A 71222-nucleotide genomic window follows, 5' to 3' on the forward strand; every position below is an offset into this window, starting at 1 on the left:
TGCCCCCCCTAAGCGCCCCCTCCCGCGGGGCCCGCCTTGGGCTTGTGCGGGTACAGTAGGTGAAATTTTTTCAGCAGTTGCGGAGCAGCTACGTTCTGAGATTCGACCCACTCGTCACAGCTCGGGGGGAAGTGTTTCCACCTGATCAAATAATACAGTTTCCCCCGTTTGACTTTGGAATCCAGGATCTCCTGGACTTCATGGTGACTCTGACCCCTCACTGTCGTCGGAGGGGGCGGTGGGGCCCTGGGATGGAAGGACGTAGCACCAGGGTCTTTCCGAAGCAAGCTGCAATGAAAAACAGGATGGATCTTACTTAGAGCTTTGGGCAGATCGAGCTCCACCGTTACTTTGTTTATGACCCTTTTGATTTTAAAAGGCCCCAGGAACTTCAGTGCAAGTTTACGGCAGGATTGGGGAAGGGGAAGGTTTTTTGTTGACAAGAAGACTGTATCCCCCACTCTTAGATCCCACTCTGGGGAGTGTTTTTTGTCAAACTGCTTTTTGTAGGCTTTTTTCGCTTCCTCCAGGTTTTCCTGAATACCCTTCCAGCCTTCACGAAGGCCCTCCCACCATTGCTGACATGATGTTGGTTCAGACGGGCTGGCAGGGAGAGTAAGTGTGGGAAACGGCTTGCCTTCGTAACCATTGATGATCTGAAAAGGAGAGGCTTTGGTAGAGCTATGGAGGCTATTGTTGTAGCCATATTCCGCAAAAGGGAGGAGGTCCACCCAGTTGGACTGTTGGAAATTAATGAAACAGCGGAGGTATTGTTCTAAAAGACTATTAACCCTCTCCGTCTGTCCGTCCGACTGGGGGTGGTAGGCAGAGCTCAGTCCTTGCTCAATGCCGGCTAGTTTGCAGAACTCCCGCCAGAAGTTGGCAACGAACTGCGTTCCGCGGTCACTAATGACCTTGTCTGGGAATGAGTGTAGGCGTACAATATGGGTGAAAAAGAGCTGGGCGAGTTTTTTTGCCGTGGGTAGTTGTTTGCATGGGATGAAGTGGGCTTGCTTTGAAAATGTGTCCACCACGACCAATATGACTGTTTTGCCCTGTGAAGGCGGGAGTTCGACAATGAAGTCCATGGAGACTACCGACCAGGGCCGGGCGGCTGTAGGGAGGGGGACCAGGTGGCCTGGGGGTTTGCCGCCCCTCCGCTTTGCCATGAGGCAGGTGGGACATGAGAGAACAAATTCTGACACATCTTTTTTAATTTTTGGCCACCAAAACTGGCGGGTGAGCAAGTTGAGAGTTTTGACATAGCCAAAGTGGCCGGCCAGGCGACTAGAATGGCAGCGTTCCAAGACTTCCTTTCTGAGGGGAGTGGGCACATAGATCTTTTCATTGTGCAGCCAGAGACCGTTTTCGGCTTTGACTAAATTGGGTGGGCGGTCAGTTTCCTGGCCATACACTGAGAGGAATTTAGGCAGCAGGTCTGAATCCGGAGAGCCGGTCTGCCTGCCGGAGCGGGTGGTGACTCCCCCGAAATGGCTGAGGGGGAAATTAGTGAGTCCACCACCTCCTCCCGGAGACTGTCGTGTTGCGGCATGCGAGAGAGGGCATCCGCCAAAAAGTTCTTAGAGCCAGGGATGTGTTTCAGTACAAAGTCGAATTTAGCAAAGAAGCCTGCCCACCGGATTTGCTTTGCAGTCATTTTGCGGCGCCCAGTGAGGGCTTCGAGGTTTTTGTGATCGGTCCAGATCTCGAAAGGGACTCTTGCTCCCTCTAGCCAGGAACGCCAGGTTTTAAGGGCAAACATGACTGCAAACGCCTTCTTGTCCCAGACTGACCAATTTCTTTGTTCATTGGAAAATTTCCTTGAGATATAGGCACACGGCCGGAGCACCCCATTCTCCCCTCTTTGCATTAATATGGCTCCCACTGCGGCGTCGGAAGCGTCGCATTGGACCACGAAGGGTTTTAGTTCGTCGGGATGAGCCAACACGGGTTCGGAGGTGAAGAGGCGCTTTAGTTCAGTGAAAGCTTTTTGGCAATCAGGCGTCCACGTTAGGCGCGCGCCTGGCTTTTTCGCCTCGTCACCCTTCCCCTTGGTTTTGAGGAGTTCTGTGAGGGGAAGCATGACTGTAGCGAACCCCTTAATGAAGTCGCGGTAAAAGTTGGCGAACCCGATAAAACTTTGTAATTGTTTGCGGGTTCGAGGGGGTTCCCAGTCCAGCACCGCTTGGACCTTCGCGGGGTCCATTGACAATCCCTCCCCCGACACTCGGAAACCCAAGTAGTCTAGTTCCGTTTTATGAAACTCGCATTTCGACAATTTGGCATACAATTTGTGTTTACAAAGGGTGCTTAACACTTTTCTAACCAGTGGCACATGAGATTTTAGATCTTGTGAATAGATAATGATGTCATCAAGGTACACCACCACCCCCTTAAAGAGGAAGTCCCGTAGCACTTCATTGATAAAGTTCATGAATACACCAGGGGCCCCTTGCAGCCCAAAGGGCATAACTAAGTATTCAAACTGTCCCAGAGGGGTGTTGAAGGCTGTCTTCCACTCGTCTCCCTCCTTGATGCGGACGCGGAAGTACGCGTCTCGGAGGTCAAGCTTGGTAAATACTTTTCCCTTTGCTACGGTGTTCAGCAAGTCCTTTATCAACGGGATCGGGTAGGCGTTGGACATGGAAATCCCGTTTATAGCACGAAAATCTGTGCAAAGTCTAAGAGACCCGTCCTTTTTCTTTCGGAATAGGACGGGGGCGGCATGGGGGGCTGTGGCCGGTCGTATAAAGCCACGTTTGAGATTTTTGTCCAAGAACTTTCGGAGTTCTGCTTTCTCCGCCCAACCCATGGAGTATAGTTTTGCTTTGGGAAGCTGTTGCCCTGGGATCAGCTCAATGGCACAGTCTGTAGGGCGGTGGGGCGGTAGCTCGTCCGCTTCCTTCTCGCTAAATGCTAATCTTAGGTCCCGATACTCCTTGGGGATTGTGGCGACTTCCTCGAGTGTGAGGCAAGCCCGCATGTTTTGGGGGGGAGCGTGCGGCCCCCATTCGGGGCGCCAGTGGTGGTGCTCGCACCTCCAATCGGGGAACCGGACGATTTGTTCCTCCCACCTTATGTCTGGTTGGTGGCGGGCGAGCCAAGCCGAGCCTACCACCACGTCGAAAGAGCAAGAGGGGGCAATTACGAAAGTCTCAATCCCCCAATGTTCCTCGGTTCCTACCGGGACCGCCTGAGTCTCAAGAGTACAGGGCTCCCCCCGCATGGGTCCCCCGTCCATCTGCTGGAATTGCATCGGCTGTGGCAGGGGCGAGGTGGCTAATCCCAACGCCTCGACTAGGCGGGGGGTGATCAGGTCTCTGTTACACCCTGAGTCGATTAGCGCTCGGGAGTGCATGAATCTCTTTAGGTTGGGGTTAAGGAGGGTAACGGCCATAAATAGCAAACCCCCCGAGGCTCTCACCGTTAGGAGTGCCGGCTGTTGTTGGACCTGCTTTGCGGCACCCATTAAAGCAGGTCGCTGTCGTTTCCCGCCGACTCGGTGTCGTCCGACTCCTCGGTCGATTCTTCCACGGTCGCCAGGTCGGTGGTAAAATCCTCGTCAGTCGCCAAGGAAGTGGCGACGGAGCCCCGACTGGGCTCCTTCGAGCGGCTACTCTTCTTCTTTTTCGGGCCCGGGGTGGTCGGCTTTGCCGTGGGTGGGGTGGTCCCCGCTTTCACTGGGCAGTTGGCGGCGAGATGATCCGGGTCTCCGCATTTGAAGCATTTGCGGGCAGGGGACGGAGTCGAGGTTGCCGGGGTCTTTCGCCCTTCGGTTTTAGTTGGGGTGTGTTTGGCCCCCTTCTTTGCCAGCTGCTGCCGCCGCATCCCTACGTGTTGGAGGTTGGTCTCCACTTCTCCAGCCAGTTGGATCCATCCGACCAGCGTGTCGGGTCTCCCTTGGCTGTAGCAGCGGTCGAGGATGTTCGGGTTCAAGCCATTGATGAACGCGGTGTATTTCATGACCTCGTTCCATCCCCTCGCTGCTGTGCAGTAACCCAGGAACTCGGTGGCGTACTCGCGAGTGGATCGGTTGCCCTGTTCTATGCGCTGAAGGGCAGCGACAGCCTTCTCCTCCCGCAGAGGGTCGCCATACTGGCGGAGCATCGCGTGCAGGAACCCCGCCACGGTAGCTAGTTCGGGCTTTCTTCCCATGAAGAGCCCCACGTACCACTTGCGGGCTGGACCTCTCAGTCGGGACGCGATGTGGTACACTCGGCTGGCCTCGGTCGGGTAATCGGCACCCCAGTGGGTGAAGAACGTGTCGCACTGTATTGTAAAGTACTCCACGTCCTCGGGATTCCCGTCGAAAGTAATCTTCAACTCTCTTCCTCGACCTTCGGCCCCCCCCGGGGCCCGAGGTGCCGCCGGCAGTGGCGCTGGGCCCGGTAGGGCCGGCAGGACCGGGGCGGGTGGCGCCGGCGGCGCCGGAGCGGCCGGAGCCGGGGCCGGCGGAGCTGGTGGGGCTGGGGCAGGCGGCGCCGGGGCGGCCGGAGCCGGCGGGGCTGGGGCCGGTGGAGCCGGCGGGGCCGCGAGCGGTTGCCCCAGCGGCAGCCCTCCGACCGGGACCCCCAGGACCGCAGTTTGCAAGGTGCGGAGCTGGTCGTAAATTGCGCCCAGGTTCTGCTGCATCTCTTCGGCCATCGACACGCGGGACCGATGCACGTCGTCGTGGATCTCCCGCACCCAGTCGAATAAGTCGTTGCAGAGGGTCCGGAGCTGGTCGTCTCCCCCTCGGGGCTCCGGGCCCTCTGCCTGGTCGTCGTCGCCGCCTTCGGCTCCCCCTTCGCCCAACATGCTTCTGTACCGTTGCTCCGCGGCGTCGATCGCTGCCGTAGACTTCCGCGGGCTCCAGGTTCGCGGGGCGGGGAACGCGTCGACCGAAAAAGGTGCTGGGACCTTAATTTTGCGCCGAACCCCCGTCACTTTTGGGTCGAGCGGCGGGTCCTCCGTTGGGGTGGTGGGCTCTCCGTCGTCTGGCACTTTTGCCGCCATCGGGCCAAGCCTCCAGTACAGATAAGCCCCGAAACAATGGGATCACTGTTATAATGTCAGAACTTAAGAACTTCAAACGGATCCCATACTTGGTTACAAAGCTAGGATTTTATTAGAAAGAACTAAGCACTGGAAGAGGCAAGATAACAGTGATGGCGAGAGCCAGCACCAACTCAATTTTATACACGTAAAGCAAACATCTCACAAAGCCACAATTCACACCGTTACAGGCACATCTGTCTTCTCACCATCACTATCAGTAGAGAGGATGCCTCCCTACTCCGAAGGCCATGCTGTTCGGCTTCAAAGGGTCCCAGTGTGAGAATGTGCAGAGACATAACATAACTCATTCTACAGCCCCAAATATTTTGGATACCAGTGGGGCAAGGTTAATTACTATTCAAGCACTTTGGGTTAAACAAGGGTTACAACATGGAGTCGGTTTGGTTCAGTAACAAAACCTTTCTGAATTACAGTGAGAGCACAATACAGCATTGGTTGCATTATAAGAAAGCAGCAGTAAAGATACAAGTTCTGACACTCATAGATATATAGCGAAACATATGAACATATGAAACTGCCTTATACTGAATCAGACCTTTGGTCCATCAAAGTCAGTATTGTCTTCTCAGACTGGCAGCAGCTCTCCAGGGTCTCAAGCTGAGGTTTTTCACACCTATTTGCCTGGACCCTTTTTTAGAGATGCAGGGGTTGAACTTGGGACCTTCTGCTTCCCAAGCAGATGCTCTATTACTGAGCCACCATCCTTCCCCGACGGTGTTATTAATAACATGTTATTAATAAAGATGAAACTCCAAGAATTCATCATAAAACAGAACACAATCATTCCCACACATACACATCCAAACATCGGTAATTAATATTTAGATCAAAGGTCTAAAATTTCATTAAAACACAAGAAGATTATGCAACATTGTAAGTCTACCAGACCGCACAATACATATCTCCCATTCAAAACTACAACCACTCAAATCCAAGCAATAGCAAACATCGTATTTATAAAGAACACACTCAAAACCATCACCTTTCAAACATTGCAGTCACATTCTTTCACAAAAAATTTAATCCAGCAGATTAAACAAAGAAAAAGGAATTTCAGAGTTACTATAACTGAGTTACTATAACAGAGTTACTAGAACTGTTCCCCATAACGCAATGCATATCATTTTGTAGACACAACATACTTCCACAGACATACCTCAAAACAAACACAGGACAGACAACACCAAGTTGATAATGTCCAAACCTTTGGCATTGCTTAGGGTGAATCTACAACAAGTGTCCACAGGAAAATTGTATAAAGAAATTATAGTAGTAATAGTAATAAAGGCCATAAAAATCTAGAAGTATAGGTATACATGTAAAAGAAGAACAAAACGAAAGTCCAAGCAAGCCTTTCATAAAAGTCAAACTTAAGCAAGTCTTGTAAAGCTACGTTTCTGCCTTCATTAGGAAAGTAAACAAACGATTTTCAGCATAGAAACGGTTCCAGCATCTTAACATCTAGGAGCTCCAGGGCGACTAGCGCGGTTCACAAGCACACGACGCCATCTAGTGTCTGAATGGATCATCTTCAGAAGCTGCTACCAAAAGACCGGTAGGAATGGGGAGATTCAAATCTCGTAGCAATGCTTATTCTGGAGTCAAGATCTCTAGCCAAAAATGATTGCTCTTGAGTTGAGACTTGCAATTTATATGAAGCAAACCAGCGATATCTAATGTTTTCCTTGTTTAGAATTTTGAAAATTGGTTTCAACGGCTTCAACCTTTGCAAAGTTTCCGGTAACAAATCTTGTAGGACTTGCACAGTGTGATCTCCTAACTTAAGTGGGTTTGCAGCACGGGCTTTATACAAAAGTTTAGCCTTAATGGAGCCCGACGAAAAGCGGACTAGAATGTCTCTGGGTACCATTGCTTTCTGCCTACGCATGGGACCGATTCCGTAAGCGGCTTCCAGGGCGCTGAGTTCAGACTCGGAAAAATCCATTGTTTTTGCTAACCACGTAGAAATAAGAGCCTTTAAATCAGTAGGAGAGGCTGAGTTCTCAGGGAGACTATGAATTTCAACATTCCCCATCTTTAATTAGTTTTCAAGCATGATAATTTTATCTGTAGCCCATTCGTCTCGTTTATAAAAGTACTGTGCGTCATCTTGAGACATATTCGCCATGTTAAAAGCAGAATCAGCTGTCTCTGTCACTTTTTTTAGGGACGTTTTAAGTTCCACAATTTGGGCAGAGTGGCTGGATCATAGCAGAAATTTTATCAGTCATATTCTGTTCTAAATTCTTAAAAGCTTCCATTACCTCGGATCTGAAAAACGCTAGGTCGTCAGGTATGTTTTTCCCACCTCCCAACGCCATTTTGCCTGCAGAAATAGATGACGCTCTCAAGGCCTTAGACCTGGGCCCTTTTGGGAAATAATCCTTGACGGAGCCTTTTGGATTTCTTTTTGATCTGGATTTTTGTCCATCAGCTGATCCCATACTAATTAAAGAAAGAAAAAATAAAGCCAAGCGGTTGGCAAGTAGGTTTATAGGGGGTAGACTCAGAGCTTCGATTTCAAGCATTCATCTCCTTGGCTCTCGACGCCACACCCCCCATAAAATATGCTGAAAACATTAGCACTTATTGGTCTTAAAGGTGCTTTCCCTGTATTTCTCCCATGGGATCCAGAGAACTGGGCAAAGGAAGCTCTGGCTCTTTCCTTCCTTCCCCAGGGGACCAGGAGGGGGAGGACCCCAGCCAAGAGAAGGAAGAAAGACTTGGCTCTGTAGCTCTGCTGTGTGATTGAGCCAGTCTGGCAAAGGCAGCCTTAACTCTCCCCTCTTCCTCCCCAAAGCAGGAGCCTCAGCCGATGGAGAAAAGAGGTTTTGCTCTGTAGTTCCTATGCAATTGAGCAATCCTTCCAAAGCAAGCTGTGATACAGAAGGAAGCAAGAAAGAGGGAGAAGAAAGCTGATGACAGCCAGTTGCTTGGGGTCTTGATAGGAGATCTCTGGGGGTCTGATTTGTTGAAGATATCTATGACAACAGAATCTCTTTCCACATTCTGAGCATTCAAAGAAGTTTTCCCCCTGTGTGGGTTCTCTGATGTAAATGAAGAGACGCACTTCGACTGAATCTCTTGCCACACTCTGAGCATGCAAAAGGTTTCTCCCCTGCATGGGTACTCCAGTGCTGGTGAAGAGTGCCACTCTGACTGAATCTCTTTCCACACTCTGAGCATTCAAAAGGTTTCTCCCCTGTGTGGGTTCTCTGATGATTTCGAAGAGCACCACTGTGACTGAATCTCTTTCCACACTCTGAGCATGCAAAAGATTTCTCCCCTGAGTGGGTTCTCTGATGCTTTCGAAGATCACCACTGTGACTGAATCTCTTTCCACACTCTGAGCATTCAAAAGGTTTCTCTCCTGTGTGTGTTCTCTGGTGCAGCTGAAGATGGCTACTCCGACTGAATCTCTTACCACACTCTAAGCATTCAAAAGGTTTCTCCCCTGTGTGGATTCTCTGATGCTTTCGAAGCTCACCACTGTGACTGAATCTCTTTCCACACTCGGAGCATTCAAAAGGTTTCTCTCCTGTGTGGGTTCTCTGGTGCAGTTTAAGATGGCTACTCTGACTGAATCTCTTTCCACACTCTGAGCATGCAAAAGCTTTCTCCCCTGTGTGGGTTCTCTGGTGCTGCTGCAGATGGCCACTTTGTCTGAATCTCTTTCCACACTCTGAGCATTCAAAAGGTTTCTCCCCTGTGTGGGTTCTCAGATGCAGCTTTAGAGTGCTGCTCCGACTGAATCTGTTTCCACACTCTGAGCATGCAAAAGCTTTCTCCCCTGTGTGGGTTCTCTGATGCAGCTTTAGAGTGCTGCTCTGACTGAATCTCTTTCCACACTCTGAGCATTCAAAAGGTTTCTCCCCTGTGTGGATTCTCTGATGCAGCTTTAGAGTGCTGCTCTGACTGAATCTCTTTCCACACTCTGAGCATGGAAAAGCTTTCTCCCCTGTGTGGGTTCTCTGATGCAGCTTTAGAGTGCTGCTTTGACTGAATCTTTTTCCACACTCTGAGCATTCAAAAGGTTTCTCCCTTGTGTGGGTTCTCTGATGCTTTCGAAAATGGCCACTGTAACTGAATCCCTTTCCACACTCTGAGCATGCAAAAGGTTTCTCCCCTGTGTGGGTTCTCTGGTGCTGCTGCAGATGGCTACTCTGACTGAATCTCTTTCCACACTCTAAGCATTCAAAAGGTTTCTCCCCTGTGTGGATTCTCTGATGCCGATAAAGAGACACACTTAGACTGAATTTCTTTCCACACTTTGAGCATGCAAAAGGTTTCTGCCCTGTGTGGGATCTCTGATGCAGTTGAAGAGATGCACTTTGACTGAATCTCTTTCCACACTGTGAGCATTCAAAAGGTTTCTCCCCTGTGTGGGTTCTCTGGTGCTGCTGCAGATGGCCACTCTGACTGAATCTCTTTCCACACTCTGAGCATTCAAAAGGTTTCTCCCCTGTGTGGGTTCTCTGATGCAGTTTTAGACTGCCACTCCGACTGAATCTCTTTCCACACTCTGAGCATTCAAAAGGTATCTCCCCTGTGTGGATTCTCTGATGCCGATGAAGAGACACACTTAGACTGAATTTCTTTTCACACTCTGAGCATGCAAAAGGTTTCTCCCCTGTGTGGGATCTCTGATGCAGTTGAAGAGATGCACTTAGACTGAATCTCTTTCCACACTCTGAGTAAGCAAAAGGTTTCTCCCCTGTGTGGGTTCTCTGATGCCGTTTTAGATTGGCACTGTTACTGAGTCTCTTCCCACACTCTGAACATGCAAAAAGTTTCTCCCCTGTGTGGGTTCTTTGATTACATTGAAGAGTGCTATTGTGATTGAATCTCTTCCCACACTCTGAAGATTCAAAAGGTTCCTTGCGTCTGTGTCCTTTTTGATGCACAAAGAGCTGTGATCTCTTTTTGAAGTACTTGCTACACTGTCTGGATGTACATGCTTTAATTATTCTTTGCTTTGGAAAATGTACATTAAACCTTTTTCCTTTTCTCTTCTCATCCATACGTCTGCCTTCCTTTCTCTTAGGTCTGCCTTGGTTTCTATTGTTTTCTTTCAAATCTTGAACTCGATCTGGCAACTGCTGGACAAGTTCCTCACCCTCTTCGTTTCTCTGATCATCCTCTGCTGGAATAAAGAGAGAGATCTCTTTAACACCTGGGAAGGCAGGTAAGGTCCAAAGACATCTCTGTGATTGCAGGTGGAAAGGACTGATGGCTCTTCAGCCCCCTCCAGCTTCCCTGATCTTAACCACCTCCTCCCTTTCCCCAGAGTGTCTAGTATTTAAGGATACTTCATCCCCTCAAGAGCCACAGTCAAGCTTGCAATGCCAATTACCTCCCCCCCCCCCCACACACACACACTCCTGGGTCATCCAGCCAAAAGCAATGCAAGGTTCCAACAACACAGAAAGATTTATTGAAGATGGTGCTTGGCAACTGAAAAGAATAAGTCACTTAAAAATAACAAAGCAGACAGTACAAACTAGCTTTCTTCTAGTGCCCTTAGGCAGACTTACAGGTCAAACCAGATGCTAGGGTCTTGCTGGCTGGCTGGCTGGATATCCCAGGAGATGTGGAGACTCTGACATAATCCTATAGCTTTAAGGCTTATTGGAACTGCTAAAAGGATTGTGTAACTCTTTCGTTAATTCGTGCCTAAGGCTGAATTAACTGTGCCTAACGTGATCCACCGTTTGATAGCTGAGACAGCTGGAGAAATTGCTGAGAATTTCTGAGTTTTGAAGGACTTCATTCTAAGGTTTGTGGGGCTGCCTAAAATTCTAAGGTGTGATAGCTGGGGAACTGCTCTTTGTTTGGTTGACTGCTCTTTGTTTGGTTGACTGGCCTAAGGGTGAAGGAGATTGAGAGTGATTGCTGCTGATTGCTGAGGAGTGCCTCTGCTCCACCTCTTCGCATTTTAAGCTGCGCCTTGCCAAAGGCGCGAGCCTTTGGCGCGAGCCGAAGGGCGAGAGCTAAAGGGCTCTTGGCCTGTGGCTCTCTAAGGACCAGGAACCCAGATCCCTGATTTCCTAGTTTTCCAAATAAGGTAAGTTCCCAATAAGGTAAGTTGAGGTGAGGTAAGTTGACCCTCCAGAAGGGGAGTCACTTAAACAAACAGCATTTAAAGAGGACTGTATATTTTAATATATATATATATATATATCATGAAGATAGAATGCCAGCAGGGGGTTGGGGGCTTTCCAGTGTTTTGCACTGAGTGTCACATGTATGACTATCTGCCCAAAGGACAGAAGTCTTGGGTGTGTGCTCGATGCAAGGAGCTCCTGGTCCTCAGGGAACAAGTTCGTACCCTTGAGGCCGAGGTGACTGCCCTGGAGAAGCAGAGACAGTCAGTTGGGCACTTGGGGAAGACTCTCGGGGGCGTATTAGATGAGCCCCGCTCTGAACGTAGCAGCCCCGTTGCCGCCAGAGAGCGTGAGGGTCAAGAGGGAACAGGGCACCAGGCTGAGGACAAGGGGAATGCGCCCTTAGAAGGGACCTCTTCTTCGGTTCGTGAGCGGGTATCCTTTCATGCCAAGGAACCATCCCTGAGCAGGGGGAGAGGGGGGGTTTTGATAGTTGGTGATTCAATCCTTAGGCAAGTAGACAGCTGGGTGGCGAAACCACATACTGACCGTACGGTGACTTGCCTGCCTGGTGCGAAGGTAGCGGACATTACGCGTGTTGTAGATAGACTGATAGACAGTGCTGGGGAGGAGCCTGTGGTTGTGGTGCATGTTGGCACCAACCATGTGGGGAAATGCAGTCGTGAGGTCCTGGAGGAAAAATTTAGGCTGCTAGGCGGGAGACTTAAGGCCAGGACCTCCAAGGTAGCCTTCTCAGAAGTGCTACCTGTTCCACGTGCAGGGCAGGAGAGACAGGCACAAATTAGAAGTTTCAATGTGTGGATGAGACGATGGTGTAAGGAGGAAGGGTTTAAGTTTGTTAGGCACTGGGATGCTTTCTGGAACAAGCGGGAGCTGTACAAAAGAGACGGTCTCCACTTGTCCCCGGATGGAACCAGGCTGCTGGCGCTTAAAATCAAAAAGGTGGCAGAGCAGTTTTTAAACTAAATATTGGGGGAAAGCCGACAGGAGATGAAATGTCTCTGGTTCGGGAGGACTCGTGTCAAAGAGATGAAGAGTTAGCTGCTATTTTTCTACCGGGTAACGGACCAGAGTTGTCCACTGTGAAGGTGACAAACAATATGGACTGTCTGCCAGAGTCCCGAGGCGGCAGGAGGAAGGTGGCGGGCCTAGCTCGCCTGGGAAATTATAGATGTTTGTATGCAAATGCTAGAAGTGTTCGAAGTAATATTGGTGAATTGGAATGTTTAGTGTTGGGAGAAAACATAGACATTGTGGGAATTTCAGAAACTTGGTGGAATGAGGAGAATCAGTGGGACACAGTGATTCCTGGATATAAGCTATATCGGAAGGATAGGGAGGGAAGGGTTGGAGGTGGGGTGGCTCTGTATGTCAGAGAGGATATACGGTCCAGTAAGACTGAGATCAGAGAATTAGATTCACTTTTAGAAATGCTTTGGGTTGAAATAGAGGGCCCAAAAGGAAATTTAACTATAGGAGTTTGTTATCGCCCACCAAATCAAGAGAGGACGATTATAATATGATGGAAGGCTTAAAGACAGCAGCTAAACGTAAAAACTGTGTCGTAATAGGTGATTTTAACTACCCGCAGATTGATTGGGTCAATATGTGTTCTGGTCGAGAGAAAGAGATTGAGTTTCTTGATGCTCTCAATGACTGTGCTATGGAGCAGATGGTCTCAGAACCTACCAGGGGTGGGGCGATCCTGGATTTGGTCCTAAGTAATGCCCAAGACTTGGTGAGAGATGTAAAAGTGATTGCGCCGCTTGGGAGCAGTGACCATAATGTTATTGATTTCACCGTTTGTATAAATAGGGAGTTGTCCAAAAAGACCGCCACAACCACGTTTAACTTTAAAAGGGGTAAATACACTGAGATGAGGAGGCATGTGAGGAGGAAACTGAAAGGAAAGGTACATACGGTCAAAACCCTTGGGGAAGCTTGGATGCTATTTAAAACTATAATCCTAGAAGCTCAGATAAAATACATACCACAAGTTAGGAAAGGCACAAACAGGCATAAGAAAAGGCCTGCGTGGTTAACAAACAAAGTAATGGAAGCTGTAAAAGGTAAGAAGGACTCCTTTAAGCAGTGGAAAACCAGTCCAAGTGAGATTAGTAAAAGGGAACACAGGCTGTGGCAAATCAAATGCAAGACTGTGATCAGGCAGGCAAAAAGGGACTATGAGGAGCATATTGCAAAAAACATAAAGACCAACAATAAAACTTTCTTCAAATATATTAGAAGTAGGAAACCAGCCAGGGAGGCAGTGGGGCCCTTGGATGACCATGGGGTAAAAGGATTACTGAAGGAGGATAGGGAAATGGCTGAGAAGCTAAATGAATTTTTTGCCTCAGTCTTCACTGTGGAAGATGAGAACTTTTTGCCTGCCCCAGAACCACTAATTTTGGAAGGGGTGTTGAAAGACCTGAGTCAGATTGAGGTGACAAAAGAGGAGGTCCTACAACTGATAGACAAATTAAAAACTAATAAGTCACCGGGTCCGGATGGCATACATCCGAGAGTTCTGAAAGAACTCAAAGTTGAACTTGTGGATCTTCTAACAAAAATCTGTAATCTTTCATTGAAATCTGCCTCCGTTCCTGAGGACTGGAAGGTAGCAAATGTCACCCCCATCTTTAAAAAAGGTTCCAGAGGAGACCCGGGAAATTACAGGCCAGTCAGTCTGACTTCAATACCAGAAAAGTTGGTAGAAACCATTATCAAGGACAGAATGAGTAGGCACGTTGATGAACACGGGTTATTGAGGAAGACTCAGCATGGGTTCTGCAAGGGAAGATCTTGCCTCACTAACCTGTTACATTTCTTTGAGGGGGTGAACAAACATGTGGACAAAGGAGATCCAATAGATGTTGTTTACCTTGACTTCCAGAAAGCTTTTGATAAAGTTCCTCATCAAAGGCTCCTTAGAAAGCTTGAGAGTCATGGAGTAAAAGGACAGGTCCTCTTGTGGATCAAAAACTGGCTGAGTAATAGGAAGCAGAGAGTGAGTATAAATGGGCAGTCTTCGCAGTGGAGGACGGTAAGCAGTGGGGTGCCGCAGGGCTCGGTACTGGGTCCCATGCTCTTTAACTTGTTCATAAATGATTTAGAGTTGGGAGTGAGCAGTGAAGTGGCCAAGTTTGCGGATGACACTAAATTGTTCAGGGTGGTGAGAACCAGAGAGGATTGTGAGGAACTCCAAAGGGATCTGTTGAGGCTGGGTGAGTGGGCGTCAACGTGGCAGATGCGGTTCAATGTGGCCAAGTGCAAAGTAATGCACATTGGGACCAAGAATCCCAGCTACAAATACAAGTTGATGGGGTGTGAACTGGCAGAGACTGACCAAGAGAGAGATCTTGGGGTCGTGGTAGATAACTCACTGAAAATGTCAAGACAGTGTGCGTTTGCAATAAAAAAGGCCAACGCCATGCCGGGAATTATTAGGAAGGGAATTGAAAACAAATCAGCCAGTATCATAATGCCCCTGTATAAATCGATGGTGCGGTCTCATTTGGAGTACTGTGTGCAGTTCTGGTCGCCGCACCTCAAAAAGGATATTATAGCATTGGAGAAAGTTCAGAAAAGGGCAACTAGAATGATTAAAGGGCTGGAACACCTTCCCTATGAAGAAAGGTTGAAACGCTTAGGGCTCTTTAGCTTGGAGAAACGTCGACTGAGGGGTGACATGATAGAGGTTTACAAGATAATGCATGGGATGGAGAAAGTAGAGAAAGAAGTACTTTTCTCCCTTTCTCACAATACGAGAACTCGTGGGCATTCGATGAAATTGCTGAGCAGACAGGTTAAAACGGATAAAAGGAAGTACTTCTTCACCCAAAGGGTGATTAACATGTGGAATTCACTGCCACAGGAGGTGGTGGCGGCCACAAGTATAGCCACCTTCAAGAAGGGTTTAGATAAATATATGGAGCACAGGTCCATCAGTGGCTATTAGCCACAGTGTATGTGTGTATATAAAATTTTTTGCCACTGTGTGACAGAGTGTTGGACTTGATGGGCGGTTGGCCTGATCCAACATGGCTTCTCTTATGTTCTTATGTTTGCTGAATGAGGCCATGAGGAGGAGGGAAAACGCCCAAATCCGGGAGACTCCCGCCCATTCTGCAGGTAACAATGCCCTGGAGAGCCTTAATGGGGCCAAGCATGAGCATGACACTGCAAGGGCGTATGCAGTGAGAAAGCGCTGCACATGTGGTAGCACTAAGCACTTAAAGAAACACTGCAATATGAAAAAAGGCATGAAGTCTACCACTAACCCAGGAGGTGGGTATGCGAATGTAATCATTAATGAACATTCTTCCCGTAGTGCTCACCAGTTCATGGTAGATAGTGGAGCGACTATTCATATTGCCAAGGACAGGCAAATGTTTGAGACATTTACTCCTGAGAAGGACCAGTGTGTGTCACTGGCTGATGGTGTCTGTGCAGAAGTAGCCGGGAAAGGAATTATAAATATGGCAAGCCTTGAAAAGGCACTGAATAAATAAATAAATAAATAAATAAATAAATCAAATACACCACCCCATGACGAATGCATCCACATGTGGCATAGATGGCTTGGACATGGAAATTTTCAGGCTGTAAAAAAAGCTTTGCTGTCAGCAGGTATAAAACTGAAGCCATGCAAATGCTACATTGACTGTGAGGTCTGTAAGGCTGTGAAGTCTAAGTCTACCACGGTGAAAACTTCTGGCAATTTCCAAACTAAGAAAATACTGGATGTAGTGTTTCTTGACCTGATCGGGCCATTTCCCAAAAGCCTCGGAGGGGCTAAATACTGTTTATGTATAGAGGACCATCATAGCAGGTAGGGTTTCTGTTTTCTTCTCAGATCAAAGGCAGATACCTACCAGGCTGTATCCAATTGGCTCTGGTATGTGAAAAGGAAAACAGGAAAATTGCCAAAGTGCATGATATCTGATAGAGGAGGAGAGTTTGTAAACGCAAGAATGGAGACTCTATTCCGAAGGCATGGAATAGAGCAGAGGCTGACAGCTCCTTATCGTTTTCAGCACAACGCGTTTTGTGAACGCCGTGATCAAACATTGGAAAACATGGCATTCTGCATGTTAAAAGATAGTAATCTACCCATGCACTACTGGGGTGAGAGTTTTATGTGTGCGTCGTACAATGTAAACTTAATTTGGTCCTCAGCTACAGGACAGATTCCAGCATGGTATGGTATGGCAGAAAACCATCACTTAACCATGTCAAAATTTTTGGAATCCCTGCCTATGTACATATACTGAGTCAGATGAGGAGCAAAGGGCGAGACAAGGCTAAAAGAATTATATTTCTAGGTTACCAAAGTAACCACAAAGCCTATCGTTTTGGTTTGGCTGGAGAGAAACAAATCACTTCCAGTTGTTCTGCAAGCTTCCTGGAAAAGTCCGTGGGATGGGAACAGATTTCTAGCCCCACGTCTTTGTTTCTGCCAACTTCTCAAAGTCCAGAGCAGCAAACCCCCAAGGTCAGAAGGGGGAGTGCGTTGCCTAGCAACGGGGGAGTAAAGGAGGAAAAACAGGAGACAATGTTAACCCCAGAGTCCCCGGCTGCACGTCTGCAGCAAGATGATGCATCACAGCAGCCTGCAATAGGGGAGACTGCTGAGCCAACTGTCCGCAGATCAACTCGTGAGCGGAGACAACCCGACTGGTTCGTTCCAGGGACTGCATGTGCTGTATTGGTTGAGCCCTCGAGCTATGAGGGAATACAGGAGCTGTCTGAGGAGGAACAAACCGAGTGGCAAGTAGCGATGCAATCAGAGTTAGACTCTTTAACACAGCTACAAGTCTTTGAAGAGACAACTTTACTACCTGGGCAAAGACTGACTGGATCCCGCTGGGTCTATAATAAAGAACAGTACTGATGGCAAGGTACAGTACAGTAGCTCAGGGCTTTGCTCAACGTAGCTGTGACTACGACGAGATATTTGCACCTACTTTAAAAGCAAGTTCACTCTTGTGTGCTTTGGCTATAGCAGCTAAGCAAGGCTGTCATGTAAGACACTTGGACATAAAAACTGCTTATTTGCACGCACCCCTAAGGCATAATATTTACCTTAAGAAGCCACCAGGTGTTTCTGGTGATAATGGGAAATGCTGGCTATTGAAAAAGTCTTTGTACGGTTTAAAACAATCAGGTTTCGAGTGGTGCAAGCATTTAACCACAACCCTGAAACAGCTTGGATATAATCAAGGGATTGCTGATCCATGCATATTCAAGGGGAAGGGGGAGCAACAATGTATTATTCTTATTTTTGTTGACGATTTGCCTTTAATTTGCAAATCAGAAAATGTAATGAATAATGTTGTAGAGATGCTGAACAGTAAATTTACTGTGAAGGATCTTGGGGATATAAGACAGTATGTTGGTCTGGAAATCCAAAAGGTACCCGAAAGTTACAAAGTGTCTCAGAGGGCAAAAATTACCCAGCTTCTCAAGCAGTACAATATGGAACAGTACAAGGGAGTGGGTAGCCCTATGGCTCCAGAATTTGAGAAAGACAGTTCAGAAAGTCCTGTGTTTGACAAAGAGATATACCAGTCTCTCATAGGAAGCCTCATATATTTGGCTAATTGGTCCAGGCCTGACATTGCCATGGCCAGTAACTTGTTAGCCAGGGCTACAGTGCAACCGCAGCAGAAGCATTGGCTAGCTGCAAAGCATATTTTGAGATACCTGAAGCAAACCATTAATATGAGTTTCTTTATAACTCCAAAGGGAAGTCTCAGCCTGACAGCCTATGCTGATGCTAGCTTTGCGAATGATCCAGCCACTAGGCAATCCACTTCAGGCATTGCAATATTTCTAGGTGAGACCCTAGTGGGTTGGAGGTCAATCAAGCAGAAGCATGTAGCACTGTCAACATGTGAGGCAGATTTCGCAGCACTCAGCAATGTATGCACGGAGTTAACCTGGTATGAACAACTTTTAGTAGGTGTGCAAATTATCCATCCTATAACAGTGAAGGAGGATAACCAGGCAGCACTCAGCTGGCTTCTTCAATGGGTGTGAAGGGGCGATCCAAGCACACAGACGTGCGCTTCTACAATGTGAAGCAGTGTACAGCTGAAGGGCTGATACAACTTGAGTACTGTGAAACTAACACTAACCTGGCAGATATTCTTACTAAAGTGCAAACTGCAAGCAAGCACAAGGAAAACTGTCTAATACTAGGAATGAAGTAACTGTATGAACTGTATGTTGCAAGGATTTTCCCAATGGGGGAGGATGACAGTATCCTATAGCTGTAAGGCTTACTGGAACTGCTAAAAGGATTGTGTAACTCTTGCATACAGGTGTTTAAGTGTAAGCATATGAATATCATGTGAATGCCATTAACCAATGAACAATGTGATTGGTTAAGGGGGATATAAATACAGTAGCCGAACGTCTATCTTGTGTGGAGTTGATCAGACGGATAGAGCGTGGCATGCTGTTGGATTGATGATAAAGGACTGTGACTTGACTATTCTATTTGGACTGTGTATCTGTACCTTTGCCTGGCTGGACTGATTGTAAGTGATTGATTCTTGGACTGTGACTTGATTATGATATATGCCTAACCCCAATACAATTCTGTTGGACCGGCTGTCTTTGTGAGTGTCTTCATTAGAGCAACAACTGAGACTGGTCTGACCAGAGTGGCCCTGAAGGACGCTTCCACTACTACTCTGTCATCGGTTATGGGCCCAGAGTGTCCTACCTGGGTGTAATACCTGGCTATTCCAGTACTTCAGCGCTGGGCAGGGCATATTTCCAGGATGGAAAACCACCGCCTTCCCAAGATTGCCCTGTATGGCAAACTTTCCACCGGCCATCGAAATAGAGGGGCACCAAAGAAGAGGTACAAGGACTCCTTGAAGAAATCCCTTGGCACCTGTCACATCAACCATCACCAGTGGTCTGACCTAGCCTCAGATCGCAAAGCATGGAAGCACACCATCCACCAGGCTGTCTCTTCCTTTGAGAACGCACGCATAGCTGGTCTCGAGGACAAAAGGAGATTGAGGAAGAATCGCACTGCTACAGCACCAACCCCAAATCAGATTTTTCCCTGCAGCCACTGTGGCCGGACCTGCCTGTCCCGCATTGGTCTTGTCAGCCACCAGCGAGCCTGCAGCAGATGTGGACTACTGCACCCTTCTTAAATCTTCGTTTGCGAAGTTAAGCCGAGAGAGCGAGAGAGTGTGTATATATAAAAAATTTTTTACCACTGTGTGACACAGAGTGTTGGACTGGATGGGCCATTGGCCTGATCTACCATGGTTTCTCTTATGTTCTTATGCTGGTGTGCTTTGATATTTTCTTGCTTCCTTGTGATTTTTTTGTAGAATAATTTAGGCCAGGTGTGTCAAATTCATTTGTTATGAGGGCCGGATCTCACATATATGAGACCTTGTTGGGCCGAGCCATGTGTACCTATTTAAGATTAGGTAGCAGAGATATAAATGTTATAAAGGACACCGACAAACACAATTAAAGATTAAAAAAAAAAAACCTTAAAATAAAACACACTTAAAACGTTAGCACGTCTTAAAGGTGCTTTCTTTGTATCTCTCCCATGTGATCCAGGGAACTGGGCAAAGGAAGCTCTGGCTCTTTCCTTCCTTCCCCAGGGGCCAGGAGGCAGAGGAGCCTCAGCCAATAAAAGGAAGAGAGGCTTGGCTCAGCAGCTCTGCTCTGTAATTGAGAGAGTGAAAAGAGAAAAACCTAAGGCTCTGTGACAACCAGCCTCAAAAAAGGAAACAACGAAATATAAATAAACAAATTCTATAATCAGAAACACTCTCATACAAAATATCTTATATTAACACACCCTGATGTACAGAACACCCAAGTTGAATGCAGAGGAAGGACAGAAATAAAGATAAGTCTTAAATTTCAACCAATAGTCCTTCAACTTTACAGGAATCCACGGTCCAGCAGCTCCTGAGGAAACCACGTAGTGTTCCAAATCCCAAGTAGTCTAGTACAGCAGATAAATCTAGTACACAGCAGTCTTGAATATAGTGATGAGGTAGTGTTTATATCCCCCTGTTTCACTAGAAGCTTTGACCAGCTTTCATACAGAGCATGGCAAGATTCCGATATTTTTGTACACAATTAAACTACAATCTCCAAGGTCTTGCCAATTGTGCAGTTGGGAGAGCCTGGCAAACCAAGCTCTCCCTCCCCTCTTCCTCCCCAAGGGAGGAGCCTCAGCCAGTGGAGAAACAGAGACTTTGATCTGTAGCTCCTGTGCGATTGAGCAAGCCTGGAAAGGCAAGCTGTGATGCAGAAGGAAGCAAGAGATGGGGAGAAGGAAGCAGATGACAGCCAGTTGCTTGGGGGCCTTATAGGAGCCCTCTGAGGGCCTGAATCAGCCCCCAGGCCGCATGTTTCACACCCCTGATTTAGGCTATAGATGGAATACTTATGTAGTAACAAAGAAAGGAAAGGAAATGTCCCCTGTGCAAGCACCTGTCGTTTCCGACTCTGGGGTGACGTTGCTTTCACAACAAGAGGTGCCATCTAATACCAGGTATTTCATGTGTAAGATAAAACAGTGAGCTTTTCATGATTTTCTGTTGCTGAGCTGTAGAAACTGCACTGTTTAGTGGTGTCTCCATTTTACATCCTTCATAAATCTTTCTATGTTTTAGAAGGGCCGGATTAGGAAAAGAGAAATCGGAATCTAGCACCTTCCAGTGTCTTTTTGAATATCTCTGTTCTGGCCTAGCCTGACCACAGCATGAAATCTTCAGGGGAGGAGGACTCCTCAGGAGATGGGGAGCCACGCATGGCTGGCTCTGAGTCAGCAGAAGCCAGGAAAGAGGCTGATGAGCTGCAGGCTGATCAAGACTCACCACCACCAACTGATCCAGAGCCACCACCCAGCCCTGATGCAGCAGGGGAGGGTCACGTCATTAAGAAAGGCTGAGGGACTTGGGAATCTTCAGTCTGGAGAAGAGGAGGTTGAGGGGGGACGTGACTGCTCTCTTTAAGTATTTCAAGGACTGTCGCTTAGAGAAAAGTGGGGAGCCGTTCCTTTTGGCAGCAGAGGAGAGGACTAGTAATAATAGGTTTCAATTAAGGGAGGGAATGTACATGCTGGATATTAGGGGAAACTTTTTAACAGCAAGAGTTGTTCAACGGTGGAATTGGTGGGAACCTAGATGTTGTGGAAGCAACAACTCATCCTCTTAGACTTTATGACCACAACACCTGACTCTTTTTTTGTATGACCTTGGATTTTGACTTCAGCTTTGTGACTCTCTGGCTTGTGCAGGACCCTTGGACCTCCAGGCTACACTCTCCGGTTTACCCCTTCTGATAATGACCCTTTGGCTTGTACACTTTTGGTCTGTGGACTTCTGAGACTGAACTACTCTGTTTTTAATGTTTTTAACTGTTTAAATATTTAACTGTTTTATATTTGAAATTGTTTAAATTTTAAGTTTGATTAATTGTTGGAAGCCGCCCTGAGCCATTTGTGGGAAGGGCGGGATATAAATCCCAAATAAATAAATAAATAAATAAAACTCTGGAATCTGTGTGAGCACCTGAACATGTCTGGCTTGCTGGCTCTCATCCCCACCCTTGACTCTGGCCAGGACACCACCTCTGGTTAGGGGTGATGGCCACATCACTGGCCTCAGTTGCCCCTGGGCAAGTATCTGAAGAGGCCTCAAAATGTTGCATTGCTGTGCAATAGTTTGATTCATGCATCATCGCATGCGGAACAATTCACACCTTTGGCACTTGTGGAAGATCCTCCTTACCCAGAGAGATTACACTCCAATAGTTCTCCTGCATGACTTCCCTGTAGAGGGTTTTCTGGCCCGGATCCAGCACGTCCCACTCTGCTGTAGTGAAACGGACAGACACCTCCTCAAAGGAAAAGGGGCACTGGAAGAAAAAGCAGATTCCCTCATCAGAGATGATGCCGGGCAGAGACTGCACACTGGAAGGCAGTTGTCTGGGGTGGAATAGGATGTATGGGTTGATATGGGTAAAGGGAGTGGTGGTCAGAACCTCACTCACCTGGAGCATTGTAGAAACTGCAGGAGCAAAAGCCCCCGCGAGAAAGTAAGAGGAAACCCAGGCTGTCCCCTGCTCATTTCCCCTACCTGGACTAGAGGTAAAGCGGCTGTTTCCACAACTCTGGAAAGAAGATGGATCAGCATCTCTCCATTGCCTGTTAGGAAGAGAAAGGAGGAAGGCTGTTTGTTGAGACTCTTACTCCACTTGCTTGTTTGTTGCTCACTTCACATACTCCCTTCCTAGGAGTTGGAAACCTTGTACTGTGCACACTCAACATAACCTTTTGCTAAACTGTGGGAGAGGCAGAAGAGAAGTATCCATGAGCCTCAGGGGGTGATAAATGTTGCCAACATGTTTGAGACTTCTGTGAGACGTGAAAATGTTCCCTGTGAACTCTGCAGTTCCAAAGGTCACAGCATCCTTGCTGGATCAGACCAAACGCCCAGGAATCCCCTTTTCCTGCCAGCTGGGCTCGAGTCTGGACTCGGGGCGGAAATGACGTCACATGACATGTCACCCTCACATTCAGCCCAAAATCCAGACCCACTTGAGCGCTTCTAGAGAATCCAGGATAGTATCAGAGCCAAGCTTCACCCCAGGGCCCTCCCCCAAATCTCTGGGGTTTGAGGAAACAGCCGGTCATCCCTCTTGCAGCACCCTATTCCCTTCAGCGGCCTGCCAGGTGCCCCTGTAAGAACAGGCACAGAAGCTGAATTTTCCCATGGTTATTCGCTCCCTACAAACTGGTTTCCAGTGTTCAGTGCAGGCCCAGAAGGCAGAGGCTCCCTGTATTCACCTGGATGAATAGCTCTGCCCACGTCTGTCTAACTTTAGTTTCCTTTTTTGAGCCACCCTGAGTTCCTCCTATGGAAGGAAGGTGAGACATGAATATTCCAATTAATGGAAGGAACTGCCCTCTATAATTCTGTCTAATCCCCTTTCAGAAGAATTACAGATAGTGGAACTTCAGTGAATATGTCTAATCCCCCCTTTGAGAAGAACAGGGAGTGGAGATTCAGTGCTGTCTGTTATGTGAAGAAGTACTGAATGTATTAGCTGACCTGAACTTTCTACCCATCACATTCATGGGGTGCCCCAAGTATAAGCAGGCAAAAGGAGCCCTTACCACAAGAGAGGGCATCTTGGGCACCCTGCTGGGCCTGCGCCCTCTGCCCTTCCTCCAAGGAACCTCGTTCTGCCTCAGGGAATGGAGCTTCTCTCTCCATGGATGGTCCCCACATCTGAAAGAGCAGCGAGTGAGAAGGGGAAGAGATGGAACGGAGAAGAGACCAAGCAATGGATCCTGCCCCACTCCCAGACTCTGCACTCTTCCATCAGCAGACCAAATGAGACATCTGGAGTGATAAGAAATTCTCTAGTAGAAGAGGCTGCTGAAGGAGGCTGTTAAATCTCCCATTTCGATGATTAACACTTGGGCAAATATCTCTCAGGGAAACTTTAGGATGAGGTCTGATATCCTTGCTTGAATTGGACACAGCTGGAGGAAACCCCTCACCTGCTCTGCCTGCCTCTTCTCCTCAGCCTGACTCAGGAGGAAGCCTTCGGCCAAGGCCACCGCCTGGGAACTGGTCTCCGGCCCACATTCCCTGACCCAGTGCTGCATTTCCTGGGGCAGGAGGGCTAGGAACCTCTCCAGGATCACCAGGTCCACCATCTGCTTCTTGGAGTGCCTCTCTGGCTTCAGCCAGTGGCTGCAGAGTCGATGGAGCCGGCTGCAAACCTCTCGGGGCCCTTCAGCCTCATGGTACTGGAACTGCCGGAAGTGTTGGCCATGCACCTCTGAGATCTCCGTGACCTGAGAAGATGTCTCTGGCACGGGGCTTTCCCAGCCTTCACCATCACCCCCAGCTTGGGTGGGAGGGGGGCCTTTGTTTGCTGTCTTGCCAGGTGCAGCTCCTTCTGGGTCCTGCTCTTCCATCTCCCTCCCCTTCTCTTGGGTCACCTCCGACTGGATAGAGATGCCTTGAGTCACTTGACTGTAAAGAGATAGAGACAGTAACATTATCAGAAGGAAAGTGAATGAGAATTCCCCTGGTAGATCAGAAATAAAATGATCTTGTGGTTTGTAGACCTGGTTGAATATAATTTTGTTATATGACATAGCAAGCTATTTTAGACATGCCTGCTTCATTCTTTGGAAAAATTAATTGTGTCTGTTGGGCTCTTTAAGGATGTTACAAGCTTAGCCTCTCGTTACATGGGTTCAGTCTGTCCAAGGGGCTGATTCTTAAGGGAAACTTGAGCCGCAAAAGGACCAGGGGGACTGGTGACCGCTTAACCGTTGTCTGTATCTCTTCAGTAGACCTGAAGGGTTAGGCAAGAGCACTTCTTTCAAAAGCCACGGGGTCACCCTTTGAACTGCGGGATTCACCTGGTTAGATCTCCAGCAAACATGTCTTTTGGGAAGGTTGAAAACTGACTCCTCATGGCTCTTGTCACAACTAGAAGGAAACTCTCAGTGCAGTTGCAGGACTGGATATCATGGTAATGTAACCACAGGGGCTCAATGAATTACTCTCAACATTCCACAGCTAAGAAGATACATTTACATATCCATCTCCAATTCTGATATTTGCATCTCTATGATTATCCCCCAAATTAAATTCAAACAAATGGTGACCAGGTAAACTGAGCTTGCTATCCGTTTGGTCCTTGCATTTCTTAAGCATCTTCATTATGTCCTATGCTAGTTTGCTGGTCAGCAGGAAGGGGCCATAACTAGCTTCCAGCAAACACTCTGGTTTGGGGTTCAATCAATCAATCAATCAATCAATCAATCAATCATTTTATTTATATCCCGCCTTCTGGTCGCCGCACCTCAAAAAGGATATTATAGCTTTAGAGAAGGTGCAGAGAAGGGCAACTAGAATGATTAAAGGGCTGGAGCACTTTCCCTATGAAGAAAGGTTGAAATGCTTGGGACTCTTTAGCTTGGAGAAACGTCGACTGCGGGGTGACATGATAGAGGTTTACAAGATAATGCATGGAATGGAGAAAGTAGAGAAAGAAGTACTTTTCTCCCTTTCTCACAATACAAGAACTCGTGGGCATTCGATGAAATTGCTGAGCAGACAGGTTAAGACGGATAAAAGGAAGTACTTCTTCACCCAAAGGGTGATTAACATGTGGAATTCACTGCCACAGGAGGTGGTGGCGGCCACAAGTATAGCCACCTTCAAGAGGGGTTTAGATAAAAATATGGAGCACAGGTCCATCAGTGGCTATTAGCCACAGTGTATGGAGCACAGGTCCACCAGTGGCTATTAGCCACAGTGTATGTGTGTATATAACATTTTTTGCCACTGTGTGACACAGAGTGTTGGACTTGATGGGCCGTTGGCCTGATCCAACATGGCTTCTCTTATGTTCTTATGTTCTCCCCGCCGAGGCAGGCTCAGGGCGGCTAACAACATCAATCAATACAGTGAGTTATACAATGATTTAAACAATAGCTAGGAATTTAATTAAAATTCTAAAAACAATAAAACAATAAAATTAACATCTTGGTGCTATTTCAGCAGATAGTAAGAATCGTTTAAGCAGTCTCTCAGTCTTTTAGTTGGTGAAGGCCATCCCGAAGAGGATAGTCTTGCAGGGCCTGCGGAACTGTTCAAAGTCCCGCAGGGCCCGCACTTCTTCCGGGAGCTGGTTCCATAGGTGTGGAGCTATGACGGAGAAAGCCCAGGTACAGGTACTCTGCAGTTTTACTTCCTTCGGCCCGGGGATAGTCAGCAGGTTCTTCCCTGCTGACCTCAGTGCTCTCTGGGGTTCGTATGGGGAAAGACGGTCCCTCAGGTAGGCAGGTCCTCGGCCATATAGGGCTTTAAAGGTGATAATCAGCACTTTGTAACGAATCCGGTATGTAACTGGCAGCCAGTGCAGTCCGCGCAGCCCTGGCTGTATGTGCTCCCATTTTGGGAGCCCCAATAACAGCCTAGCTGCCGCGTTCTGCACCAGCTGCAGCTTCCGGGTTCGGCACAGAGGCAGCCCCATGTAGAGGGCATTACAGTAATCCAGTTTCGAGGTGACCGTTGCATGAATCACTGTTGCTAGGTCCTGGCGCTGTAGGAAAGGGGCCAACTGCCTTGCCCGCCTTAAATGAAAGAAGGCTGACTTAGCAGTGGCTGCTATCTGGGCCTCCATTGATAGTGAAGGCTCCAGTAGGACTCCCAAGCTCCTGAACTGGCATCAAAAACTGGGAGAGGTATTTCCCTCCCCAGAGCGCCCCAGCCCACGCAAAGGACTTCTGTCTTCGCTGGATTCAGCTTCAGCCCATTCAGCCTTAGCCAGGTTGCCACGGCCTGCAGTGCCAGGTCCAAATTCCCTGGGATGCAGCCAGGCCGGCCATCCATTAACAGATAGAGCTGGGTGTCATCTGCATATTGGTGACACCCAAGCCCATACCTCCGGGCAATCTGGGCAAGGGGGTGCATATAGATATTAAATAGCATCGGTGAGAGAACTGCTCCCTGAGGCACCCCACAATCTAGTGTGCGCCTCTGGGACAGCCCGCCCCCGATTGCCACCCTTTGTCCCCGATCTTCGAGGAAGGAGGAGAGCCATTGTAAAGCCGACCCCCTAACCCCTACATCAGCGAGGCAGTGGGTCAGTAGCCGATGGTCGACCGTGTCGAATGCGGCCGACAGGTCTAACAGCATCAGCACCACCACGCCACCTCGATCCAGATGCCATTGGAGGTCATCTGCCAAGGCGACCAGCACTGTCTCCATCCCGCGACCTGGACAAAAGCTGGACTGGCAAGGGTCTAGGACGGAAGCGTCATCCAGAAAATCCTGCAACTGCAACGCCACTGCCCTCGCAATAATTTTACCTAAAAACAGTAAATTAGAGACCGGTCGGTAATTTGCCAATTCGGCCGGGTCTGCTGTACTTTTTTTCAGGGGGCGGACCAAGGCCTCTTTCAAGGGTGTTGGAAAATGCCCCTCCAGGAGGGATCTATTTATGATGTCCCGTAAAGGACATCTAAGCTCCCTCTGGCAAGATTTAATTAGCCAGGAGGGGCATGGGTTCAGATCGCAAGTTGTTGGGCATGCAGAGGAGAGAATTCCGTCAACTTCTTCCAGGCTGAGTGGGTCGAAGTGGTCCAGAACTAAACCGGAAGACAGGCACGGAGCCTCCAGTTCATGTACTGTATCCAATGTGATGGGCAGGTCCTGGCGGAGCGACGTGATTTTGTCTGCAAAAAATTTCGCAAAAGCCTCACAGCCTATTTCTGATTCTCTAACATTTGGTCTGCCTTGAGGCAGTGTGGTTAGGTGTCCAATTATTCTAAACAATTGTGCAGGGCACGAATTTGCAGACGCAATCCTGGCCGCGAAGAAGTCTTTCTTCGTGGCCTTGACTGCCATCTCATAAGACCTCATAAACGTTCTATAGGATGTTCTCGTCGCTTCGTCACAAGTGTGCTGCCACTGCCTCTCTAGTCGTCTGAGCCCTTGTTTCAGCTGACGTTACTCCAAGGTATACCATGGAGCCAGCCTCACACAAGGGCGCAGAGGGCGTCAAGGTGCGATCTCGTTGATCGTCCTGGATAGCTGATCTTGCCAGGCATAAACCAGGGCATCAAGGGAACCACCAGGGGGCCAGGGACCCCTTAGGGCCATTTGGAACCGTTCCGGGTCCATCAGGCTCTGCGGGTGAGCCAAAAGAGGCTCTCCGCCCTTACAGGGTTAAGGCAGCGTCTCCATACGGGCCTTGAGGGCTAGGTGATCCGACCATGGCACCGCCTCCATCGCGATATCGTTCACCCAAATCCCGGATGCAAAGATCAAGTCTAGCATGTGCCCTGCCTGGTGCGTAGGAGTCGTAACAAATTGAGAGAGTCCTAGTGTCGCCATGGAAGACACCAGATCCAATGCCCGATTGGAGGCTGCGTCATCAGCGTGGACATTGAAGTCACCCAGGACTATAAGCTCTGGGTACTCCAACGCCCAGCTTGCCACCACCTCCATCAGGGATGCTAAGCCGCTGGCTGGTGTGTTAGGCGGACGGTACACCAGCCAGATCGTCAACCCCTCTCCGACATCTCACGTCAGACCGGCACACTCAATACCATTGATCGTTGGGGCCGGGAGACCCCGGAAGGAGTAACCCTCCCGTATGAATAACGCCACCCCTCCCCCCCAGGCAGGGCCTAGAATAGCTTTCACCTTCCCAAGCCCACCCTCCCCCGCCACACACCATGGGGGGGGGAACCTGACAGGTGACTCCTCAAGTGTCAGAAGGACCCCGGACCATAAAGGCTTCCGTGGAGGCGGGGGGAATCGAACCCGGCTCCCCCAGATAAGAGTCCCTGCACTGAACCACACGACACCCCATTGGCTCTCAGCTTGTCCCCGGGAAGTTCAGGTGTGCAGGGAAAGGGGGCGGGGGGGGGTGCAGCAAGGTAGCCCCGCAGCAGAAGACATGCAAGAGGAAGAGGATGGAGTCTGGGGAATGGCCGGGGAGCCTTCGACGCTCTTGGCCGCAGCAACATCCAGGGGGCTCCAGGCGCGCCTCCTTTCTCTCCCCCCCCCGACCTCCCTTGGGTGCTGCAAGACCCCCCTTCCCTACCTGGCCGCCTCGCCTTCCCCTGCTCCGGCCCTCGTGGCGCTCGGAGCTGAATGCAGTCTTTGCAACCCGGGGGAGGGTTGCAGGAGGCCCGGCTGCTGCTCTTTCCTTCGCCCCCTCCTGCCCCAGCGGCGCAACACCCCACCCCCAGCAGCAGAGCTTGCACGTCTTCCGTTCCGGGGCTCCCTTTGCAAAGCCAGGCATGCACGCCTTCCTCCCCTTCCCTTCCCTTCCAGAGCAGAAGTGCTTTGGAAGGGGCTCCAGCGCCCCCTGGGTCCGGCCTCTGCTCCGCCGGGATTGCAGCTCTCCCGGACGCCTGCACTCCTCTGGGTTGCAGAACAAGAGAAAAATATCCCGCCCCTTTTGCAGGGACAGCTCAGCCTTGCAGCCTTCGTGCCTTTGGGGGCTGGTCCCAGACGCCTGGGAGGGGCCTCCTTGCACCGGGGGCAGAAGGAAGGAGAGTTTTTTCTCTTACAAACAAGGGAAGGATTAATCCTTGAAACCCACATGAGGGGGGGGGGGGTCATCAGCACTTTGGGCTACCCAGCAAGCATAACATTTGTGCCCAGAATCCTAGAGAGGCAGCCTGGCATTAGGGATGTGCAAAAAAAAAAAATTCGGAAATACATGGATTCGGAAGTACACGGGGAAAACAAATTCGGATTCCCCCTGTACTTCTGAATGCCGTGTTCGGAATAGCCACATATACGGTAATGCGCGGCTATTTCCGAATATACGGCCCTATTATACCCTATGGGCCATTGAAATCAATGGCAAATAGGGTATATTTGAAGCTGCCTGGAGGGGGGGGGGTTTGAGGGAGAGCCCCCAAATTTGCAGGGGACCTGCAGGGGACTCTCCCCTCCAAACCCCCCAAGTCCCAAAAAGATTGGGCCAGGGGGTCCCATTCCAGGGGCACCCAAAGAGGGTGCCCCTATTCCATCATTATACCCTATGGGCCATTGAAATCAATGGCAAATAGGGTATAATTGAAGCCGCCTGGAGGGGAGGGGGTTTGAGGGAGAGCCCCCAAATTTGCAGGGGACCTGCAGGGGACTCTCCCCTACAACCCCCCCAAGTCCCAAAAAGATTGGGCCAGTGGGTCCCATTCCAGGGGCACCCAAAGAGGGTGCCCCTATTCCATCATTATACCCTATGGGCCATTGAAATCAATGGCAAATAGGGTATAATTGAAGCCGCCTGGAGGGGAGGGGGTTTGAGGGAGAGCCCCCAAATTTGCAGGGGACCTGCAGGGGACTCTCCCCTACAACCCCCCCCAAGTCCCAAAAAGATTGGGCCAGGGGGTCCAATTCCTGGGGCACCCAAAGCCAAACCTAACTTCACACCAGAGAATCTCTATAGGCCCCAAATGCACTACATCCCTCTATCTAATCTATGAACCCTGCAGGCCTGGCACCAATAAAAACCCAGTTGCCAACGTCGTGGCAGTACAAAACACAATCTGCTCAAGGAGCAGACCTGGCTGCAGCAAACCCAGATGCCAGCTCTCCAGCCCTGCCCCAAACAACACGGGGAGAGCTGGCAAACCACAAAAAGCCTGCTGCCTCTGGGTCTCTCACCCAGGTGCCAGCTTCCCTGCCCCAAACAACACAATCTACTGGTGCCAGCTCTCCAGCCCTGCCCCAAACAACACGGGGAGAGCTGGCAAACCACAAAAAGCCTGCTGCCTCTGGGTCTCTCACCCAGGTGCCAGCTTCCCTGCCCCAAACAACACAACCTACAGGTGCCAGCTCTCCAGCCCTGCCCCAAACAACACGGGGAGAGCTGGCAAACCGCAAAAAGCCTGCTGCCTCTGGGTCTCTCACCCAGGTGCCAGCTTCCCTGCCCCAAACAACACAATCTACAGGTGCCAGCTCTCCAGCCCTGCCCCAAACAACACGGGGAGAGCTGGCAAACCGCAAAAAGCCTGCTGCCTCTGGGTCTCTCACCCAGGTGCCAGCTTCCCTGCCCCAAACAACACAATCTAAACAAAACCAGAGAATCACAAGAGGCCAAGCAAACCAACTCAAGATTTTAAAAAGTGGCCTTTCACCAATAAGAAAACTCAGGCCAAATCAGTCAACAACAACACCCCCACCCCTAAAACCAGAACCAGAAAAGGGGGACAAAACAATGAAAATTAGGCCAAACAGCACCCCCCCCAATAACCTGAAGATAAAAGTAACACAGCAGCAACACAACACAGCAGCAACAAATCAAACAATGAAACAGTAAAAAACTCAACTTTTAATAATACAGGAACTCCCCCCCCCCCCAAAAAAAACCCTTCACCCTAACTCCAAGAAATCCAAGCCACCCAAATCAGGAGAAGTAAAAGGACACTGCACTTTAAAAAGTCCTCTCACTAAATTAAGATATGGGCAAATTAGCAAAACCACCCCACCCCAGGGCCCCCCACCCCCAGCAGAACCTAACCTCAACCCCAAATAGGCTACCCTACCCACCCAGCATTCACCCACCCAAATCTGAACAAGTAAAGGGACTCTAGTCCTTTTACCAACAAAAACTAAAACAAGAACCCCAAAACTGTCTTACCTTGTCTTCTCTGAGTCCAGGGAGGTCTCTGGTAAGGCAGTGAGAGAGCAGCAGGCAGGAGCTGAAGCCAAGGGCCAGCCACCAGCAGCAGCACAATCTCTCTCACACCAACCCACACCACATACACACCAACACAGCAATGGAGGAGTCCGGCAGGAAGACTCCTTAAAAAGGTTCTCTGGCCCTACAGAGAGCAATTTCAAAAAATAGCACTGCTCTCTCTGATTGGCCAGAGAACATTGCTTACTTGGATACCCAAGTAAGCAAAAGATCAAAATAACAATGTAGCTGATGGCTGGGCCATCAGCTACACAGTACACATCAACAGCCCTGCAAAGCATGCATTTGCGATGCATTTTGCAAATGCATGCTTTGGATTGGCTGCTGGGGCTCCTCTTCCCCCTCCCCCCCCTCCCTGATCCCAGGGAGGCAGGCTATAGGAGACTAAGGAGAGGCGGGAAGCTAAGCAAGCAGCTCCATTGAGGCTGCAAAAGCCACTTCCCGCCTTTTCTATGGGATTTTTACATTGACAGCCGCCTTTTGACAGCCGTACCGTATTCTCTCGAATAGCAGTTCAGGAGAATACGGCGGCCGCGTTCGGGAGCCGCATAATGGGCGGCAATGGCATTCGGCTGCGGCCAGTTACGAATACAGCCGAATCAGCGTTGATTCGGCTGTATTTTCAGCTCGGCCGAGCCGAATGCACATCCCTACCTGGCATCTATTTCCCTGGGCATTCTGGGAATTCAGGAAGACACCTTCACTTCCTGTGGTACCCACCTGTGATGCTGCCTTTCCCTAAATCAGACCCCTCCCTTTGGTCCATCCAAGGCAGTATTGTCCACTCAGACTGGCAGGGCCTCTGCAGCACCTCAGGAGTCCTTCACATCACTCACTCCCCAGGAGGGTCTTTGAACTGGAGGTTGAATAGGAGACCTTGGTTCTGCATGCCAAGCAGATGCTCTGCCTTGAGCCACAGCCCCCGCTCCCCTAATCCCACCTTTCCTTTCAGCCTACAGATGGTGCTAGTCCTCAGTGCTCTCAGGCAGCCGCCCAGCCCTGGGGCCCATCACAGCCAGTGTTGTCTGCTCAGACTGGCAGCAGCTCTCCATGGTCTCAGGCCGAGGTCTTTCACATTATTATTATTATTATTATTATTATTATTATTATTATTATTATTATTATTATTATTAATAATAATAATAATAATAAATTATTTATACCCTGCCCTCCCTGCCGAAGCAGGCTCAGGGCGGCTTACAAGACATGGTGGGTCACCCACTGCCTGGTCCATTTAACTGGAGATCCCAGGACCTCAGGAGTCCTTCACATCACTCCCTCCACCTCGGTCTTTGGACAGGAGACCTTCGGCAGGCAGAGCGGATGCTCTGCCCCTGAGCCACAGCCCCCCCTCTCCTAATCCCACCTTTCCTTTCAGCCTACAGACGGTGCTAGTCCTCAGTGCTCTCAGGCAGCCGCCCAGCCCTAGGGCCCATCACAGCCAGTGTTGTCTGCTCAGAATGGCAGCGGCTCTCCATGGTCTCAGGCTGAGGTCTTTCACATAATAATAAATTTTTATTTATACTCCGCCCTCCCCGCCGAAGCAGGCTCAGGGCGGGTTACAAGACATGGTGGGTCATCCACTGCCTAGTCCATTTAACTGGAGATGCCAGAGGTTGAACCAGGCATGCTCTACGCCCACTGAGCCATGCTTGCTGTCTTGCCAGCTGCAGCTCCTTCTGGGTCCTGCTCTTCCATCTCCCTCCCCTTCTCTTGGGTCACCTCCGACTGGATAGAGATGCCTTGAGTCACTTGACTGTAAAGAGATACAGAGACAGTCACATGTCACAAGGAAAGCGAATGAGAATCGACCTGGTGGATGAGAACTGAAGTGCTTCTTGTGGTTTATAAACATGGTTTAAAATAATTGTTATATGACATACCAAGCTATTTTAGACATGCCTGCTTCATTCTTTGGAAGTTAACTGTCTCTATTTGTCTTTTTATGGATGTTACAAGCTTAGCCTCTCACTATATGGGTTCAGTGTGTCCAAGGGGCTGATTCTTAAGGGGAACTGGAGCCCCAAAAGGACCAGGGGGGCTGGTGACCCCTGAACCATCCTCTGTATCTCTTCAAGAGACTTGAAGGGCTAGGCAAGAGCACCCCTTTCAAAAGCTGTGGGGGTCCATAACATTTAAAGGGACAGCACGCCTTATAAATGCCTTCCCTCCATAGGAAATAACAATGAATAGGGGCACTTTCTTTTGGGGCTCACAGAATTGAACCCCCAGATTGAATCTTTTTGAAACTTGGAGGGTATTTTGAGGAGAGGCATCCAATGCTGTGCTGCAAATTTGGTGCCTCTACCTTAAAAACCACCAAACAGCCCCCCCCCCCCTTTTACCCGTGGATTAATTCTCCATTGTAGAAGATGATGATGATACTGGATTTATATCCCGCCCTCCACTCCGAAGAGTCTCAGAGCGGCTCACAATCTCCTTGACTTTCCTCCCCCACAACAGATACCCTGTGAGGTGGGTGGGGCTGGAGAGGGCTCTCCCAGAAGCTGCCCTTTCAAGGACAACCTCTGCCAGAGCTATTGCTGACCCAAGGCCATTCCAGCAGCTGCAAGTGGAGGAGTGGGGAATCAAACCCGGTTCTCCCAGATAAGAGTCCGCATACTTCACCACTACACCAAACTGGCTCTCCCTATGGAATTGGTTTTCACGCTCTCCCAGTACCCTGGCTCTCCCTGTACCCTGTGGGAATTGGTTTTCATGCAGGGGAGGGGGAAAGAGGGCACCAGCGACCTCCCTGGAAGGAGCTGCTGCAGTCCCCTCCCCACCCCACCCCCCTCTTTCTCCTTCCCTCCAGGCAAGGGGGCGGCTGGGGGGGGGGGTTGCAGGCGGGAGGAGCCCCCCCAAGCCTGGCCAGCCCGCTTCCTCCTGCCCCCCACCCGCTCCTCCTAGAGGGCACCGGGGGAGGGGAGGGGGGGCTTTCCCTGCAGCAGCAGCAGGCTGGGGAGCCTGGGTGGGGGAGGGAAGGGGGTCTCTGCAGTCTCCCCCCCTCTCCCGTGTCCCAAAGGCGGGGCCCCTCCCTGGCCGCCTCCTCGCTTCCCTCTGCTCCGTCCCCGCCGGCCTGTGCGGGCGCAGCTCTCCCCGTCGGGGCGCTGCTGGGGAAGGCGGAGCGGGGCCGGGGCTGCCTTCGACGGGCGCTCCTGCTCCCCCGACGCCCCAGTTAGGCTGCAGCGCCTCTTTCTGGCCGCCCCCTCCAGCCTCCCCCTCCCGGAGCAGCAGCAGCAGCGGGGCTTGCCCGTCTAAGCGGCGTCCTTCCCCTCGGGGGCCCGCGCGTAGCAAGGGAGAGGCGCCCCCTCCCCACCCCCCGGGTTCCGGCAGAGACCTCGGCCCGGGCTGCGGCTCCTTCCCCGTGGGGCTCCCTCCCCGCTGCTTCGGGCGGCTTGCAGAGCCCTGAAGCCGGTGCGGTACCTTCGGGGGGCGGGGAGAGCTCAGCCTTGCAGCCCGCGGGCCTCGGAGCCTCCTGGCAGGCGACGGTCTGGGAGGGGCCGCCTCGCACCGCCGTCAGGAGGAAGGGAGGAGGGTGAATCCGCCGCTCAGCACTCCGGGACGCCCCCTCGAGCAACACACGTGCGCCTAGAATCGCAGGCAGGAAGCCTGCAAAGTGTTTCCCCGGGGATTCTGGGAAGAACTCGGGAAGCCCCCTGCACTTCCGGTGGATCCCCACCTGCCTTGCACGAAAATAGACTCCCCCCCCCCTTCATCCAGGCCAGTATTGCCCACTCAGACTGGCAGGGCCTCCACAGGGCCTCAGGGGTCCTTCACATCACTCCCTCCCCGCAGTCTTTGGACAGGAGACCTTCTGCATGCCAAGCAGATGCTCTGCCCCTGAGCCACAGCCCCCCCTCTCCTAATCCCAGCTTTCCTTTCAGCCTACAGACGGTGCTAGTCCTCAATGCTCTCAGGCAGCCGCCCAGCCCTGGGGTCCATCACAGTCAATGTTGACTGCTCAGACGGCAGCAGCTCTGCAGGGTCTCAGGCTGAGGTCTTTCGCATCACCCACTGCGGGTTCTGTTTAACAGGAGATGCTGGGGATTGAACCAGGGATACTCTACCACTGAGCCATGGATCTCTGGGCCTGGAAAGAGGGAGGGGCGCTCTGCTTCATGCTGAAGGACCATTCATCTCTCAAGAGTGCCCATCATTCTGACTGGCAGCTGCTCTCTTTCATACACCAGACCTTTTAGACTGGTGACTGGACTGGGGCTCTTCTGCAGGCAAATCAGATTCTCTGTTCCTGAGCCCCCCCCCCCAAGCTGGGTTTTTCTCCCCCACCCCCAAAGCGGTTCCTATTTATAAGATTTACCAGGCTGCCTCATTACTTGACCAAATGGGCCAGAGGGCAACAGGAGCTGACCTCCTGTGTCCTTCGCAGGGACGTCTTTGTGTATGCCAAGCAGAGGCTCCACCACTGAGCCACTGCACTTCCCCCGTGCAAAATAGGTCTTTGGCATTAATGTCTGTATAGTAGAAAGGGCCATCAAGGCACAGGTGACTCACGGTACCCCGGGAGGGTTTTCAAGGCAGGAGACCTACAGAGGTGGTTTGCCACTTCCTGCCTCCGCAGAGTGACCCCGGACTTCCTTGCTGGTCTCCCAGCCAAGCATTAACCAGAGCTGACCCTGCTGAGCTTGCGAGATCTGATGGGATCAGCCGGATCTATCCAGATCATGGCAAGAAGTGCCTCCGGGTTGCAGCTGCCTTCCGGCAACCCCAGCTGGGTTTCAAGGCCAGAGACTTCCAGGGGGCCTTTGCCATCGCCTGGCTCTGCGTGGCCACCCTGGACTTCCCAGGTGGAGCCGGCTCAGCTTCAGCAATCGGATGAGGTGGGCCGTCCAGGTCAGGGCAAAGGTATGGATGGGTGTGGAGGCAGCAAGAACCTGCAACCAAATTGCAGTCACAAGTTCTTTCAGAGCTGTTCTCTCAAGAGCAGTTCTCTCAGACCTCTCTCAGCCATACCTGCCTCTTGGGGAGTCTGTTGTGGGGACGGGAAGGGAAAGGAGGTTGTAAGCCACTCTGAGACTCCTAGTCCTTGGATTTATATCCTAGTGAAGGACAGGATATAAATCAAACACCATCTTCTTCTGTGAGATATGAAGTGGTCTTCTGGCTGATTCTTTTGAGCTTTGGAACTACACAGAATTCATCAGGATTTCTGAATGCCCCAGCACTTTGTTGATTATGAGCATATGAAATGAATAATGCATAAGTACAAATGTGACAAGATTTCATTTCATTTACCCCATCCTTTCCCCTTCCCTTGTACCCCCCATTCCTATTTTTCCTGAAAACCTAATAATGGTAAAGGTAGTCCCCTGTTCAAGCACCAGTCGTTTCCAACTTTTTATGGGGTGGTTCCCCAGTCAACCTAATAAAACCATTTAAAACTAAAGTTGGAAGGGGCTTCCAGGGTCATCTAGTCCAACCCCCGGCACAACACAGGAACTTCACAAATCCCTCCCTCCCCCACCAACACATCCCCAGTGACCCCTGCTCCATGCCCAGAAGGTGGCAAAAACCTCCAGGATCCCTGGCCAAAGCGGCCTGGAGAAGAATTATTCAGGATTTCACAAAGCATCGAGGCTGCATCCCGGGCGCTATAAACACACAAAGAGTTTCCCCACAGTTGTCACTTCGCCGTCTGGACCAACCTCAGCCACTAATACACCTTGTGACCATGGAGCCCTCCCTTCCCTTTCGGGAAATCAAACAGGAGCCTTGTCACCACAGCAAAATCGCAAACCAGAAGCAGTGTCCAAAGCCAGGGTCAGGGTGCCAAGGAGTTCTAACCAGTCAGGAACTGGAATCAAGAAAGAGCATGGATGCAAGCCTGGGAATTGACTTGTTGCTTCCACGAGGTTGCCAAGTCCCAGGTGTGAGTTATATGGGAGCCTCAATCAGCCAGCTCCCTGGGTGGCCGTAATACTCCTAGTATTCGGGGCTAAGAGACTGGAAGCATTGGCGCGCCTTGTGTCTGCGTTCTGAGTAGGCTTCCCAACACTCCCGCCCTGGCGGGGAACCCAGGGTTTCCACCCTCTTCCCCCGCTCCCCAAAAAAATGGAAGCGGGGGGAGAGGAGGGAAACGGCGCCGGGGAGCATGGCGAGTCGCCCGGAGGCCGCCGCACCGCTGCCGCCCCCTCCCCGCCCACCGCAGTTGCTCCTCCGAGATGGGCCCAGGCTGAGCCCATCTCGGAGGAGCAGCCAAGAGACGGCAGCTGCGCAGGGGAGGGCGAGGCAGGCCAGGAGCATGGCGAACCGCGAATCCGGGCCCTTCTAGGACCCGGACTTGCGGCTCGCCACGCTCCCGGCCTGCCTCCATGCCCCCCCTCCGCTTCCACTCCAGAGGCTGAGCGGGCGAGGCGGCTGCGGTGCGGCGGCCTCTTCTCCGCTCGCCATGCTGCTGCTCCGAGATGGGCTCAGCCTGAGCCCATCTCGGAGGAGGAGCCACGGCGAGCGGAGAAGAGGCTGCCGCGCCGCAGCCGGCTCTTCTCCGCTCGCCGTGGCTCCTCCTCCGAGATGGGCTCAGGCTGAGCCCATCTCGGAGCAGCAGCACGGCGAGCGGAAAAGAGGCGGCAGCTGCGGGGCGGCTCGCCACGCTCCCCGGCGCTGTTTCCCCCCCTCCCCCTAGCTCCACCCCAGTGTCTCCTGGCTCCACCCCCAAAGTCTCCTGGCTCCACCCCCAAAGCCCCCAGATATTTCTGGGGTTCGACTTGGCAACCCTAGTTCTGAGAATCTTTTCCAAAGGCGGTCCTGCATTCTTGAGATGGGAAGGGGAGAGCTTGGAGGAGACTGATTGTCAACAGCCTGGAATGTGGGGAGAGTGATTGATGGGCCAGCTGTTGCTTCTTTGGCTTCCTGGTCTGTTAACCCTTCCAGCTCCCTCTCCTCAGGGCTCATGACAAATATAAGCCCCGAAGGCTGTTGCGATCTGCCAATCAACATCTTCTGGTCATCCCTGGCCCAAAGGCCGTCTGTCTTGCCTTGACCAGGGCCCTGGCCTCATCCTGGTGGAATCAGCTCCCTGTGGAGATATGGACCCTACCGGATTTGTTACCTTTCCGTAGGGCCTGTAAGACGGAGCTGTTCCACCAGGCATTTGGTTGAGGCAGGCGGACGCCCTTTGCTTTACTGCCTATACCATCGGCTGTCCTCCCCCACAGTGATCTGTTATTTGAACTATTGCCACTGATTACACTCCAACTTGCACTATGAGCTCGCCCGCCTTTGTAATACTGTACTATGTTGTATTGCTCTTTTTTACTGGTTTTATTGTACTGTATTTGCTTGGTTTTATCTGAATGTAATCCGCCCTGAGTCCATTTGGGAAAGGGCGGAATATAAATTAACCAAAATAAAAAAGTAAAATAAAATAAAAGTCGTTCCCTAACAGGTGTATGGGTGGATGTTGATTTTGCCCATTTCCAGGGCTGGCACCTGCGGAAGTCCTCACCCAGAGGAGCAGAGCTGTTGTGGGGGCACAGAGGGGGAGAGGCAGTCTGGCAAATACAAGTGTCCAGGGCCATGAAGGGCTTTCTGGGTAAGTCAACACTTTAAATTGAGCCCAATAACTTATGGGCAGCCAGTGGAGAGGCTGTAGAAAGGGAATCCAATTCATGCCCCATCCAGCTCCCATAATAGCTGAGCTGTGGCATTTTGCCCCAACTGGAGTTTCTGAATTAAGCAACTCTGATAACATCTTTAATGAGCTCTGTGACGGAACCGGCCCGATTCTGCCTTCAGACCCGGTCCCGTCAACTCCCTGTTGAGTCGCCAACTCCTGGAGGGAGCTATTTCTCCTCCGGCCACTTGGGCTTGCTGCCACCACCTGCTCAGTCTAGGGGTTCAGATTGAGAGGAACAGGACTCCCAATTCCCCTCTCCAGCTCAGAGGCCAGGCCTCAAGGTCCTCTGCCACCCTGTACTTGGGTGTCACAGAGACCACAGCACTTCTTCGGGGAACCCCTGGAGGATTGGCACCTTATCCAACTGCATGCCTTCCCCCTTCCCCGGGGCCCCCTTTATAAAGCAGCGTGGTCTAAGCGGTCGGGATCTATGTGGTACAGAGTTTGACTGCCAGCATTCAAAATAGTAAAAATATTTAATTAAAAGAGAAAAAGGAAAGAAAAGAAAAACAAAACAAAAACAGTTGCATGTAAACGTTCCGCACAGCACAGCACAACAAATAAAAGGTTGATTTAAACGCATCCTACCGTTCCTGGGCTAAACTTGCCTTTCCTTGGGGATGTCTTACTCGGTCTGCCTGCCTGGGGTCCTTTTTCTCTTGAGTAGGCCCCTCCCAGAAGCAGCAGCCCCACACTGGCCACCTCTTTCTTTTGAGCGCCAGCTGCAGACTGCCTGTTCCCCTCTAATTCAAATAAGGAGCAAACAAAAGAACTTCCTGCCTCTCTAGGAGGCTTTCCTCCACGAGTCGATGGTTTAACTCCGGAAGGGAGGGGGGGGGAGTAAAGGGAAGACTAGGCCGCAGCCTGCCTGGCAGTTTCATGTTCCCTTTCAACCAAGCATCCTCATGAACTAAGATGGCATTTCTCCACAAGCTCTGACTTTTCCTTAGCAGTTTTCTGATTCATAAACACTTAATCTAGGGTTGCCAAATGGCTGGAGGGGAAGTGTGCTGTCCCTTTAACAGCATGTGGGATATTGGGATGTGTTTGAGGACTGCAAACATGGCTAATGTTCCTGCCATAGTCTGAGCATTTTTAACATTTCGTCCTATTTAGCATAAAATTTCTGTGTACATTCAAGCTTTCTAAAAGAGCTCTTCTGATGGGCTAAGCCATTACACAGTTTCTCATGTAGATTCTTAGATACTGTCAAAGATATCCATGCCAACTGAATCTCTTTCCACTTTCTGAGCATTCAAAGAAGTTTTCCCACTGCGTGGATTGTCTGGTGCAGCTGAAGAGTGCCACTCCAACAGAATCTCTTACTCTGAGCAAGTAAAAGATTTCTCCCCGTATGGATTCTATTGATGCAGTTCGTGATGGCCACTCCGACTAAATCACTTTCCACACTCTGAATGTTCAAAAGGGCTCTCCCTTGTGTGCGTTTGCTGATGCAGTTTTAGAGTGCCACTGAGACTGAAACTCTTCCCACACTCTGAGCATGCAAAAGGTTTCTCCCCTGTGTGGGTTCTCTGATGCAGTTTTAGATTGCCACTCTGACGGAATCTCTTTCCACACTCTGAACATTCAAAAGGTTTCTCCCCTGTGTGGGTTCTCTGATGCCGTTTTAGTTTGCCACTCTCACTGTATCTCTTCCCACACTCTGAGCATTCAAAAGGTTTCTCCCCTGTGTGGGCTCTCTGATGCAGCTGAAGATGGCCTCTGTGACTGAATCTCTTTCCACACTCTGAGCATTCAAAAGGTTTCTCCCCTGTGTGGGTTCTCTGATGCAGTTCTAGATTGCCACTCTGACTGAATTTCTTTCCACACTCTGAGCATTCAAAAGGTTTCTACCCTGTGTGGGTTCTCTGATGTAGCTGAAGATGGGCGCTGTGACTGAATCTCTTTCCACACTCTGAGCATTCAAAAGGTTTCTCCCCTATGTGGGTTTTTAGATGGTGTCGAAGACTGCTATGGTCACTGAATTTCTTTCCACATTCCGAGCATTCAAAAGGTTCATCCCCTGTGTGGGTTCTCTGATGCAGTTGAAGATGGCCACTCCGACTGAATCTCTTCCCACACTCTGAACATGCAAAAGGTTTCTCCCCTGTGTGGGTTCTTAGATGGTGTCGAAGATTGCCATGGCCACTGAATTTCTTTCCACATTCTGCGCATTCAAAAGGTTTCTCCCGTGTGGGTTCTCTCATGCAGTTGAAGATGGCCAATCTGACTGAATCTCTTCCCACACTCTGAACATTCAAAAAGTTTCTCCCCTATGTGGGTTCTTAGATGGCGTCGAAGACTAACACGGACACTGAATTTTTTTCCACATTCTGAGCATTCAAAAGGTTTCTCCCCTGTGTGGATCCTCCGGTGCTGGTGAAGATTGCCACTCTGACTGAATCTCTTCCCACACTCTGAACATTCAAAAGGTTTCTCCCCTGTGTGGGTTCTTAGATGGTGTCGAAGACTACCAAGGTCACTGAATTTCTTTCCACATTCTGAGCATTCAAATGGTTTCTCTCCTGTGTGAGTTCTTTGATGCTGCTGAAGAGGGCTACTCTGACTGAATCTCTTTCCGCACTCAAAACATTCAAAAGGTTTTTCCCCTGTGTGAGTTCTTTGATGCAGTTGAAGAGTGCCACTCAGACTGAATCTCATCCCACACTCTGAACATTCAAAAGGTTTCTCCCCTGTGTGGGTTCTTAGATGGTGTCGAAGACTGCTATGGTAACTGAATTTCTTTCCACATTCTGAGCATTCAAAAGGTTTCTCCCCTGTGTGGGTTCTCTGATGCAGTTGAAGATGGCCAATCCGACTGAATCTCTTCCCACACTCTGAACATTCAAAAGGTTTCTCTCCTGTGTGGGTTCTCTGGTGCAGTTTTAGATGGCCACTCCGACAGAATCTCTTTCCACACTCTGAACATTCAAAAGGTTTCTCCCCTGTGTGGGTTCTTAGATGGTGTCGAAGATTGCCACGGGCACTGAATCTCTTTCCACATTCTGAGCATTCAAAAGGTTTCTCCCCTGTGTGGGTTCTTAGATGGAGTCGAAGACTGCCACGGTCACTGAATTTCTTTCCACATTCTGAGCATTCAAAAGGTTTCTCCCCTGTGTGGGTTCTCTGATGCTGTTTAAGCTGGCCACTCTGACTGAATCTCTTCCCACACTCTGAACATTCAAAAGGTTTCTCCCCTGTGTGGGTTCTTAGATGGTATCGAAGAGTGCCTCTGTGACTGAATCTCTTTCCACACTCTGAGCATTCAAAACGTTTCTCCCCAGTGTGAGTTCTTTGATGCCGTTGAAGAGTGCCACTGTGACTGAATATCTTTCCACACTCTGAATATTCAGAAGGTTTCTTGCCTTTGTGTCCTCTTTGTTGCACAAGGAGCTGTGATCTATTTTTGAAGTACTTTCTATACTGACTGGATGTACATGCCTTAATTATTCTCTGATTTGGAAAATGTACATTAATCCTTTTTTCTTTCCTCTTCTCAAGCTTACAGCTGCCTTCCTTTCTCTTAGGTCTGCTTCGATATCTTTTGTTTTCTTTCAAGTCTTGATCTTGATCTGGCAAGTGCTGGAGAAGTTCCCCACCCTCCTCATTTCTCTGATCATCCTCTGCAGGAATAAAGAGAGAGCTCCCATTAACACCTGGGAGGGCAGGTAATGTCCAAAAACTTCTTTGTGACTGATGGCTCTTCAGTTTCTTCCAGCTTCCCTGATCTTAACCTCCTCCCACCTTTCCCCAGAATGTCTAGTATTTAAGAATACCTCATCCCCTCAAGAGCCACGGCTGAGCTTGTCATGCCAATTAACACCCCAACTCCAGACTCAATTCAGCTGTCAGCCAACACCAGCATTTCAGCAGAGGGATCTGTTGTCAGATTCTGTGCAGCAGTCCCTCAGTCCACCTCTGTGGTATTATTCAAATAAGGTTTATTTAAATGATGAGCATGTTCACAGCAATGACTGGTTTTGCTAAAACTGACCTCTTCCGGACAGGCCATATCCTTCTAAATCCCAGTTCCATGAAGGCCTCCCTTTCTGCCTCCTTACCCAGCAGGCTGCATGATTGTACCAAACCAGATGTTGTTCAGAACTGAATCAAAAAAAAACCCATGGCTACTCCTTGCCTGTTCCCTTGACAGAACCGTGAAGGATACTCACTCTCAGCCCGCTGAGTTGGGAAGGAAGTATGTCCTTGGGATCCCCTTGAGAAACTCTCCAGCCTTTCTTCAGATGTGAAATCATTGTCTTTCTCCATAAAAGTCTCTCTTATCCCTTCTTCTTTGACAGGGGAAGGGAGAGAGGGAGGGAGAGAGAGAGCATTATTTTATGAGGATGGGAAGAAATTCAATAGTACAAATTCTACTGGAAGGATGGACCCACAGTCAAGATCGTAGCCTACAATCTCAACTAGTATAAGGGGGACAGATCTGTGAGGCAAAGCACAGGGTTTACGTGAATTTTGTGGCCTGGTCTGACCTGCAGGTGTTAATGATTTGACTCTCCCTGTCACTAACATCCTTATTATTTTCAGGGCCAGACTCAAGACTGTGGTAATTGGTTAATTGTGAGACCCTTTGTGTATCCCATTGTGTAACTAGGAGGGAGGGGGGGATTGGGAGTGTTCTGACAGCCTCTGGATAATTCCATCAGGGAGGACCCTGATTGGATTTCTTGGATCACCTGACTCTGCAAGGAGAGAAAGTATAAAACTAGTAGAGACCAGAGAGAAGCCATGCAAACTTTATGCTCATGCTATTCTAGTATGCTTTGATATTTTCTTGCTTCACTGTGATGAAATTCTTTTGTAGAATACCTTAGGCTACAGATGGAATACTTATGCTGTAACAAGAAGTACTGTCTAATACCAGGTATTTCATGTATAAGACAGAACAGTGAGCTTTCCATGGTTTTCTGTTCCTGCGCTGTAGAAATTGCATTCTTTAGTAATGTCTTGTTTTCAAATCCTTCATCAATCTTTCTATATTATAAAAGGGTCTGCCTTACCAGTGTGAACCCACTGAACTGGGTGATGTTCAGGTGCCAAGACTGGGGACCCAGGCTTGGGGTCTTGACAAGATCATTTCCAAATCACAGTTAAATGGGATGTTTGTAATTCTATCGAAAGCAATGGGTGTGTTGTAAATGTTATGAAAAGAGAAATCAGGAACTAGCCCCTTCCAGAATCTTTCTGAGCATCCCAGTTCTTGGCCAGCCTGAGCTCAGTATGAAGTCCTCAGGGGAGGAGGACTCCTCAGGAGAAGGGGAGTCACGCATGGCTGGCCCTGAGTCAGCAGAAGCAGGAAAGAGGCTGATGAGCTGCAGGCTGACCAAGACTCACCACCACCAACTGATCCAGAGCCACCACCCAGCCCTGATGCAGCAGGTGAGGCTCAAGTGATTAAGAAAGGACTTGGGAATCTTCAGTCTGGAGAAGAGGAGGTTGAGGGGAGACATGATTGTTCTCTTTAAGTATTTCAAGGGCTGTCACTTAGAGGAAGGTGGGGAGCTGCTCCTCTTGGCAGCAGAAGAGAGGACTTGTAATAATGGGTTCAAATGGAGGGTAGGAATGTACCTGCTGGATATAAGGGGAAACTTTTTTACAGTAAGAGTTGTTCAACAGTGGAACTGGCTACCTAGGGAGGTGGTGAACGCCCCCTCAGTGGCAGTCTTTAAGCAGTGGCTGGACAAACACTTGTCAGGCATGCTTTAGACTGATCCTGCATTGAACAAGGGCTGTTCACTGTTTGGCCCCTTCCAGCTCCATGATCCTACAATGGTGAGGGGTCTGGAGACCAAGGCCTATGAGGAAGGCTGAAGGATCTGGCTATGTTTAGTCTAGAGAGGAGATGACTAAGTGATATAATAGCTATTGTCAAGTATGTGAAGGGGTGTCATATAGAGGATAGTGAATAATTGTTTTCTGCGGCCCCGGAAGGTAGGACCCAAACCAGTGGGTTGAAATTAAATCAGAAGAGTTTCCACTCAAAATTAGGAAGAACTTCCTGACAATTAAGAGCAGTTCTACAGTGGAACAGGCTTCCTTCCTCTCCACAAGCGGACTCAGGGCAGCTAACAATTAACCAGAAATTACAATTCCAAAATCATTAAACTTAGACAATATTGAAATCTTTTAAAACAACATTGTGGTGCTATTCAGAAGAAATTAGATGGGCGGGATCAGAACTTTCTTCAGCAGGCAATCTAGTTCTTTCATTGCGACTTTTAGCTGACAGTGGTACTTCTTGTGGTCTCCAATTCCTCAGCCTCTGTTGAAGGGGCAGCCCTCTCCCATCAAGACATTATAGGCCAACTGAAATAATTCTGTTTTGCAGGCCCTGCGGAAATGGGAAATATCCTGCAGGGCCCTTATGGCCTCTGGGCGGGTGTTCCACCTCACCGGCACTACCACCGAGAAGGCCCCGGCCCTTGTAGAGTTCAGTCTGGTCTCCCTTGGTCTGGGGATGGAGAGGAGATTTTGAACTCCCGAACACAATGCTCCCTGGGGAACATTTAGGGAAAAGCGGTCCCATACACAAACAGGCCCCCGACAATATAGGGCTTAAAAGGTCAATACCAGCACCTTGAAAGGGATTCGGAACATGATAGGCAGCCAGTGCAGCTCTTTCAGCAGTGATTTAATGTGCTCCTGTTGAGGGAGCCCCATTAACAACCACGCTGCAGCATTCTGCACTAGATGTAATTTCTGGATCAGAGTCAAGGGCAGCCCCATATCAAGGGCATTACAGTAGTCTATTCTTGAGGTTACCGTGGGCATGGATCACCATTGCTAAGTTGCTACGCTCCAAAAAAGGGGCCAACTGCCGTACCAGCTGCAGATGGAAGAAGGTGGATTTGATAGGGGCTGCAACCTGGGCCTCCATAGTCAGAGAGGACTCCAGCAGCACTCCCGGGCTCTTGACCTTCAGGGCCGGTATCAACGGTACCCCGTCAAAAGCCGGCAAAGGGATCTCCCTTCCCGGGCCACTGAGACTTCAGTTGACTCAGCTTGAGCCAAGATATACCAAGGCTTGTAATGCCAGGTCCAGATTGCCTGGGATGCAGATTCTAAAACCAGTCCACCAGGCTTACCTGCACCCTTTGAGTATCTGAGACAGAAGCTAAGATGGGAGCTGCAAGCGAGGAGGCAGAGTGCACCTCTCCTGGCCCACTGCCAGTTCCTTCCTGGCGAAAGCTTGCAGTCACTGCAGCAGGACTCCCAAGCAGCTGTCTGCTGACAAGGCCTTGTTAGGAAGGGCCTATAAAACCTACTGCTGGGAGCCTGCATGTTATGGAAGCGACAAGTTATTCTGCTAAACTCTGCAACCACAGCTTGATGCATTGCTGTTCAACAGTTTGATCCATGCATCATCCCAGGGGTAGCAATTCACACCTTTGGCACTTGTGGGAGATCTTCCTTACCCAGAGAGATGACGCTCCAATAGTTCTCCTGCATGACTTCCCTGTAGAGAGCTTTCTGGCCTGGATCAAGTAGGTCCCATTCTGCTGGGGTGAAACAGACAGACACCTCTTCAAAGGAAAAGGGGCACTGGAAGAAAAAGCAGATTCCCTCATCAGAGATCATGCCAAACAGAGACTGCACACTGGAAGGGAACAGTCTGGGATGGAACAGGATGTACGTCTTGGCATAGGTCAAAGTAGTGGTATTCAGAGCCTCTCTCACCTGGACCACTGTAGAAACTGCAGGAGCAAAAACACCCCTGAGAAAGGAGGGGGGAACCCAGGCTGTCCCCTGCTCATTCCCACCTGGACTGGAGGTAAAGCAGATGTTTCCACACCTCTGGAATGACTCAACAGCATCTCTCCACTGCCTGTTAGGAAGAGAAAGGAGGAAGGGTGTTTGTTGTGACTTCCTATTCCATTTGCTTGTTTGTTCCTCACTTCACACACTCCCTTCCCAGAAGTTGGAAACCTTGCTCTGTGTACACTCAGCACAACCTTTCACCCTTTTTACTAAATTCTGGGAAAGGCCAAAGAGAAGTACTCATAAGAGCATAAGAGAAGCCACGTTGGATCACGCCAACGGTCCATCCAGTCCAGCACTCTCTGTGTCACACAGGGGCCAAAAACCCCCAGGTGCCATCAGGAGGCCCATCAGTGGGGCCAGGACACTAGAAGCCCTCTCACTGTGTCCCACACATTGTTTCACCCTTTTTATGAAATTCTGGGAGAGGCAGAAGAGAAGTGCCCATTAGCCTCAGGGGGTGATGAATGCTGCCAACATATTCCAGGCTTCTGTGAGACCTGAAATGTTCCCTGTGAACTCTGGAGTTCCAAAGGTTGCAGCATCCCTGCTGGATCAGACCAAACGGCCAGGAATCCCCTTCTCCTGCCAGCGGGCAGTGGGCCCTTCAGTCTGGACTGGGGGTGGAAATGACATCAAACGACATGTCTCCACTACATTCAGCCCAAAACACAGACTTCACTTAAGAGCTCCTGGAGAATCTAGGGTAGTATCAGAGCCAAACTTCACACCAAGACCCTCCCCGGATCTCCTGGGGTTTGAGGGCACAGCCGGTCATCGCTCCTGCAGCACCCTACTTCCTACAGGGCCTGCCAGGTGCCCCTATAAGAGAGAGCCCAAAGCTAAATTTCCGCATGGTTATTTGGCCCTTAAGAACTGGTTTTCAGCGTTCAGTGCTGCCCCAGAAGGCAGAGGCTCCCTTTATTCACCCAGATGAATAGCTCTGAACAGGTTTGTCTGATTTTTTCTTTTTGGAGCCACCCTGAGTTCCTCCTATGGAAGGAAGGTGAGACAGGAATGCTCTAATGGCACTTCCTTTTTTTGGCCACTTTAGGACAGAGTGTTGGACTGGATGGGCCACTGGCCTGATCCAAGATGGCTTCTCTTCTGTTCTTATGTTCATTAAAGGGAGGAATTGCCTGCTATGAATTTGTCTAATCCCCTTCAATAAGAATCACAGTCAGTGGACATTCAGTGCTGTCTGTTCTGTGAAGAAGTACTGGATTCTTTTCCAGGCCTGCACTCTCCAACCATCACATTCAGGGAGGGCCCCAAGTGTAAACAGGCAAAAGGAGCCCTTACCACAAGAGAGGGCATCTTGGGCACCCTCCTGGGCCTGCGCCCTCTGCCCTTCCTCCAAGGAACCTCGTTCTGCCTCAGGGAATGGAGCTTCTCTCTCCATGGATGGTCCCCACATCTGAAAGAGCAGCGAGTGAGAAGGGGAAGAGATGGAACGGAGAAGAGACCAAGCAACGGATCCTGCCCCACTCCCAGACTCTGCGCTCTTCTATCAGCAGACCCGGTGAGCTATCTAGAGACATAACTAGATTCTCTAGAAGAGGAGGCTGCTGAAGGAGGCTGTTAAAGCTTCCATTTGGATGATTAACACTTGGGCAAATATCTCTCAGGGAAACTTTAGGATGAGGTCTGATATCATTGTTTGAATTGGACACAGCTGGAGGAAACCCCCTCACCTGCTCTGCCTGCCTCTTCTCCTCGGCCTGACTCAGGAGGAAACCTTCAGCCAAGGCCACGGCCTGGGAACTGGTCTCCGGCCCACATTCCCTGACCCAGCACTGCATTTCCTGGGGCAGGAGGGCTAGGAACCTCTCCAAGATTACCAGCTCCACCATCTGCTTCTTGGAGTTCCTCTCTGGCTTCAGCCAGTGGCTGCAGAGTCGATGGAGCCGACTGCAAACCTCTCGGGGCCCATCAGCCTCAAGCTGCTGGAACTGCCGGAAGTGTTGGCCATGCACCTCTGAGTTCTCCGTGACCTGAGAAGATGTCTCTGGCACGGGGCTTTCCCAGCCTTCACCACCACTCCCAGCTCGGGTGGGAGGGGGGCCTTTGCTTGCTGTCTTGCCAGCTGCAGCTCCTTCTGGGTCCTGCTCTTCCATCTCCCTCCGTTTGTCTTGAGTCACCTCTGACTGGGTCAAGATGCCTTTCGTCACTTGACTGTAAGGAGATTCAGAGACAGTAACATGTCACATGGAAAGCGAATGAGAATTGCCCTGGTAGAAGCATTTACGCAATGGAATCTGCTGGACTTCCAAAAAATATGGAGATATGACTCCTTTTTTTCTGACATAGATGAATTAAAGATGGATGATGAATTAAGCCAACAAGAGATTGTACTAGACTGGTGGACGAAGTTACAAATCAAATCCAGATTTCCAAAAGATAAAATGATAGGCTTTGCCAAAGATCAATCACCTTTCGATAAGATAGTATTTGGACAAGAAACTAAGCAAATAACTAATTTTATAATTTTCTCTTAAAGTTAAAGATGCAAGATGAGATATTCAAAAAACTGCATGAATAAGTGGGCCCAGACCTTGGGACATAATATAGACTTAGAAGCCTGGGAGAAAGTGTGGAAATGTAATATAAAAATGACGAGATCAATGAACTTAAAATAAAATATCTGTAAAATGTTTTATAGATGGCACTTAACTCCAGACAAATTAGCAAAAATGTACCAAAATATGTCAAATAAGTGTTGGAAATGCAAGAATACAACTGGAACTTTTTACCATGTATGGTGGCTATGTGACAGAACCAAATCTTATTGGAAGATGGTACACAATCTACTACAGAAGATCTTGAAAATACAAATTAGATTTCAACCAGAGTTTTTTTATTAAACATTCTACTGTTTATTTAAGAGTATATTTAAGAGTATGTTTAAGATCATAAAGAGGACCAACCCAAAATAAATTCTGCCACAACTACCAGAAGATCATTCCAGACAGACCGGGTCTCCAACCACAGGGAGCCCTTAATATACGCAGTGACTACAGCTAGAATAATCTATGCCAAATACTGGAAACTACACGAAATACCAAGAAAAGAGGAGTTATTATCTAAGCTTTTATACTTTGCAGACATAGACATACTATCTGCCAGACTGAGAGATGCCAATCTCTGTGAAACTAAGAAATTATGGAAACCACTATATAACGGGTTACGTTATAATAAATAAACTTCCAAAATAAGATAATAAGGTAATTTATGATAACTACTGCCGGGTAAAATTATATTCTTGTCTTAGTAGGAGCTTTAAGAGATGTTAATGATTGTATTACTGAATGATAAGAAGTATTTGCAGAGAATATTATAAAATGACTGATACTGATGATGATACAAAATGAACAATGTATAAGTAGAAACACTACAAAATTTTAATTCATGTACCCTACCCTTTTCCCTTTCCTTCCCTGTCCCTTCCCCATTCCCTTTCACCTGAAAATTCAATAAATCTATTAAAACACCAGAATTGCCCTGGTAGATCAAAACTAAAGTGCTCCCTGTGGTTTGGAGACCCGGTTTAATACAATATTCTTAAATGACATACCAAGCTGTTTTAGATATGCCTGCTTTGTTCTTTCGAAAAGTTAACTGTCTCTGTTGGGCTCTTTAAGGATGTTACAAGCTTAGCCTCTCATTACATTGGTTCAATCTGTCTGAGGGGTTAATTCTTAAGGGAAACTGGAGCCTCAAAAGGACCAGGGGGACTGGTGACCCTTTAACCATTGTCTGTTTCTCTTCAATAGACCTGAAGGGTTAGGCAAAAGTACCTGTTTCAAAAGCCACGGGGGTCCCCCTTTGCACTGTGGGGTTCACTTGGTTAGATCTGCAGTAAACATGTCTTTGGGGGAGGCTGAAAACCAGCTCCTCATGGCTCTCAACTAGAAGGAAACTCTCAGTGCAGTTGCAGGACTAGATATCATGATAAATGTAACCACAGGGGCTCAGTTAATTACTCTCAACATTCCAAAATTAAGAAAGCTACATTTGCACATCAATCTCCAATTTTGATATATGTATTTGCTTCTCTATGTCCCCCCCCCCCAGAATTAAATCAAACAAATGGTGAACACGTCAACAAAGTTAATTCTTCCTGTTTGGTCCTTGCATCTATTAAGCATCTGTATTACGTTGTATGCTGATTTCCTGCTCAGTGGCAAAGGGGCATAACTAGCTGCAAGCCACGGCTCTGGTTTGGGGTTCAAACCAGGCAGGGCCCAGAACAGCCCCTCTCTTCACCTTCCCAAGCCCCCTCCCCCCCGTCCACACAGCAGGGTGGGCATTGACAGGTGACCCATCCAGCCTAAAGTGTCAGAAGGACGAAGGCGGATTGAAGCTTCTGTTAAACAAGGTGGGAATAAAACAACAGAAAGAGGAGAGGAAAATCACCGCTTGGGAGGAGACGATTTTCAGAGCCTGAACAGAGGGACGTTGAGGAGGTCCCAGGAACTGTGAATAGGTGTCTGGAGGCATTTTTGGGATGGATGAAGGCAAGTGCTTAGTTTGCCTCCCTCCGCCCACCCCCCACCGCCGCTAGTCCCCTCCGGCCCACTGCCACTCCACTTGCCCGCTGCCACCACTATGGTGGCGATGCTCCCCTCACTCCCTTCTCCCTGCTCTTAAGAAAACGCGCAGGTGCAGGCTGCGAAGCTGGCAGAACTTACTTTTAGCTGTGGCGAGCAGGGGGAAGGGAGGGAGCGGAGCACTGTCACCGTGACGGAGGCAGGCGAGCAGAGCGCTGCAGTGGGGGGGGGGGAATGCTGCGCCGGGGGGGGTCTGCCTAGGGCGCTATTCGCCCTAGAGCCACTCCTGTTTGGGTTAATCATAGCTATCTCAGAGTTGTCCTTGAAAGCGCAGCTGCTGTGAGAGCCCACTCAGCCCCACCCACCTCACAGGATGTCTGTTGTGGGAAGGAAGGGAAAGGAGATTGTAGGCCGTTCTGAGACTCTGTCCTTGAAAGGGCAGCTGCTGTGAGAGCCCTCTCAGCCCCACCCACCTCACAGGGTGTCTGTTGTAGGGAGGAAGGGAAAGGAGATTGTGAGCCGCTCTGAGAGTCTGAGATTCAGAGGACAGGGCGGGATATAAATCCAAGATCATCTTCTTAAATAGACAGATTCTAATCGTCTCTCCCTCAGCCTTCCTTCTGCTGAACTTTTCATAAATAGATTTTTATTTTGTTTTCAAAAAGGAAAAGGAAAGGTCTCCTGTGCAAGCACCAGTCGTTTCCGACTCTGGGGTGACGTTGCTCTCACAACGTTTTCACGGCAGACTTTCTATGGGGCGGTTTGCCATTGCCTTCCCCAGTCTTTTACACTTTCCCCCAGCAAGCTGGGGATTCATTTTACCAACTTCGGAAGGGTGGAAGGCTGAGTCAACCTTGGGCCGGCTACCTGAATCCAGCTTCCGTCGGGATCAAACTCAGGTCGTGAGCAGAGGGCTGTTTTAGATAAGGATGAAGATTATGATAAATGCATTCTCAAGGGTTTCCAGCTGCAGGCTGGGAAATACCTGGACATTTTGAGGGTGGAGCCTGGTCTTCAGGGGGGGAGGATGCCGCGGGGTCCGCCTTTCAAAGCAGCCATTTTCTCCCGGTGACCTGGTCGAGGTTGCCTTGAGTTCACTTATCCCAGGAGACTCCAGGCCTCACCTGGAAGTTCTAAATCAAAGACAAAAGAACAACAGGAGTGACTGAGCAGGAGCCAGCCACGCACAACAAAACCCCAGCTCAGGGGACCCCCACCCCCTCCACCTCCCAGGCCTGCTCTGCACCCAGGGAAGCTGCAATGCAGGGGGTTCCAGGCACGGAAGAGGCGAGGCGGCAGTGAAACCCCAGCTCTTTATTAGGAGCAGCATGAGGCAGGCTGGAGCACTGGGCCAAGGGGGCCAAGGATCAGGCTTCCCGCTGGCAAGCACGCTATTGGGTCATTCAAGCCAGCAAGGGTCCCGTGATGGGAGCAGGGCAGCAGGGATTTGGATCCCAATGAGCCTGGCAGGAGGACCGCCCATTTCAGTCCTTCCTTGAGTTCACACACCCAACAGGAACCCTCCGGAAGCTAGATTTGGAAGCCAGTTTCTCCAGGGGGGACACTCCAATCCAAGCCTGGGGGGGGGGGAGTTGCATTTCTGCCTGGGGAGCTTTAGAGATCGCCCCAGGAAAGCTTGGGAATGGGATGCCCCAAAACAGCAAAGTGGGAGGGGAGAGGGAGTCGGAAAAGGGCCTGCAGAGCAGCTTCACCCCTCCTGAAAGGGGGCGGGGACCCCTTAAGGGCTTCTGGAGGGCAGGACTCAGGGAAGGGGGGTCCCCTTATAGGCTTCTGGAGAACATAAGAACATAAGAGAAGCCATGTTAGATCAGGCCAATGGCCCATCCAGTCCAACATTCTGTGTCACACAGCGGCCAAATATATATATATATACACACACACACACTGTGGCTAATAGCCACTGATGGACCTCTGCTCCATATTTTTATCTAACCCCTTCTTGAAGGTGGCTATGCTTGTGGACGCCACCACCTCCTGTGGCAGTGAATTCCACATGTTAATCACCCTTTGGGTGAAGAAGTACTTCCTTTTATCCGTTTTAACCTGTCTGCTCAGCAATTTCATCGAATGCCCACGAGTTCTTGTATTGTGAGAAAGGGAGAAAAGTACTTCTTTCTCTACTTTCTCCATCCCATGCATTATCTTGTAAACTTCTATCATGTCACCCCTCAGTCGACGTTTCTCCAAGCTAAAGAGCCCTAAGCGTTTCAACCTTTTTTCATAGGGAAGGTGTTCCAGCCCTTTAATCATTTTAGTTGCCCTTTTCTGAACTTTCTCCAATGCTATAATATCCTTTTTGAGGTGCGACGACCAGAACTGCACACAGTACTCCAAATGAGACCGCACCATCGATTTATACAGAGGCATTATGATACTGGCTGATTTGTTTTCAATTCCCTTCCTAATAATTCCCAGCATGGCGTTGGCCTTTTTTATTGCAAACGCACACTGTCTTGACATTTTCAGTGAATTATCTACCATGACCCCAAGATCTCTCTCTTGGTCTGTCTCTGCCAGTTCACACCCCATCAACTTGTATTTGTAGCTGGGATTCTTGGCCCCAATGTGCATTACTTTGCACTTGGCCACATTGAACCGCATCTGCCACGTTGACGCCCACTCACCCAGCCTCAACAGATCCCTTTGGAGTTCCTCACAATCCTCTCTGGTTCTCACCACCCTGAACAATTTAGTGTCATCCGCAAATTTGGCCACTTCACTGCTCACTCCCAACTCTAAATCATTTATGAACAAGTTAAAGAGGATGGGACCCAGTACCGAGCCCTGCGGCACCCCACTGCTTACCGTCCTCCACTGCTAAGACTGCCCATTTATACTCACTCTCTGCTTCCTATTACTCAGCCAGTTTTTGATCCACAAGAGGACCTGTCCTTTTACTCCATGACTCTCAAGCTTTCTAAGGAGCCTTTGATGAGGAACTTTATCAAAAGGTTTCTGGAAGTCAAGGTAAACAACATCTATCGGGTCTCCTTTGTCCACATGTTTGTTCACCCCCTCAAAGAAATGTAACAGGTTAGTGAGGCAAGATCTTCCCTTGCAGAACCCATGCTGAGTCTTCCTCAATAACCCGTGTTCATCAATGTGCCTACTCATTCTGTCCTTGATAATGGTTTCTACCAACTTTCCCGGTATTGAAGTCAGACTGACTGGCCTGTAATTTCCCGGATCTCCTCTGGAACCCTTTTTAAAGATGGGGGTGACATTTGCTACCTTCCAGTCCTCAGGAACGGAGGCAGATTTCAATGAAAGATTACAGATTTTTGTTAGAAGATCCACAAGTTCAACTTTGAGTTCTTTCAGAACTCTCGGATGTATGCCATCCGGACCCGGTGACTTATTAGTTTTTAATTTGTCTATCAGTTGTAGGACCTCCTCTTTTGTCACCTCAATCTGACTCAGGTCTTTCAACACCCCTTCCAATATTAGTGGTTCTGGGGCGGGCAAACACTTCTCATCTTCCACGGTGAAGACGGAGGCAAAAAATGCGTTCAGCTTCTCAGCCATTTCCCCATCCTCCTTCAGTAATCCTTTTACCCCATGGTCATCCAAGGGCCCCACTGCTTCCCTGGCTGGTTTCCTACTTCTAATATATTTGAAGAAATTTTTATTGTTGGTCTTTATGTTTTTTGCAATATGCTCCTCATAGTCCCTTTTTGCCTGCCTGATCACAGTCTTGCATTTGATTTGCCACTGCCTGTGTTCCCTTTTATTAATCTCACTTGGACTGGTTTTCCACCGCTTAAAGGAGTCCTTCTTACCTTTTACAGCTTCCATTACTTTGTTTGTTAACCATGCTGGCCTCTTCTTATACCTGTTTGTGCCTTTCCTAACTTGTGGTATGTATTTTATCTGAGCTTCTAGGATTATAGTTTTAAATAGTCTCCAAGCTTCCCCAAGGGTTTTGACCGTATTTACCTTTCCTTTCAGTTTCCTCCTCACATGCCTCCTCATCTCAGAGAATTTACCCCTTTTAAAGTTAAATGTGGTTAAATGGGCAGGATTCAGGGAAGGGGGTCCCTTTAAAAGCATCTGGAGGGCAGGACTCAGGGAAGGGGGGTCCCCTTAAAGGCTTCTGGAGAGCAGGATTCAGGGAAGGGGGTCCCCTTAAAAGCATCTGAAGGGCAGGACTCAGGGAAGGGGGGTCCCCTTAAAGGCTTCCGGCGGGCAGGACTCAGGGAAGGGGGGTCCCCTTAAAGGCTTCCGGAGGGCAGGACTCAGGGAAGGGGGGGTCCCCTTAAAGGCTTCTGGAGGGCAGGACTCAGGGAAGGGGGGTCCCCTTAAAGGCTTTTGGAGGGCAGGACTCAGGGAAGGGGGGGTCCCCTTATAGGCTTCTGGAGGGCAGGATTCAGGGAAGGGGGTCCCTTTAAAAGCATCTGGAGGGCAGGATTCAGGGAAGGGGGGTCCCCTTAAAGGCTTCTGGAGGACAGGATTCAGGGAAGGGGGTCCCCTTAAAAGCATCTGGAGGGCAGGACTCAGGGAAGGGGGATCCCCTTAAAGGCTTCTGGAGGGCAGGATTCAGGGAAGGGGGACCCCTTAAAAGCATCTGGAGGGCAGGACTCAGGGAAGGGGGATCCCCTTAAAGGCTTCTGGAGGGCAGGATTCAGGGAAGGGGGTCCCCTTAAAAGCATCTGAAGGGCAGGACTCATGGAAGGGGGGTCCCCTTAAAGGCTTCCGGAGGGCAGGACTCAGGGAAGGGGGGTCCCCTTAAAGGCTTCCGGATGGCAGGACTCAGGGAAAGGAGTACCCTTAAAGGCTTCCAGAGGGCAGGACTCAGGGATGGGGGATCCCCTTAAAGGCTTCCGGAGGGCAGGACTCATGGAAGGGGGGTCCCCTTAAAGGCTTCCGGAGGGCAGGACTCATGGAAGGGGGGTCCCCTTAAAGGCTTCCGGAGGGCAGGACTCATGGAAGGGGGGTCCCCTTAAAGGCTTCCGGAGGGCAGGACTCAGGGAAGGGGGGTCCCCTTAAAGGCTTCCGGATGGCAGGACTCATGGAACGGGGGTCCCCTTAAAGGCTTCTGGAGGGCAGGACTCAGGGAAGGGGGGGTCCCCTTAAAGGCTTCTGGAGGGCAGGACTCAGGGATGGGGGATCCCCTTAAAGGCTTCCGGAGGGCAGGACTCATGGAACGGGGGTCCCCTTAAAGGCTTCTGGAGGGCAGGACTCAGGGAAGGGGGGGTCCCCTTAAAGGCTTCTGGAGGGCAGGACTCAGGGAAGGGGGGTCCCCTTAAAGGCTTCCGGAGGGCAGGACTCAGGGAAGGGGGGTCCCCTTAAAGGCTTCCGGAGGGCAGGACTCAGGGAAGGGGGGTCCCCTTAAAGGCTTCCAGATGGCAGGACTCAGGGAAAGGAGTACCCTTAAAGGCTTCCAGAGGGCAGGACTCAGGGATGGGGGATCCCCTTAAAGGCTTCCGGAGGGCAGGACTCATAGAACGGGGGTCCCCTTAAAGGCTTCTGGAGGGCAGGACTCAGGGAAGGGGGGTCCCCTTAAAGGCTTCTGGAGGGCAGGATTCAGGGAAGGGGGGTCCCCTTAAAGGCTTCTGGAGGGCAGGATTCAGGGAAGGGGGGGTCCCCTTAAAAGCTTCTGGAGGGCAGGATGCAGGGAAGGGGGGTCCCCTTAAAGGCTTCTGGAGGGCAGGATTCAGGGAAGGGGGGTCCCACTGAAGGCTTCTGGAGGGCAGGACTCAGGGAAGGGGGGGTCCCCTTAAAGGCATCTGGAGGGCAGGATTCAGGGAAGGGGGGGGTCCCCTTAAAGGCTTCTGGAGGGCAGGATTCAGGGAAGGGGGGGTCCCCTTAAAGGCTTCTGGAGGGCAGGATTCAGGGAAGGGGGGGTCCCCTTAAAGGCTTCTGGAGGGCAGGACTCAGGGAAGGGGGGGTCCCCTTAAAGGCTTCTGGAGGGCAGGACTCAGGGAAGGGGGGTCCCCTTAAAGGCTTCTGGAGGGCAGGATTCAGGGAAGGGGGGTCCCCTTAAAGGCTTCTGGAGGGCAGGATTCAGGGAAGGGGGGGTCCCCTTAAAGGCTTCTGGAGGGCAGGATTCAGGGAAGGGGGGGTCCCCTTAAAGGCTTCTGGAGGGCAGGATTCAGGGAAGGGGGGGTCCCCTTAAAGACTTCTGGAGGGCAGGATTCAGGGAAAGGGGGTGGGGTCTTACACCCTCCTTGCCAGCAGCATGGGGGGTGGGGCTGCAGCCGCGCCTCCCTTCCCAGCGGCTACATCAAGTGTCTCCCCCACCGAGTGGGTGGGCTCCTTCCCTGTCCCTCCCCCTGGAAAGAGAGGCTCACTGTGGCTCTGCAGGTTGGGGAAGCCCAGGGGCTCCCCTCTCTCTTTCCCGGTTCCTGCTGGCGGCCGGGGAGAGGCTGCTGCTTTTGCAACCGGCGGGGGGTGCAGGAGGCCCGGGCGGCTGCTCCTCCTTTCCTTCGGCCCCTTTTGTCCCAAGACCGCGGGGCGGGCACCTCTTCCCAGCAGAGTCCCTTTGCAAAGGCCAGGCCCGGCCAGGCACGCCCCCCTCCCCTCCCCTCCCCTTCGGGGAGTGGCGCTCGGAAAGGGGCTCCAGCGCCCCCTGGCGCCCCTCCTCTGCTCTGCCGGGGCTGCAGCTCGTCCAAACCCCTCGCCGGTGGGGCTGCACCGCTTCGGGGTGCAGAACAAATATCTCTCTATCTATACCTCATGCAGCTTTTGTAGGATGAGCTCAGCGTTGTGGCGTTCTGAATCAAACTCTGGGAAGGAAATGCCTTCTTTTTGGCCCAGGTTGATGAGCAATAGAATAATTAACAGCCATTTCCCACCTTCTGACATGTTTCTGTTTGATGGTTTCCCACGCTCAGGCCACCCAGACCAAAGGTTTTCTGAATGTGTTAATTTGACTATTCTGCTCTTGGCTTTTAACTTCGTACCACTTGGCTTTCCAAACCCCAGCAGCTCTGCTTCCTGTACCTCATTCCTCCTCTGAAGCAGTGTGCTTAGAGAGCACACAGAAAGCTTACGTTCTGAATAACACTAGGTTGGTCTTAAAGGTGCACTTGAGTCCTATTTTGAAATAAAACTCCGTTGGTCTTAAAGGTGCACTGGACTCCTGCTTTGTTCAGCTGCTTCAGACCAACGCGGCTGCCCGCCTGGATCAACCTTCCTGCCTTTGGAGGCTTGTTCCAGAAAACGTCGTGAAAGCAACGGCTGGAGTTTGCGCAGGGGGACCACCTTTACCTTTTGTTTTCTTCCCAGACCACTGGGAGGGGCCTCCTTGCACCCGGGTCAGAAGGGTGCAAAGATCCAGCTTATACCACTGGATGCATACAGGAAACAATTTACAAAAACAGTTTTTCTTATTACAAACGGGGGGGGGGGGTTAATTCTTGAAACCCACCTGTGTGGGAGGGGGGTCAGCAGCACTCTGGGATGCCCCCTCCAGCATCACATCTGTGCCCAGAATCCTAGGCAGGCAGCCCCACAGCTGTTTCCCCTTGCAGGGCTGCCCAACCTGGGGCAGCTTTTCCTCCTAGCGCCCCCACCCCTTTCCCCAGCCTGGCTTCTCAAGCCCCCGTCCTCCAGCTCTCCTGCAAACAAAGCCAGATCCTCACAAGGAGGACTTCAGTCTTTCTCCCCTCCCTGTATCCTCTCTAGGAACTGCACGCAGTCTTGTCTGCTTCTTAACCTTTTACTAGCTGCCGGGCGCAGAAGCAAATGAAAGAAGAGATTGAAGGTGCCTTTTAAGTGCCAACCCCGCCGGGAAAATCTGCTCTCCGGTTCCAGAGGTATAAAACTTTGCTGGGGTTTCTCTGACACCTCGTCAGCCAACAGAAAGCCAGGCAGGAAACCAAAGGGAGTGAAAGATTAGCCCAGAGAAGAAACAGGGACTGTTCAAGCAGTGGTTTGCTTATTTTTTAAATCTAATGCAATACAAAGGGAGCATAGGGGAAATAAATAAAACTATAAATCTAACATACAAAGATCCAGCTTATACCAGTGGATGCATACAGGAAACAATTTACAAAAACAGTACATAATATGCTGGGTATTAAGAATTGAGGAATGGCCTATATTCATTCTATTAGGCAACAAAGAATTTTTCCCAAAGAATTCCAACTCTGGGGCTCAAAGTAAATTCTAATCTACAGCAGAGGCGGCCAAACTTGCGTAACGTAAGAGCCACATAGAATACAAGTCAGGTCTTTGGGAGCCACAAAACATGAACGCCAGAAGTTGGAGGGAGGGAGGGAGGGAGGAAGACAAATAGAGGGAGGGAAAGGTGGAAAGAAAGCAACTTTACCTGTAAATGCATTCTCCAAGCTGGCTTGGCTTAGAGAATTGATTTAAAGAGACAAATGCCTTCTCAAAGCTGGCTGATGGGGCGGTGGGGCCTTCGAGAGCCACACGATATGTGTGAAAGAGCCACAGTTTGGCCACCCCTGATCTTTAGCCAAATCAGTATCATTATTGAAGAATGCTTCAGGAGTCCTTCTTGTCTCTCAGGGTTTTTGAATGGCTGGCCTCTTTGAAAGGAGTCAGAGATGGGAGTCCACAGAATCAACAAGAAGGGGCATTCAATAAACAACACAAAAGGATTTGGGTTGTAGAACAAATCAGAAATCTAAAGAAGACAACGACTACAGATTTAAAACCCGCCCTTCTCTCTGAATCAGAAACTCAGAGCGGCTTACGATCTCCTATATTTTCTCTCCCCGCAACAAATACCCTGTGAGGTGGGTGGGGCTGAGAGGGCTCTTACAGCAGCTGCCCTTTCAAGGACAACCTCTGCCAGAGCTCTGGCTGACCCAAGGCCATTCCAGCAGGTGCAAGTGGAGGAGTGGGGAATCAAACCCGGTTCTCCCAGATAAGAGTCCACATACTTAATCACTACACCAAACTGGCTCTCAAATCACAGCTGAAGCAAAGCGTTGATCTTAACATGGCGTATTAAATGATACAAAATTTACTTTGCAGGATCCTATATAAACTAACACAGTACCACAGACCACAGTCTCTAAATATTTTTCCAATTTAAATTTGTGAGTCATTTTGGACACTTGGGAGTCTCCTGCCTGCGTAGAAAAGCTCCTCAGGCAGGCTGCTCCCCAACAGGTGTATGGGCAGTTGCTGATTTTGCCCATCTGCAGGCTGGCACCTGCGGAAGACCTCACCCAGAGGAGCGGAGCTGTTGTGGGGGCACAGAGGGGGAGAGGCAGCCTGGCAATTACAAGTGTCCGAGACGAGGAAGGGCTTTCTGGGTAATAGCCAACACTTCATATTGAGCCCAGTAACTGATGGGCAGCCAGTGGAGAGGCTGTAGAATGGGAATCCTATACATCTGAGGTCCCCAACCACTGGGCCGGGGACCGCCCCTTTTGCTCGTCTGGAACCTGCGTGGATGGAAGAGGCAGCACGGCCTTGCTCCAAAGCTGCCTCCCCTTGCAGGAGAACCAGCCCCGGAAGGAAGCCAGACACCCTATTTCATCTGCCCAGTCCAAGGCCAGTGGAAGGGGGAGCGTGGGAACGACCTCCCCCAACCCCTCTTTTAAAGACCCCCCCACCTGATCTGTGGGGGTCTTAAAATGAGATGGGGAGGCAGATTGGCTGCTTCTGCACCTTGCCAGCTTCTGCACCTTGCCACCCCCACTTACAGACCCTCCGGGGGGGCAGGGACAGGGGTATGGGTGGGGGATGGTGGCAAAAACTCCAACAATGCCCCCCCCCCCCCCGGTCCCTGGAAATATTGTTTTCTAGAAAAAGGTTGGGAACCACTGCTATACATCAGGGGTGGGGAACATTTTTTCTGCCAAGGGACATTTGGATATTTATAACTGTCAGAACTCAAGAACTTCAAACGGATCCCATACTTAGTTACAAAGCTAGGATTTTATTGAAGAGAACTCGGTGCTGGAAAAGGCAAGATAACAGTAATGGCGAGAGCCAGCATCAGCTTGATTTTATACACGTAAAGCAAACATCTCACAAAGCCACAATTCACATTGTAGGGCGCAGCTGTCTTCTCACCATCACTATCAGTAGAGAGGATGCCTCCCTACTCCGAAGGCCATGCTGTTCGGCTTCAAAGGGTCCCAGTGTGAGAATGTGCAGAGACAAGACATAATTCATTCTACAGCCCCAAATATTTTGGATACCAGTGGGGCAAGGTTAATTACTATTCAGGCACTCTGGGTTAAGCAAAGGTTACAACATGGAGTCAGTTTGGTTCAGTAACAATACAGCTCCAAGCCACAATAAAACTACCATACAGCATTGGTCACATTATAGAGGACCAGCAGCAAAGATACAAGTTCTGACATACTGCCCCCCCTAAGCGCCCCCTCCCGCGGGGCCGGCCTTGGGCTTGTGCGGGTACAGTAGGTGAAACTTTTTCAGCAGTTGCGGTGCCACTACATTCTGAGACTCGACCCACTCGTCACAGCTCGGGGGGAAGTGTTTCCACCTGATCAAATAATACAGTTTCCCCCGTCTGACTCTGGAGTCCAGGATCTCCTGGACTTCATGGTGACTCTGACCCCTCACTGTCGTCGGAGGGGGCGGTGGGGCCCTGGGATGGAAGGACGTAGCACCAGGGTCTTTCCGAAGCAAGCTGCAATGAAAAACAGGATGGATCTTACTTAGTGACTTGGGTAGTTCGAGTTCTACCGTTACTTTATTTATCACCCTTTTGATTTTGAAAGGTCCTAGGAACTTCAGTGCAAGTTTGCGGCAGGACTGGGGAAGGGGAAGGTTCTTTGTCGACAGGAAAACTGTATCCCCCACCTTCAGATCCCACTCCGGAGAGTGTTTTTTGTCAAACTGTTTTTTGTAGGCTTTTTTCGCTTCCTCCAGGTTTTCCTGAATTCCCTTCCAGCCTTCACGAAGTCCCTCCCACCATTGTTGGCATGATGTTGGCTGGGATGGGCTGGCTGGGAGGGCGAGCGTAGGGAACGGCTTGCCCTCGTAGCCATTGATGATTTGAAAAGGGGAGGTTTTGGTTGAGCTATGGAGGCTATTGTTGTAGCCGTATTCTGCAAAGGGGAGGAGATCTACCCAGTTGGACTGTTGGAAATTAATGAAACAGCGGAGGTATTGTTCTAGAAGGCCATTAACCCTCTCCGTCTGTCCGTCCGACTGGGGGTGGTAGGCAGAACTCAGTCCTTGCTCAATGCCAGCTAGTTTGCAGAACTCCCGCCAGAAGTTGGCAACGAACTGTGTTCCGCGGTCACTAATGACCTTGTCTGGGAATGAGTGTAGGCGTACAATGTGAGTGAAAAAGAGCTGGGCAAGTTTTTTGGCTGTAGGTAACTGTTTGCAAGGAATGAAGTGAGCCTGCTTTGAAAAGGTGTCGACTACGACCAAGATGACTGTCTTGCCCTGTGAGGGCGGGAGCTCTACAATGAAGTCCATGGAGACTACCGACCAAGGTCGGGTGGCTGTAGGGAGGGGAACCAGGTGGCCCGGAGGTTTGCCCCCCCTTCGTTTTGCCATGAGGCAAGTGGGACATGAGAGTACAAATTCTGAAACATCTTTTTTCATTTTCGGCCACCAGAATTGGCGGGTGAGCAAGTTGAGTGTTTTGACATAGCCAAAGTGGCCGGCCAAGCGACTTGAGTGGCAGCGGTCCAAAACCTCCTTCCTGAGGGGATCGGGCACATAGATTTTTTCATTATGTAACCAGAGCCCGTTCTCGGCTTTGACCAAGTTGGGGGGGCGGTCAGTTTCTTGTTTGTACTCTGAGAGGAACCGAGAAAGTAATTCTAAGTCCGGTGGGTTGGTCTGTTTACCGGAGCGGGTGGTGACCCCCCCCGCGATGGCTGAGGGGGAAATTAGTGAGTCCACCACCTCCTCCCTGAGACTGTCGTGTTGGGGCAGGCGGGAAAGGGCGTCCGCTAAAAAGTTCTTTGAGCCCGGGATGTGTTTCAACACAAAATCAAACTTAGCAAAGAAGCCTGCCCACCGGATCTGTTTTGCAGTCATTTTGCGACGCCCAGTGAGGGCTTCCAGGTTTTTGTGATCGGTCCAGATTTCGAAAGGGACTCTCGCTCCTTCAAGCCAGGAGCGCCAGGTTTTTAAGGCAAACATGACTGCAAATGCCTCTTTGTCCCAGACCGACCAGTTTCTTTGTTCATTGGAAAATTTCCTGGAAATATAGGCACAGGGTCGGAGCACCCCATTTTCTCCCCTCTGCATTAATATGGCTCCTACAGCGGCGTCGGAGGCGTCGCATTGGACCACAAAGGGCTTAAGTTCGTCAGGATGAGCCAGCACGGGTTCGGAGGTGAAGAGGCGTTTTAGCTCAGTGAAAGCTTTTTGACAGTCAGGCGTCCACGTTAGGCGTGCGCCGGGTTTTTTAGCCTCGTCACCCTTCCCTTTAGTTTTGAGGAGTTCTGTAAGAGGGAGCATGACCGTGGCGAACCCCTTTATGAAGTCGCGGTAAAAATTAGCGAACCCGATAAAACTTTGTAACTGCTTGCGGGTTCGAGGGGGTTCCCAGTCTAACACCGCTTGGACCTTTGCGGGGTCCATGGACAATCCCTCCCCCGACACCCGGAAGCCCAAGTAATCCAGTTCGGTCTTGTGGAATTCACATTTTGACAATTTGGCATACAGTTTGTGTTTACAAAGGGTGCTTAACACTTTTCTGACCAAAGGCACATGAGACTTTAGATCTTGTGAATAGATAATGATGTCATCAAGGTACACCACCACCCCCTTGAACAGGAAGTCCCGCAGCACTTCATTAATAAAGTTCATAAAAACACCCGGGGCTCCCTGTAGCCCAAACGGCATGACAAGGTACTCAAATTGTCCCAGTGGGGTGTTGAAGGCTGTCTTCCACTCGTCCCCCTCTTTGATGCGGACGCGGAAGTATGCGTCTCGGAGGTCGAGTTTGGTAAATACTTTCCCCTTTGCTACGGTGTTTAATAAGTCCTTTATCAACGGGATCGGGTAGGCGTTGGACATGGAAATCCCGTTTATCGCACGAAAATCTGTGCAAAGCCTAAGAGACCCGTCCTTCTTCTTTCGGAACAGGACAGGGGCGGCATGGGGAGCTGTGGCGGGTCGAATAAAGCCACGCTTTAGATTTTTGTCCAAAAACTTTCGGAGTTCAGCTTTCTCCGCCCAACCCATGGAGTACAGTTTAGCTTTGGGAAGCTGCTGCCCTGGGATTAGCTCAATGGCACAGTCTGTAGGGCGGTGGGGCGGTAACTCATCCGCTTCCTTCTCGCTAAATGCCAGCTTTAAGTCTCGGTACTCCTTGGGGATGGAGGCGACTTCCTCGAGTGTGAGGCACGCCCGCATGTTTTGGGGGGGAGCGTGCGGCCCCCACTCGGGGCGCCAGTGGTGATGCTCGCACCTCCAATCCGGGAACCGGACGAGCTGTTCCTCCCACCTTATGTCGGGTTGGTGGCGGGCGAGCCAAGCTGAGCCTACTACCACGTCGAAAGAGCAGGAGGGGGCGATTACGAAAGTCTCAATTCCCCAATGCTCCTCAGTCCCTACCGGGACCGCCTGAGTTTCTAAAGTACATGGTTCCCCTCTCATGGGCCCCCCGTCCATTTGCTGGAACTGCATCGGTTGTGGCAGGGGCGAAGTGGCTAATCCCAGCGCCTCAACTAGGCGGGGGGTGATCAAGTCCCTGTTACACCCTGAGTCGATTAGCGCTCGGGCGTGCATGAATCTCTTTAGGTTCGGGTTAAGGAGGGTGACGGCCATAAAAAGTAAACCCCCAGTTGCTCTCACCGTGAGGAGTGCCGGCTGTTGTTGGACCTGCTTTGCGGCACCCATTAAAGCAGGTCGCTGTCGTTTCCCGCCGACTCGGTATCGTCCGACTCCTCGGTCGATTCTTCGACTGCCGCCAGGCTGGTGGTAAAATCCTCGTCAGTCGCCAAGGAAGTGGCGACGGAGCCCCGACTGGGCTCCTTCGATCGGCTGCTCTTCTTCTTCTTCGGGCCCGGGGTGGTTGGCCGCGCCGTGGGTGGTGTGGATCCCGCTTTCCCAGGGCAGTTAGCAGCAAGATGATTTGGGTCCCCGCATTGGAAGCACTTGCGGGCGGGAGACGGGGTGGAGGTCGTCGGAGCCTTCTTCCCTTCAGATTTAGTTGGGGTGTGTTTGGCTCCCTTCCTCGCTAGTTGCTGTCTCCTCATCCCCACGTGTTGGAGGTTGGTCTCCACTTCCCCGGCCAGTTGGATCCAGCCGACCAGCGTGTCGGGCCTTCCCTGACTGTAACAGCGGTCGAGGATGCTCGGATTCAACCCGTTGATGAACGCGGTGTATTTCATGACCTCGTTCCATCCCCTCGCTGCCGCACAGTACCCCAGGAATTCGGTGGCGTACTCGCGGGTGGAGCGGTTGCCCTGTTCGATGCGTTGGAGGGCCGCGACCGCCTTCTCCTCCCGCAAGGGATCTCCATACTGGCGGAGCATCGCGTGCAGGAACCCTGCCACGGTAGCTAATTCGGGCTTTCTCCCCATGAACAGCCCCACATACCATTTGCGGGCCGCCCCTCTCAGTCGAGACGCGATGTGGTACACTCGGCTGGCCTCGGTAGGGTAGTCGGCGCCCCAGTGGGTGAAAAACGTGTCGCACTGAATAGTAAAGTATTCCACGTCCTCCGGATTCCCATCGAACGTAATCTTCAGCTCTCTTCCCCGTCCCTCGGCCCCTCCTGGCGCTCGCGGCGCCCCAGGCGGCGGTGCTGGGCCCGGTAGGGCCGGCGGGATCGGACCGGGTAGTGCAGGCGGCGCCGGGGCGGCCGGGGCCCCTGGTGCGGGCGGCGCCGGCGGTGCCGGGGCGGCCGGAGCCGGCGGAGCCGGAGGTGCCGGGGCCGCTGGGGCCGGCGGCGCCGGGGCAGCTGGAGCCTGCGGGGCGGGGGCCGGCGGGGCGACAGGCGGTTGCCCCAGTGGCAACACTCCATACGGTATCCCCAGGACCGCGGTTTGCAAAGTGCGGAGCTGGTCGTGGATAGCGCCCAGGTTCTGCTGCATCTCCTCGGCCATCGTCACGCGGGAACGGTGCACATCGCCGTGGATTTCCCGCACCCAATCGAATAATTCGTTGCGGAGGGTCCGGATCGGGTCTTCCCCCCCTCGGGGCTCCGTGCCCTCCGCCTGGCCCTCGTCGTCGTCTCCTGCCCCTCCTTCGCCCAACATGCTTCGATACCGCTGCTCCGCGGCGTCGATTGCTGCCGTGGACTTCCGCGGGCTCCAGGTTCGCGGGGCCGGGAAGGCGGCGTCGACCGAGAAGGGCGCTGGAACCTTAATTTTGCGTCGGACCCCCGTCACGTTTGGGTCGAGCGGCGGGTCCTCCGATGGGGTGGTGGGCTCTCCGTCGTCTGGTACTTTTGCCGCCATCGAGCCAAGCCTCCAGTACAGATAAGCCACGAACAATGGGATTACTGTTATAATGTCAGAACTCAAGAACTTCAAACGGATCCCATACTTAGTTACAAAGCTAGGATTTTATTGAAGAGAACTCGGTGCTGGAAAAGGCAAGATAACAGTAATGGCGAGAGCCAGCATCAGCTTGATTTTATACACGTAAAGCAAACATCTCACAAAGCCACAATTCACATTGTAGGGCGCAGCTGTCTTCTCACCATCACTATCAGTAGAGAGGATGCCTCCCTACTCCGAAGGCCATGCTGTTCGGCTTCAAAGGGTCCCAGTGTGAGAATGTGCAGAGACAAGACATAATTCATTCTACAGCCCCAAATATTTTGGATACCAGTGGGGCAAGGTTAATTACTATTCAGGCACTCTGGGTTAAGCAAAGGTTACAACATGGAGTCAGTTTGGTTCAGTAACAATACAGCTCCAAGCCACAATAAAACTACCATACAGCATTGGTCACATTATAGAGGACCAGCAGCAAAGATACAAGTTCTGACAATAACATCATTCGCGGAGCATACAAAACTATCATTTAAAAAACAGTGCTCTGCCGAGGGAGAATGATTCAGGCCGGCAAAATCTATGCAAATAATTGTTTTTCTATTTGAAGTCACATGGGGAGAGCCTAATTTAGCATACACACACCGCTGCCCGCCGCCCTAGGCAAATGCCTAGGACCAGGCATATTAGACCACATTTCCTAATATTAGCATATTAGGTCACACACTTAAAGGGAAATAAAGAAATGTGGGGAAGAAATTGAAAGAAAGGGAAATAAAGAAAGGGGAGAAGGGGGAATTAAAGGAAACAAAGAAATGGGGGGAAGAAATTGAAAGAAAGGGAAATAAAGAAAGGGGAGAAGGGGGAATTAAAGGAAATAAAGAAATGGGGGGAAGAAATTGAAAGAAATGGAAGTAAAGAAACGTGGGGGCAACTTACCTGAACTGTGACCATTACTTTTCCAGGCCCTGCAGCGATCTTCACTGGCCAGCCAGGCCCCAGGGAGGCTACACGTGGCTCGGTTCGGCCCAGCAATCCCTGAGGGCCAGACCAAGTGATCTCGAGGGCCATAAACGGCCTCTGGCCTGACGTTCCCCACCCCTGCTATCCGTGCTCCATCCAGCTCCCATAATAGCTGAGTTGTGACATTTTGCCACAACTGGAGTTTCTGAATTGATTTTGAGGGAAGACCAACATACTGCGTGACAGTGCTCGAGTCCAGGGGCATTTGGACACCCAACGACATTTTATTCTAGGTAGTGTCAAGAGTGCCTCTTGCCATGTTTTTAACTGCTAGTCTAGCAAATGACTCCATGTAACCTTTCAGGGTCCTGCTCAGCTTTTATCTGCCTGTTATGTCTATACCTTAAATGTAACTGGGTCCACCCTGGGAATCCGGTTGTTGTTCAGTCGCACAGTCGAGTCCGACTCTTTGCGATCCCCTGGACCAAGTCACGCCAGGCCCTCCTGTCTTCCACCATCCTCCAAAGTCTGCTCAGATTCATGTTAGTTACATCAGTAATGCTGTCCAGCCAACTCCTCTTTTGCCGTCCCCTTCTTCTTTGGCCTTCTGTCTTTCCCAGCATCAGGATCTTCTCCAGGGAGTGCTCCCTTCTCATTGGGTGGCCAAGTGAGAATAGGAGGCACCAAGACCAATGTCTGTTATCTTATTCCCAGAGAACGTATGCTTTCGTTTCTCTGTTACAAAGGGGGCTTGGGCTGTTGGTGGGGGATGGAGGAGAAAGCTATTGGAAGATTTCGGCGCTTTACTCTTTGGATGTATAACGGAGGGACCCTAACCTATAACTGTGGGAACTGAAGCCTCCTGCCTCAGTTTCAGCAAAAAGTATGATGTGTGCTGCAGCTGGTTAATCGCTTAATAAATGTCCTTACTTAATGGAGTGTTCATTGGTGAGCACTGTACAGAACCCGACAGGTAGCAGCTTAAGGGTGCGCACACACTTCAAAAGTGACATTTTGCCCCAACTGGAGTTTCTGAATTCACAAACTCTGATTTACCTGCAACAAATAATAATCTCTTTAATGAGCTCTGACTTTTCCTTAGTGGAGTTTTCTGATTCATAAAGAAACAGTTAATCTAGGGTTGCCAACTGCCTGGAGGGGGAAAGTACGGTGTCCCTTTAACAGCATGTGGGATTGTGGGATGTATTTGAGGGCTTCTGACATGGCTAAAGCTCCTGCCATAGTCTGAGCATTTCGAACGTTTCTTCCTGGCTTAGCGCAAAATTTCTGTGTACGTTCAAGCTTTCTAGAAGAGCTCTTCTGATGGGCTAAGCCAGGGCGTCAAACTCATTTGCTATGTCCCCAGTTTGGTGTAGTGGTTAAGTGTGCAGACTCTTATCTGGGAGAACCGGGTTTGATTCCCCACTCCTCCACTTGCACCTCCTGGAATGGCCTTGGGTCAGCCATAGCTCTGGCAGAGGTTGTCCTTGAAAGGGCAGCGGCTGTGAGAGCCCTCTCCAGCCCCACCCACCTCACAGGGTGTCTGTTGTGGGGGAGGAAGGGAAAGGAGATTGTGAGCCGCTCTGAGACTCTTCGGAGTGGAGGGCGGGATATAAATCCAATATCTTCTTCTTCTATGACATAAATGGGACCTTGTCGGGCCAGGCCATGTAAGTACCTATTTAAGATTAGGCAGCAGAGATATAAACTTTATACAGGACACAAACGCTATTAAAGAATTTTTTAAGGAAAACAATATTAAAATAAAACATGGTTTTAAAAAAAAAGTCAACACTTTTTATTGAAAGTAATAAAAGCAAATACAACGTATTCCATATATATATCTCTAGTCCATAATCCAGAAATGAAAAAAAATTTAAATAATAATATATAAAACCAAAACCAAATAATAATAATAATAATAATAGTAACCACCACCCCCGTCAGCATATAACAAACATACTTGGCAGTCGAGTACATTAAAAAAACTACACTCAATGTTGCCTCATCCAGATTACATTAGGTTAATAATGTCAAAGTATCTAGAGGGTATGTAAGATCGCACAGAGTCCGAATGGCCAAAAGAAAATTCAAGAAAGGGGAGCCATTTATAGAGTGGAGAATTGTTACTTTCAGAATCCGTTACACAACTCAAAACTATCCGCTATCTTGCCCACTGCATATACCTCCCAAATTTTTGCATACCAGACTTTTACAGAAGGGGAATTAGGAGATCTTCCAGACTGTGCTAGTACTATTTTAGCTGCTGCAAGTAAAAAAGATATCAAGGATTTGTTAAGAGCTGTGATAGAAATACCTTTCCAGCAGTCTAACAATATAAGTTCCAATCTTAAGGGCAAACTATATCCTGTGATGTCTTTGATTTTTTTCAAGATCTCGGACCAAAAAGTTTTCACCACTGGGCAAGTCCACCAACAGTGGATGAATGTGCCCTCTCTTCCACAATCCTTCCAACACACATGGGATTGGTTCGGCCTGGTATGACACAGCCTCTTTGGTGTCAAGTACCAATGAAACAAATTTTTTTGAGTTTGCAATTGAATATTTAATAAATTAGATCGGGGTGGCCAACGGTAGCTCTCCAGATGTTTTTTGCCTACAACTCCCATCAGCCCAAGCCAGCATGGCCAATGGCTGGGGCTGATGGGAGTTGTAGGCAAAAAACATCTGGAGAGCTACCGTTGGCCACCCCTGAATTAAATAAATAGGAAGGTGAGAACCAAATTTGTTGCCAAACATCTTCCTTAAGATTAATAGAACAGTCCCGCTGCCAATTTTTCTGGTAAGATAGAAGATCTGTGCTATTGTTATCCAGTAATCCTTTGTAAATGAACGAAATCAAACCCTTCCGTTTTAAGGAAGGCGAGAACAACAAACGCTCAAAGAAAGTAATAGTACGATTAAAGTTATGTTCCCATGAAAGTGAAGTCACCAGATTTTTAGTTTGAAAGTATTCGAACCAGGGGAGTTTCTTGCCAATTTTGTTTTCCAAGGATTTTTTATCAAGCATATTGCCTTTTGACAAAATGTCCATAAAATGATTGTTTCCAAACTAGAAATGATTTGTGTGAAAAACCAGGTAAAAACCATGAAAGTTCGAAAAACTGAGAAAGCAGAGATATTGGAGGAGCCAAACAGAGACGAAGTTTATCCCATAGCTGAAAGACAGCTTTGAGAAAAAGATTGGATGAAACATTTGGTGGTCTGTACTTTGGTGACTCCCATAGTAGAGAGTGAAATGATTTATTACCAAGATAAAAGTCTTCAACAATTTTCCAATCTAAATTCAGAGCTGAGTCATAATATCTGACAAGCCCACCAAAAATGGCGGCCTCATAGTATTTATGTAAGTCCGGAAGGCCAGCCCTCCTGAAGATTTAGAGCAAATAAGAGTTGAATAACCAATTCTAGATAGCCCATTGTTCCAAATATAACAAAGAAATGAACG

General features: G+C 50.1%; 1 protein-coding gene and 1 pseudogene across 1 annotated transcript; both read right to left on the reverse strand.

Moving 5' to 3' along the window:
• Window positions 1-8090: 8090 nt before the first annotated feature.
• LOC132574407 (oocyte zinc finger protein XlCOF6-like) lies at window positions 8091-35027 on the reverse strand (the record flags this gene model as incomplete). The annotated part of the gene is made up of 8 exons (XM_060242769.1): window positions 34869-35027; window positions 33027-33198; window positions 23752-24232; window positions 23362-23476; window positions 22322-22389; window positions 21974-22100; window positions 10082-10201; window positions 8091-9748 (listed from the first exon to the last, which is right to left on the reverse strand). Coding segments are annotated over exons 3-8 (2511 nt in total), but the record flags the coding sequence as incomplete, so codon positions are not given.
• Window positions 35028-40475: 5448 nt separating this feature from the next.
• On the reverse strand, window positions 40476-52528 carry LOC132574408 (zinc finger protein 420-like; annotated as a pseudogene).
• Between the last annotated feature and the right edge of the window lie 18694 nt (window positions 52529-71222).

The sequence above is a fragment of the Heteronotia binoei genome, chromosome 6, assembly GCF_032191835.1.
Source record: "Heteronotia binoei isolate CCM8104 ecotype False Entrance Well chromosome 6, APGP_CSIRO_Hbin_v1, whole genome shotgun sequence".
In the NCBI taxonomy this organism is placed as follows: domain Eukaryota; kingdom Metazoa; phylum Chordata; class Lepidosauria; order Squamata; family Gekkonidae; genus Heteronotia; species Heteronotia binoei.